Below are 72,089 nucleotides of genomic sequence, written 5' to 3'. Positions count from 1 at the left end.
CATCCGCTGTTACCACATCTGAGTAAGGGCAGGTCTAAACCTAAACCACTGCACTGGTAGCAGCTGAACCGCTGTAGCCCTTTAATGAAGATGTTCAAAGTCGACAGAAGAGAGCGCTCCTGTCTGTGCAGTTAATCCACGTCCCCGAGAGGTGGTAGCTCTGCTGAAGGGAGAAGCTCGTCTGTCGACCCAGCACTGCCTACACAGGAGGGTTAGGCTGATATAACTGCAGCGCTCAGGGGAGTGGATTTTTCACACCCCCTAAACGACATGGCTATACCGATATAGTGCTTTTGTGTAGACCAGACCTTAGAAATGGAATCCAAACAAAACAAAATGTTTTGACCCTGCTTTCTGTTCCTAGAAAACAATAAACTCGGAGCGTGTCCTCCTGAGGTAACTGCTGTGAAATAAGCTGGGTGTGAATTTAAAAGGCAATAGATATTTTGGGCTATTTCTCCCTAAGTTACCTCTAAAGGAAGGTGATTCTCCCTCAGAATCACACTTTTCAAGCACCACTGTGCAAGCAGGAGAGTGTAAAATACTCTACTGTAACAACCAACCAATCGATTTAGCGTGTCTCAGACTCATCATGCTCTTTTCCTCAATCTTTTGCCTGAATTATGAAACATTGGTGCAAACCGAAAGTAACCTCTGAGGGACAGAGAAAGAGACACACACACACACAGAGGGAAAGAATGTTTGCAGAGAGCTAGTGCTGGGGAAGGCCCAGAAAATATGTTCTGTCAATCACACGAACAGCCAATGTGTGGCATGGAGTAGCAACAGATTTCAGCTTCATACTGCTCTTTAGCTGCTAGTGTTTAGCTGCAAAAAATATTCAAGAACATAACAGGGGGGAAAATGGGCAACAAAGGAGCAACATATGCCTTCTCCTGCTGTCATTGAAGTCAGTGGCAAAACTCACATTGATTTAACTGGGAGCAGGCCTGTGCCCCAATAAAATTCAGATTATTGTATTTAATAGAGTGTTTTTAACATTTCAGTTTTAAAGCAGTTCAGAATTGTTTTTTTTCCCCTGGAGGCACTGTCATCGGCTTCTTACAGAAATATATGACTAATCAAATTAGCATAGTGAGTAAGAGAGGCCCTAAGTGAACTCTACTTCCGACACGTAGATAGTTGGAGGCCTGGTTTTCAAAACCAGAAAAAAATCTGGTGCAAGAAATTTGATAGGCACATTACCAGTGTCATAAGTGACTGGCTATTACTGGAAAATCCTACAAAATGCATGTCTGATCTTCAGGGGAGAGGGTGAAGCAGGCCTGTGCCCCAGAGATGGGATTTGCTTCCTCTTAAAGGCCATCTTCTCCTTCCCCCGGACCCTGCAGAGGCACCCACAACCAAAGGGAAACCTTCTGAGGCTAGACTAAGCCTCCTGCTGAATTGCTTTCCTCCTGGTCTGCCATGTCAACAGCCAGGCCACAGTGCCCGAGAGCCTGGAACCAGTTTTGGAACTAATCTCTACCCTTCTCCTTTATCTGGGGACAATTTCCTCCATTTCCTTGCAGCACGGAGTAGAATTATTTGGGATTGTTGGACCACAAAACAATGAACACAGAAACATGATCCAGTTCCACTCCATGCCCCTTCACAAGCCACTCTAAAATCCCTTATCATGAATCCTGCTCATGCAATAGTATTGATGGCAGAGGTGAATGCCTATCAGGGACATGATCGGGACATGGACAGTCATGCCTAATGGTCAGAGACCTTGGGACTGGCCAGGCCTGGCAGTTAGAGAGGAGCTGAGCTGGAATCAAGAATCAGGACCATGGGACACCCGGGGGCATAGCTGGGAGCCAGGGATCAGAAGTTAAATGCCAGAGCCAATGGTTGACCCGGAGAGGTGGTCAGGAAACACAGCAAGGGGTGTCTAGGATGGTGAAGGGCAGGGACTGATGCAGACACAAGAGCAGGCTGGGCAGGAACAGGCAGAGGAAGAGGCACAGGAAGAAGCTGTAGGCATGGTATGCATTAAGCAGCCAGTGAGCTCTGGCTGCTGCTGGATCAAGTAGTAGCTAGCTCCACCCCTCCACTAATCAGAAGTGCAAACAATCAGGCAGCTCTGCCAGGATCACCCTGACAGTACTTGCCCCTTAAGGTGCCTTTCAGGCCTGGTTTTTCTGGGTTCTTATGATGAAAAGTATGTACGAGCTGTGGAACATGGACATTCCCGCTTGGTTCTCAAGACCATTCTTCTGGGCTGTAACCCTCCCAGTCCAACAGGTAATAAAGTTGGCCATGGACTGGCTTAGAATCCAGAATTTCTCGACTACATGTTCTTCTTGACTCTTTCATCGGAGCAGGCAGTGCGGAAAGAGACTTTCTGTGTAAGGCTTCAGTAGGGGACACATGGAAAACGGGGTGGACATTTAGAGATTCGGGCAGCTGGCACCAGAATGATACTGGTTGACTTGTTCAGCAATCTTGATTAGACCCAGGTATGATAGTCTAATTTAATAGATGGGTGAGAGGATTTCAGATGTTTAGCAAAGAGCCAGACCTTGTTACTCACTTTTAGTGTTGGTGCAACTTGGCCGTCTCAGTTGGGATGGCGTCTATGTTTCCTTGGTGGCTTCCGCATACTCCATAAGTTCCTGGTGAAGGTGGATAATGAGGTCTGTTGCCACAGGAACTGGCAAGCCTGCAGGTGCAACTAGATTGCAATTAGGGTGAAAACTGCAACTGGCATAAAATGGACTGTGTCAGATGGAGGTGTGGATAGAGTTCTACAAGCAAATTTGGCATATGGCAGGAGAATGACCTTGTGATCTTGATGATAGTTAAGGACCCTCTCTCTGGGTTCCGTAAGTCCAGCCCCTCCTCCACAGGGTAGGATGGTGGACACAAGGTAAGTAGGGGATTGTTCTGTAGAGGGAAGTATTGGTGGCAAGATTTGCTTTCTGGGCTGCTATGGTAGCCATGAAGTCCTACAGGGTTTCACTCTTAAATAACATGACTTCAAAGGTTTCTGTGATGTGGCCAAAGCTGTGTATGGCCCTATCCAATCTTCTTTGACATGGCTAACGAGCGCCGATGGAAAATCTCATATAACATATTATACATCTTATAAAGGTGGATTGAATATTTTAGTGAACTACTTAATTGTTCAGTTTCTGATGAGTCGCTGGATAATGTCCTTTAAATTCCCACATTTACTGCACTTGCCAATCCACACCCATGATTCAAGGTGTTGAAAGCTGATCAAGTAATGAAAAATAATAAATCCCCTAACCTTGATGCCATTCCAGCTGAGGTTTTCAAACACAGAGAAAATCTTCCCATTGATAAGCTCTTAGAATTTTTCTTACATGCCTGGCTTCAAGAAATTATACCGCAATAACTGAAATATGCCAACATTGTGCTTATAAAAGGCTCAATGAGCAGCTGTGGTAACTATCATGGAATCTCTTTGCTCTCTATTGCTGGCAAGACTCATGCATGGATCCTCTTGAACCGACTCCGGACCCAAATCATCATCAGCATGCTATCTGTCACCAGTGGGTGAACTGGTCCCCAGAGCTAGGGACATCAAGGATGGAAAGGGCAGGGGCTGAAGTGGGTACAACAGCAGGCTGGGCAGGAACAGGACCAAATACAGCTGCAGGCATGGAACGTGTAGAACAGCCAGTGAGCTCTGGCTGCTGCTGGGTCAAGTAGTAGCTAGCTCCACCCCTCCACCAAGCAGGAGGTGCAATCAATCAATCAGGCAGCCCCTGCCAGGATCAGCTGTGTCCAGTGTGTTGCTAGGAGACTGACCCTTCTGCAGTTGGCTCCTTGCAGTGCCTTGCTGGACTTGGGAGCCACAGAAGACGTTCTAAAGGGTAGAGTGTGAAAGGTTTCTACTCAGGGCACCTCATTCTGAAGAGTTTTTGCCCTAATATGACAGATATAGCAATTTCCTGCAATATCCTTGAAAAGCCTTAATGAATTAAGTTGAAGTATCTTTGGAGTCATTGTATTACATGCAAAGGTTATGTATTATTGTGGGCCGGGATTGTACATAACCTCTCTAGTGAGGGAGATGCAATGAGAACCCTGGGAAATGTTAGAACTTCAGACGATTGTACTGAACAATGTGACAGACAAGAATGCACTTTTGGGAAAAAAAGTGTCAAGTGGTTTGCCTTGGGAATCTCTAGAGATGGATGCAAATTCTCCACCTCCCATTAAGCAAAAAATCTGTCTTTTGAAAGTTTCAGAGTAGCAGCCGTGTTAGTCTGTATCCGCAAAAAGAACAGGAGTACTTGTGGCACCTTAGAGGTTAACAAATTTATTAGAGCATAAGCTTTCAGGGGCTACAGCCCACTTCATCGGATGCATAGAATGGAACATATAGTAAGACGATATATATCTATATATTTATATAGATATAGATATATATATACACACACACACACATACTCCACCTTTTCATATTCTCTGTAAGAGGCTAATTAATTAAGATGAACGATTATCTGCAGGAGAAAAAAAAATTTGTAGTGTAGTCAAGATGGCACATTTAGACAGTTGACAGGAGGGTATGAGGATACTTAACATGGGGAAATAGATTCAATATGTGTAATGACCCAGCCACTCCCAGTCTCTATTCAAACCCAAGGTAATGGTATCTAGTTTGCATATTAATTCAAGCTCAGCAGTTTCTCGTTGGAGTCTGTTTTTGAAGCTTTTCTGTTGCAAAATTGCCACCTTTAAATCTGTTACTGAGTGGCCAGAGAGGTTGAAGTGTTCTCCTACCAGTTTTTGAATGTTATGATTTCTGATGTCAGATTTGTGTCCATTTATTCTTTTGCGTAGAGACTGTCCAGTTTGGCCAATGTACATGGCAGAGGGGCATTGCTGGCACATGATGGCATATATCACATTGGTGGATGTGCAGGTGAATGAGCCCCTGATGGTGTGGCTAATGTGATTAGGTCCTATGATGGTGTCACTTGAATAAATATGTGGACAGAGTTGGCACCGGGCTTTGTTGCAAGGATAGGTTCCTGGGTTGGTGGTTTTGTTGTGTGGTTGCTGGTGAGTATTTGCTTCAGGTTGGGGGGCTGTCTGTAAGCAAGGACTGGTCTGTCTCCCAAGATCTGTGAAAGTGAGGGATCATTTTTCAGGATAGGTTGTAGATCTTTGATGATGCGCTGGAGAGGTTTTAGTTGGGGGCTGAAGGTGCCACAAGTACTCCTGTTCTTTTTGTCTTTTAAAGCCACATCCTGAGGAAGGGACCTATTCCCAGAGTCTGAAGATCAAAGGCCCGAGCTGTATAAAGAATAGAATAGACTAACCTATTCATGGGCATGTTGAGCTAATGTACCTGACTTGGTCTGACTCCTGCTCCAGCCACCATTCTCATCCTGTGACACCATGCAAGAGAGATGATGGCTGAGGAGCCAGGTTCCCACAGTGGGTGCCCGTGCTGGACTGCAAGGGAGAAATACAGGTGCAGTTGCCATGAACTGTGACACCTCACACAAATCTCAAAATACTGAGAACTTTCTTCAGAAGTTTCAAATTCTGGATGCTTACTTTGGCCTTTCTCCTTCTCTCCCTTTCCCAAACAGGACGAGTTTGGGTCTCTACTTTATAGATGCCTATTTTCATAATAATATTAGACGCTCTCATCAAAAACGTCTGTTTTTCTTGATACCATTCCCTTTGACATGTCCATGATACCCAGAGTCCTCACCAAGTACTTGGTGTAGGGGCTACTCATTAAAGATACCAGGTGATTCTTATCGATATGCATGTGAATGATTGGCTGATTGAGGGCTGTGGCAGACATTGAGAACCTCGGTGGAACAGACATGCAGTTTGTTCCAGAGGGCAGGCCTCCTCATCAACTGAAACAAATACTGTGATTGCATCTTGAAGGATCTCTTTCATCAGGGCAGTTCTAATTTCTGTGCAAGCCATGGCCTTCTTCCTCAAAAAGAAGAATTTGAAACTATGACAAGCCATTCATAAGGCAATGATATTTTGCTTCATGCCTTTACCAATTATGTGACTCCATTTGCCCAGCTGAGGATGAGACCTTTTCGAGCCAACCAGTTACACACAGAATGTGGACACTATGTCCCTTCTTTTAAACTGTGCCTCCATACGTACTCCATTCTGAAAGAGGAGTGTGTCTCTCATTCCCTTTGGTGGTCACCATGTCAAATACCTCCAGCCTGGGCTGGGGACCTCACTGTCAAAACACAAGCAATGGGTTTTGTGCTCCTTATGCCCTTAGTCACTTTTCACATACATCACTCTCTCTTGCCGCCCTTCCTGTCTTAAAGCTCCTGTGTACTAGGGTGTCAGAAGCCCCACTAGAGCTATGTTTTGCGGGATGAAAGGTGTCTGCATAGCCCACAAAGGCTCCCCACATTTTCCTCCCCCCACAGTGTAAATTCACAAGTTCCATTGTTATCAGGGCTCCTGTGCTACAAGGAAATAGGATTTCAATTCAGCACGCCCTACAAAGGTGTTGAACTCCTGAGCACATTAAGATGAACCAGCTCCTCAAAAGGTCATCTGGAATACTCCACGGCATCCAATTCTGATGCTTAAGAGAAGATAATGACGTGAACTTGAATTTACATTAGGACCCATCCAGTCATGTGTGTTTCAAAATAGTATGATGCCTTGTGCAACGGGATTGCATTTCCCCTTTACAGAATCATACAATCATTTATACCCATATAATTCCAGTGGAGTCTGATGAAAATTTGGGCAACTGAATTGCAAATATACATATACGTGTGTGCCGGATTCTCTTCTCATTTACACCAGTGTAAGTCAGGATATACTCCACTGGAGTAAATAGAGTCATACTGCTCTGTGTAAAATCAGAATCAGGCCCTAAGAACCAAATATTTAGGGCTCAGCTGCACTGGGAAATTGACAGGCAGAACTGTGTTGGTACAATTATACTGCTGTAGCTATGCTGGTATAAGTCCACCTGTGGACACTCTATTCTAGAATGAAAGTGGCATTATTGCAGTAGTTAGACTGCAGAGTAAGTCAATTTTTCCACATAGGCAAGCACTTAAACATGGAAACCCCAACAAATGCTAATTCTACCACTTTTCTCTGGTTAGTAGTAACTAACTAATGGAGTGAGAACAATGGTTTGATTACCACTGAACCCAAAAGGGGAAAGTGGAAATATAGAGAATGGCTGGGTTTAATGAACTGGAACTGATGTATGTACTAAAACTGTCTGAATGCATGTGATTCAAGCAGTATCTAATTTAAGGCTTTTGTTATTAAGATTAGAATGGACCTAAGACTCTGAAATAACTTCAGAAATGGGAGACATTTTTAAATTTAATCACTCTAGCCCAGGAATAGCTTTTTTGTGGGGGTGGGGGCACTTTACAAACAAAAACAAAATTACTACTTTACCAAGGCCTGAAGTATAAATCTTTTCTAAATGTGGTGGACTTTCCATTCTGGACTACACCCTTGGTCTCCAGATAATGCCTTAAAACAATGTGTGCTTTCACTTTACTTTTTCGCTTGCATTTTATTTAATGTTATACAGATTATTTCCATAGTGAATTCCTAGAATTTTGGTAGAGTGATCACTTATTCTTTTGAAGAAAACAGTTCCAGAGGTAATGCATCAGAAGCTCTGTGTCTTTGTGCACTGCTTGAGACAGACAGAAAAGGAAAAAACTTAAATCCATGCAAGAAAAATTGGATAGGCTTATAATTTCAGAAAAAGCATTAAAATATAAGTCATAAAGTAAGAGGATTTGACACTTCACCATGAAGCAACCTTAAACAGAATCTGGTATCTGGAATATGGAATTTCCTCTATGTAATTTAAGATGTCAATTTATGCAGATTTTTAGCTACTTAACAGTTTTTTATACTAGTAGTTTGTCAACTTTCCACTAAGACCAGTATTAGCTAAATTGGGGAAACTTTGTGGATGAAATCACCATAGGAAAAATTTCATCAGTAATTTATCCTTTAAATAAATCCTAGCAGTTAGCCCTTGAGCCGAGGATTTTAATCTAAAATTAGTGATTATTAATTGAAAGAGGGCTGTGAGGAAATTAAAAGCACCAAAAAGGTGTTGCTTTTATAATAACTATAGTATCACTGTTTAAAATGCAAATCAGCTTTTTGTAATTGACCATGAAAAATGTCTATTTTACTATTACGGATTCAGTCACTTCCTAATCTTCAAACTGCTACATAGAGAGATATCCAGGCAGCAAACTGAGCCACAAATGTGAACTCTTCTTAGACATACAAAATTACTCCTCTCTCAAGGCGATTCCGTCTGTGAGAATTCTGGAAATTCACTTTTTGAACAGATTGGTGGCTTGGCAGACTTTTGTAACACATCTCTGCCAAAAGCTCTCTCCAGCAGATGGCAACAGCTGGGTTGTGACAGAGTTTGAAAAAGTACAGACTGAGTCCTTATGAAGGGTCCATTGTATTATCCCAATGATGTTTTCTTGTTAGTGAGTTTTTATTGCATAAATTTACTCAGGAATTTGGGAAGGAGGTGGGTTAAAGGATCTGATATGGTAAACTGGGTTACTGGGCTAGATCCTATACCCATTGCAGTCAACAGGAGTTTTACCACTGACTTCAGCAGAAACAGGATTTAACCCATAATATTACTGCATCATGTAAAAATATTGTATGAAGTGATAGATGGGTCATTTTATTGCTTGGGTTGAATTAAATTGTGATGTTGAATATTTCTAGTTAATATGAAAGTGGCCTGAGCAATGCATAGTCACTTTAAATATAAAGTAGAACAAAAATAAAGTGAATGTACTGGTTTTATTAATGCATCTGCTCATATCACACAGTCTGATTATGCTACACACCAAGTGATTATTAATACTATAAATCTGGAAGGAGTGGGACGTAATTGTATTAATCAGCTTACAGAAATATGGCATTAGGTATTTGAGCTATTAATTTTAGATATGTCAGCAAATCTTATTGATTTAAGTTTTAACATTAGCTATATGCTCACTGTGCTATAATATGATCAAATATTACTGTGTGAGGCTACTCTGGAATAAAGATATTGAATTGGGAGGCTTGCAGTGGTTCATTTTGACAGCACTTTTTCATAGTGGCTATCATCTTGTTCTGTAGAATCCAAGCTTCATTTAAAAAAAAAATTTCTAGACATTTCAGTAGTCAGGAAAACCTTCAGAGTGTGAACTGAATATAAACCAATGCAATGCTGTCTGTCTGCGTCTGCACGCAGCCTGAACTGGTGGTTCTGAGAGGTGTGAACTACCCTATTTGCCTCATTAGGGTGCTAACTTTGGGACCTAAAATTTAAATGTCAACACTGAACTATTTCACCACTGATCAAAGCACATAAGAAAGGAGAGGGACTATTAGATCAAGAAGATCTGTGTAACCAACTGTGGGTAGCATCTCATTTTGGTGTCACAATAGGCAGCGGCTGGTTTGTGGTCAGGTCTTGTTTCTTGGGTAGATGCAGTTCCAGTTAAGCAATATATTTTTTTAGATGTGCTTTAAAAAAAAAAACAAAAAAAAACACAAAAACCCAGAAAACAATCAACCCACAATCCCAGCAACTAGTAACCAGGATGAATTCACTGTATTGTTCTGTGTTGTGCTGGCAATAAAATATCAAGCAAACAACTGTCTCTATAAAAAAATAGAATCCCAAGCCATCAGGTGAGTACCGATTTCCACCATTCAGCATGGGAGCTATATTTTTACATCTCACAAATTAATATAGCTGTTACTGAAGCAGGAATCCATTTGCTACAACACCCAAGCTTTGGTAAGAAGTTTGTGACAATTCAAAATGCCACAGTTGGGTTCAGGGAGAAGATGTGAAGTAGATTCTGCTCTAATCTACCCCAATGTAAATCAGAAGTGACACTTTTGTCCATAGCAGAATTAATCTAGATTTACACCATGTAAATGTGATTTGTTTACTTCTGGGCAATCATCAGGAGGAAACACCCAATAGCACATCTGTAGCTGTGCAGAGTAACATAATCATCCTTCCCTTTATTAATTTTTCTACTAGTACTAACGCCTGCCAATTAGGGATTTGTTATTATCTAGATTGCAACTGGAATTTGTCCATTTATGACCCTCAGCTTTCCCAGTGGACATCTAATTTAGCAGTTTCTAGGCGCGCTCATATGGCAGTTCCCCATGTCAAAAGCTATTACTTAATTGGTTAAAACCTGTCACAAATACTGCAGTCCTCTCAAATCTTGTATTTGATTTAACATCCTCTTATTTTTCTAGTCCTTTATGAAAGGGGTTTCCCTTCTAATCTGCTTGCAGATCTTTACATCTAAGTCAATCTATGAAGGCAACAGGGAAAAGCCTTGGGCTAAGCTGATGCTGTGGGGGGGGGGGGGGAGGGGGGTGGACAGGAGAGGAAGAGGCCCAGGGAGGACAGCCTTAAGCAGCCTTGGTTGCCAGACCACAGGTAGCCCAAAGGGCCCTGGGTCAGAGCCAGGTGGAGTGGGAGGGCCCAGGCTCCCTTGCCTACAACCCCCTTGGCAGTCAGGAGTTGTGGCCGTGACCACTAGGCCACGCTCCCCAACCAGACCACGAGTGAGGACCTGTCACAACTAAGCAGCACAGCTCAAATTTCAACAATTAAGTACTGAAAATGTTGCCAAATAAATTCAAGGAAATCATGATCCACTAATGCACATTCTGAGACCAGAAAAAGGCTAAATTCATTAAATTATTCATTGAAAGTTATTCTCTCTGGTCTAATATCCAGCTAGAAAGATTGGAAAATGATCACATCTAATCTTTCTGTTCAGACAGAAATAATTGATCCATTCCGTATATATAATTACTTAAGATTTCGCTCATAACACTGAAAAGTCTCATGGAATCTGTAATGGTCAAAACTATTAAGAGTATCATAGTTTTACATCTCAAAAAAAAATTGCGCATGCACCACAATGACTCCTAATGCTGCTCTGTTACATACTGAATCAGATGTGAAATTGAGAGTTACTTGATAACCAACATTACTTTCTGCAACATCTGGGTTTTCCATGGTCAAGAATTTTTCAGACCCATAGCTACTTATATTAGGAGAACTGGGAAGATTAAGATCCAGTATCTTCACATTTTGCCTATTTATAATTCCCCCTTTTTATCCCACCCTCCCCCATAACACCAACAGAATACCATCATTACCCCCCAATTTATTATATAAGAAAGATGGAGAAATGAAAATCTAGCACTATAAATTACTGCTATCCTCTCCCAGCACATTATAAACTCCTTTGGGTAGGGCCTGTACCTTTAGCTATATATTACACAGCATCCAGCAGCTTGTTAGTGCTTAATTAATAAATGTAGATAAATTATAGTTTCAAATGAAGAAGTTTATTCTCTCACCTCCCCTAAAAGCTGTTGTATTATTATGGATATCAAATGGCTACTTTATTCCACTCCTCAGCTGGCTGTGTTAGAGTGGGGTCTGGGGAGTATCTAGGTAAAGAACATTCATTTGAGCCTTTTAAAGGATAAATGAAAAGTTCCCTGTCAAGACACTATTGTTATTACAACAATACGTTGTACAGCGCACTACATTTCCAGCCTCGGGTGGTTAATCAAATGTCCTGGTTGTTTAGCTAAGTCAAAGAATAGAAATTTTTACAATAATATTCCAGAAACATTGTAAATGGCAGCACAGACCTATTCCATTACTAAAGATAATATGAACTGTGTAGGCCAAATGTAAAAACTAATATTTTAGGATTAGAGTTGCTCCCTCTTCAAGGTTGTTCTCTCATGGAGGGCTTAAGTCTCCCAAACATACCAATGCGTTGCTTCACTGTTAGCCCAAATGGCAACAAGAAACTAACACTGAAATCCTGGAGGGAACCTTTATAATTAGCTTCCACTGTAGCCTCCTTTAGTCTTTAGTTACAATTACAGCAATAGACTATTTACATACTTTTGTGCTGCTAGACTAGGGATCGGCAACCTTTGGCACGCGGCTCGCTAGGGTAAGCTCCCTGGCGGGCTGGGCCGGTTTGTTTACCAGCCGTGTCCTCAGGTTTGGCCGATCACAGCTCCCACTGGCCGCGGTTCGGCGTTCCAGGCCAATGGGGGCTGTGGGAAGAAGTGCGGGACAAGGGATGTGATGGCCGCCGCTTCCCGCAGCCCCCATTGGCCTAGAGCGGTGAACCGCGGCCAGTGGGAGCTGCGATCGGCCAAACCTGCGGACGCGTCAGGTAAACAAACCAGCCCAGCCCACCAGGGGGCTTACCCTGGCGAGCCGTCTGCCAAAGATTACTGATCCCTGTGCTAGATACTCAGAAGGGTTAATCTGAGGTGGAATTTTTAACAATAGCACAATACATTATTATTCTCTCTAGTAATGAGTGAAACATACCCCATGACTCTCTCCTTCTTACCTACTGTTTTTCTTGTCCATATCCCCCAGTTAAGTTCTGATGCTACATGATAGTACACTGTCAAAGTTCAAACTGACTTCCCTTAACCCAGGAAAAGGGTATGGTCTAATATTTCACGTTTTGTGTATTTTCCTCAGTGTGAACAGCTGACATACTATTGTATGTCACTTGTAATATGAGTTATTTGTTAGGCAAATGGGCACAATTTTATGTTGGATTTAATTCTTCTGGGGAAAAAAAAGTTGGATTTCCTCCAAATCCTCCCCACTACTGCATTCTTCATGCAAGATGAAATATCACAGATCTTACCTTCTTTTATACTTGAGGATTTTTCAGACAAACTGCCTGTACTGAGTGTTAGGGGGCTTATTCCTTCACCCACTTACTTCCCTGGTCCTTCTTGCATGAATGGAGAGCAACAATACCTGAAGTCCAAAGGTGCAAACAATTCGATGTTTATTGGGATGAACTTCCAGCAAGCATGATTCCAGTTTCCTTCCAGAGTGTCCCCCTGCCCAGCTCTGACACCACAGAGCCTTACCTGTGTCCCTGTTCCCATTCCCCCTTTAGCAAAACATGATTCCAATTCCCCGCTCCCATTCCCTGTTCCCATTTCCCCCCTTACTTCCTGATTGACTGCAGACTATATAGTAAAACATGAGTTCTGCTTAGCTATACCTTAACCTATTTTACTGAAATTTAACTAACCAATCCTAACATATTGTAACATGATTATTTAACCAATCATATCCCATCACCTTAATTAGTTTACACCCAGAAAAAATCAATTATACAGCAGACAGAAACAATCACAGAACCAGACAGAGACCATGCAAATAAACAATAGCAAAGTGGGAACTATAATGACAAAACAATACAGAAGTGAGGATTTCACATCTATTGATAAGTAAGTTCTTGCCAGACAGGATGCTATCAAACTAAGTTTCCTTTTACATCTTCTAGGCACTTCCCTTTCTCTGGAGGCGATAGGCATTATCAGGACAGGACTGTATTCCTAACAGCCCAATAGCACCTTATTTCAATGTGACTAGTTTGGAATGTGAGGAGGTGACTGTTCGCGTCCCAGCATATGGCTGCCTCTGCTGCTTAGCCAAAGACCTTAGCCTAAGAACAGGGCCTTAGACTGTCACAGTGAGAAAAGGCCTTATACAGTCAGACAGTGATTTTGATTCTCTTTTTTATGCCTCTATAACTAGCTAAGTGATAAGAATACACCTAAATTCTTAGAGTCCAGGCCTTTACAAACAGGCCTGAATATCTATATCCTAACACTGAGTCTGTGACTTGTCATTACCAATTACTTTAAATAGTCTCATCCCTTTATTTTTACCAACTGGAAATGCCTGCCTCAGTTCACAAACTGCAGTAACTCCTAACTTAATGTTGTAGTTATGTTCCTGAAAAATGCAACTTTAAGCAAAATGATGTTAAGCAAATCCAATTTCCCCATAAAGATTAATGTAAAGGGGGGGGGGTTAGATTCTAGGGAAATGTTTTATATATATATATATAAAAAACAAACAATTTAATTCTGTACACAGCAATGATGATTGTGAAGCTTGGTTGAGGTGGTGAAGTTAGAGGGTGGAAGAATGTGGGATATTTCCCAGGGAATGCTTTACTGCTAAATAATGAACTGGCATTCGGCTGAGCCCTCAAGAGTTAAAACATTTTTAATATAGCCTCAAACTCTACAAGGCAGCAGAAATGGAGGGAGGGGAGACAGCATGGCAGACAGAGACAGAGAGAGACACTCTGTGTGTGGGGGAGAGAGAGAGAGAGAGAGATGCGCATTGCCTCTTTAAGTACACTGACACCACTCTTAAGTACACTGCCTTTCAAAGTAGATCAGCAAGTTCAGACAGCAGCTGCGGCCAGCAAGCTCCCTCCATCCTGAGCCCTGTTGTGTCCACACCCTGCTATATGGAGAAGGGGTAAACGGGGGGTGGGGGACACACTGACATTAGCCTTCCACTTCCCCCCTCCACAGCAAGCATGAGGCTCCTGGGAGCAGCTCCAAGACAGAGGGCAGGAGCAGCACATGGCAGTAGGGGGAGGGACAGCTGAACTGCTGGCAATTGATAGTCTGCTGGGCTGCTGCCGCACAGGGAACTTGGGAGAATGGGGAGCTGATGGGGGGCTACTGGTCCACCCTGGTTCCAAGCCCCCACCAGCTAGCTGCAATGGGCTGCTCTTCCTGCAAGCAGTGGACAAAGCAGGCGGCTGCCAAACAAACAATGTCATAAGGGAACATTGCACAACTTTAAATGAGCATGTTCCCTAACTGATCAGCAACGAAACAATGTTAACCGGGATGACTTTAAGTGAGGAGTTACTGTACACACTCCACAGAAGGATGGAAACAAAATAAATGTGAAATGAAAGATGCTTTCCACTCCTTTCCCTACTAGATATACCTTTAATGAGGCTCAGACATTTTGGTTGCAATAGCTAGTCCAGAAGGTGACTCCTACAGTATGAAAACTCAACACTGGAGAGTTCTGCAATTTTTGTAAGATCCACCCAAATTTATTCTCATTTGAAATGAAGTGCCAGCACCTGGGCATGTCTCCACTTATCCTAGATCATGTTGAATCTCCCTCCACAGGAACTCTACCTATATAAGTTCTCCAGCTGGAGCTCTTTCAAAACATGTAGGACAAAGCAGTGGCCAGGATCAGCAGCAACTCATGAGTTTCCCCCATTGGGCTGCACATCATTCTCTCTCCTCCACCAAGGAAGTGTCAGGGCACTGTAGGCCAGAGGAGATCCCACAGAATACTAGAAACACAGGACTGGAAGGGACATCCAGAGGTCCTCTAGTCCATCCCCACCACACACACACAAGGTGGGACCAAGTAAGCCAAGACCACCCCGATAGGTATTTGTCTAACCTGTTCTTTAAAACCTTCAGTGATGTGGATTCCACAACTGCCTTTGGACACCTATTGCAGAGATTAACTATCCATATAGTTAGAAAGTCTTTCCTAGTATCTAACTTGAATCTCCCTTGTAGATTGAACTGATTTCCTGTCCTACCTTCAGTGGACATGGAGAACAACTGATCACAGTCCTCTTCATAACAGCCCTTAACATATTTGAAGACCATGTCCCTCCTCAATCTTCTCCTCTCAGGCTTAAGCATGCCCAGTTTTTTTAACCTTTCCTCATAAGTCAGGGTTTTTTTTGCGCTCTCCTCTGGACTCTCCAGTTTGTCCACATATTCTGGAAAGCATAGCATCCAAACCTGTAGCACTTCACTGTAGACATTTACTCCAGCAATGAAAGGGGTTCTCCCTTCGCTGTAGGTAATCCACCTCCCCGAGAGGAGGCAACTAGGTCAACAGAATACTTCTTCTATCACCCTAGCACAGTCTCCAGTGGGGTTACGTCACCTTGTAGCTTTTCAGTGTAGACCAGCCCTAAGTGAAGTACTTTGCACCTGTGTTTGTTAAACATAATTTAGTTGATTTCAGACCAGTTCTCCAATTTATAAAGGTCCTTTTGAATTCTAATCCTGTTCTCTGAAGTGCTCGGAACCCCTCCCAGCTGGATATCTGCAAATTTTGTAAGCGTATTCTCCACCCCATTATCCAAGTCATTAACAAAAACATTGACTAGAACTGGACCCAGCTATAGGACCCCATTAGGTATGTCTTCCCAGTTTGACAGTGAACCACTGATAACTACTCTGAGTACAGTTTTTAGCTATTTGTGTACCTGTTATCTGTACAGTAAATTTAGTCTAGACCATATTTTCCTTGCTGCAAGGGGATAGCAAAGAGCTGGGGGGCAAGGAGGGAATGTGGAGGCATGAATCCTTTATACAGGCAGCTCTTGCTTTCAGCAGATCCTCAAGTCTACAGATCATGGAGGACTCACTAGATCAGCATCTCTCACAAGGGAGAAAAATTTTTCTCCAATGAAAGGCAGGAATATAGCAAGATGAAACCTGGAGTTTTTTTTACTCTACTTTGGGATTAAGCTGCATAGGAAACTTTAGGGACTTAATACAAGAAATGAGGGTAGTGCAGATACAACAAATAGTATAGTAATTTCAGAGAACCAGAGACTAGAAATGGAAAAACCTACTAGGTCATCTAATCTGCCAGGGCAGGAATGTCCATACAAGAAAAATGATTGCAATGGAAGATCACAAAATGGGACTTGCTTATCAAAAATGAAAAAGACACTTGGAATACTGTGTGGCATGCATGTCTGAAGTGAAAGGCATGAGAGCTGGTTATTATCCAACAACTCTGTTGCTTTATTTGCAGCCTAAAGTTTTGGGAAAAGAAAAGTGACTGTATGAAACACCAAGGAAAAGAGTTACATGATCTTCAGTTGTCGTATTATGAAACGATAAGAAAATACATCTGAGACAATCCATTACAAAGAAAATAAAAAAAAAATCTGAGTCTGGTCTTACCGCAAAACAAATGTGTTTCAAGTAAAGTTGTCACTCAGTCATTATCACTACTTATATAGCACTTTACCTTTTCAAGGCACTGTACACATTTAACTAATTAAGAATTAGCTGATGATATTCTGGTGCTACAGAATATGTATGACGTATGCATCATATTTGGCAACTTCAACAACAATTTTGAACTAGCAATACACTCAAATCTAGCCCCAGATATGGCACTAGCTATATGTGAACACCAAGGCCAGGTCTACACTAAAAAGCTAGGTTGACCCAGTTACATCACTTGGGGGTGTGAAAAATTCACACACATGACAACATAATTAACCCAACTTAACCTCTGGTGTAGATAGCACAACACAAGAACTCTTCCGTTGACCTAGCTACTGCCTCTTGGGGAGGTGGATTAACTACAGCGATGGGAGAACCCTCCCACTGCTATAGTGAGTGTCTACACTGAAGTGCTAAAGCTGCACAGTTTAAGTGTACATGTGACATTCCCCAGGGTGCAATCTGGACTGTTGGACAGCTGTGTCTCCTCAGTTCTCCAACCTGGGGTGCCTTTTACACTGTTTTGCTGTGAGTGTAACTGCTCCTGGCCTGCTCTCAACCGCCAGCATGTAAATTACCCCCACTTACATTGCAAGAGTGCTTCAGCCAGCCAGCCTGCCACCCTTGAATTACACTGCAGAGTAACATCAGCAAATTCCCAGTCCCAGACTTCCCCCCTAGAAATACAGATAGACATCATCTTCCTTTCCAAATGAAAAAAAACTCATACAGAGATCATCTTCCTTTCCGAATGCAAACAGATGGACATCATACCAAAAGGACTGAAGGTAATATTTGTTAGTCTCACAGATGCCACAAGTGCTCCTTTTCTTTTTGCGAATACAGACCAACACAGCTGCTACTCTGAAACCCCTAGAAATGTACATCGTGTACTGTCCAGTACCCTCCTGGACAATACAAGCTGTCTGTTATTTCATTAATAGACAATGAAATGCACAAACCTTGTTGTTATCTGTAATGAAGTTTCCCCAAACACTTAAATCCAAACATACCAGCTTAAATAAAACAAGTTTATTAACTACAAAAAGGTATTTTAAGTGATTACAAGTAACAAAGCATAAAAGTCAGAATTGGTTACAAAGAAATAAAAAGGTAAAATGGAAGCTAATACCTAGTTTAATAAGCTAAGTGAACTTAAAGCAAAAGGGTTTCTAACCACATGCTTGTAGCTGTCTGACTGGATTTTTCAGCCAGGACTTCTCCCCCAGTTCAGTGATGCTTCTTTTGTCTTTCAAATGTTGTTGCTGCCGTGAGTAGAGATGAGGGGGGAGAGAGGTGATTTGGGGTCTCCGTTCCTCGTTTTTATATCTTTTCCTCCTTTTTGAGAATCATCTCCAGCTGGGGTTCAGATGACAGCCAGTCTGTTTACATGAGAACCTCCAGCTGTTGCATTGCCAAGATGTAAATTTCTCACTCAAAAACACTTCTTCCTGCCAAAGGATGGCCGCTTAACCAGGTGATAGTTCATTTGATTATGCTGACACCTGGCTGAGGTGTTGGCTAGCCTTGTGTCTCTGGAGACCTGGTTGAAGCGGTTTCCCTAGACTTGGAACAGGTCTTATACAGTGGAATTTCATAACTTTACGTACGATATTGCCACACATTGTACCAGGACAATGATATTTATCATATGAGCTTTCAAACGATACCTCACAAGGCATACTTTGTATCAAGTTTACCATAGTCTTGTAGAAAGGGTGAACATAGGGAAAAAGACTCACTTCTAAAAAAAAACTCTCTTATACATACATTAATATGGCAAGATCTGTGTGGCAGGCTGTGAAGGTTTTGAATTGATTTTTCCTACTCTTTCTGTATAAAAATCCACTCCCTGAGAGTAGAGTCTCCAGGGCAAAATACTAACTCCATTGAAATCAATGGCAAAACTTCCATTGACTTCAATGGGGCCCAATATTTCACTCAGAATCCAAGTCTCCACTGCATTCCTCCAGTTTAATACTGGCATAACTACAATTTTAATAAAGTTATACCATCATGAAACTGCAGTTAAGAAGTTATGAATCATTAACAATGAGGAATATGGATACCTCTAGAAAAATATTTATTGTGCATAAATATTGGTAAAACATGTAGCTAGAAATACATGGTATCAAGAAAATCAGCAGATTATATTTACCAAATATGCTGCCATTACTTCACTTTGATTATCAGCTTTGATAATACAAATATGAGTCAGTTATATAACCTGTTATTTATTTCTGGTTTTGTTTGTTTCCCACTACAGTATTATAATTTAGCCTAAGAAGAAGTTTCTAGGTTAATTACTGAGTTGTAAAGAAGAAGTTAAGTTGGTGATTTACCCTTTGTTCCTTTTTTCTGTGCCAACATTATACATTATTCAGCGGTTTTCAGAAGCTGATTTTTCCGTTTTGGTGCAGTTACTGATTATGTACTGAAGGATTTAAAATTTAAATAATTGTCTGGGATTTCTCTATCCCTGTATGTCATCTGCAGTAAAATATCTTTTTCAGCTCACTGCATCTGATATTTCTATTGAACGTTCATCCCTGTGGATGCAAAACAACTGGAAGACTTTTCAACTAATGTTCTAGAGAATGGCACACATGTCGCACGAACATGTCAGTATAAGCGCAGAACATTCACTGTAGTGTATTGATAGTGACTGAATGGGTTGGTACCACATTTATTTTTATATCTACCACAATGGTATGTGAATGCCAGAAAATAATTAAGTACTACAGAAAAAACACAAAAACAAAACCACCACACACCCACAAACAAACCTGGAACTGAAATTAAAAGGACCACTATGTAGGCATTTATTTTTGCCAAAAATGTGTCTCTCTCTGGATATAACTGGTTTTTAACCTATGGTTGTATGGCTAAAATTTTCAGACTTGGGTATGTAAAGGTAGGCACCTAAATCCTTATGAATGTAGGGGCCTAATTATGTTTAAGTACCAAACCTGAGGTGCACATACTTCAAATTGATCATCCAGGTACCTTTATTTCAGCATGTTTGTGCCTACCACTTATCCTGTTCATGCTGTGTCAAATTCTTGAGGTCCAAACCTGGAGATTGCCAGTTTTTTCTATACCTCTCAGAACTCAAGCCACCCAAACCCCACATGGATCTCTGGATCAGTAAATTTTGTACAATGGTAGAAGATTGATAGATAAATGAATTTATAACAGAAGCCTGTTCAACACATAAGGGATGTTTATTTCTTCTTCGTGATCTTAATAGCTCATGAAATGAGCTTTATAGCTATTGAAAAGAGTTCTCACTGAAGCCAGCTTCAGGCAGGTTCACTCAACTTTTTAAAAAGTGCACCTAATTGTTTTTAATATCTCATTGGGGAACATGACCCACTACATTATTCATAACTTGGGCAACAAATGTCAGTTCTTAGCATACATTAAAAATGGGATTTGCTTTTTTTCCCCCCAAATTATGCTGAGACAAGTGTGATTGAATCAGTAAAACCTTCTCTCAGTGCATGTTGTATTATACGAACTGCTGCAAAACTAAGCATAAGTGAGTGCTGTAAATTTATATGCATGTGTGTAAATGTATATATTTAACAAGTGAATAGAGAGCACTGAATTTGCTATGCTAGAGGCTCGGAGATGTTTAACTTAGCTAATGTGTCTCAAAGTTAAAGGGGAATTCAATTTGAATGTGCTACCAATAATTCAAGACAATGAAGATTGATATAAATGAAGAGGTTTCTTCAGTTCTGTGAGACAGAAGAAAGATGTAGGTATTTTGAAGGCATCTATAATCTTGATCTGAAGGAATTAAGGTTCTAGAACGATATACAAAATTCTCTGCCTGCTTATCGTATTGCAAAGTTCCAGTGACAATGAATAATATTCCAAAGTCTCACTCCTGTAGCTGACACTGTAGGATCATAGTTAATTAAAATTCATTGAAGATTTTTTTTAATACACTATTATGGAATCATTTGCATAGCATCCTGTGTTCCTACTTTCATTTGTGTGGGGTAATTTCCCTGGGATCACCTACTGTATTATGTTCATTTTCTTATATTTTGACATTAATTGTACCAATTAATGTAATTGCTAGTCTATTATAGATTAAGGAGACACCTGACAAATACTTCAAAGTGACTAAGATCTATATCTAATAATGCTGCAATAAATTTATGTGCATCCTTGATTACACTGCATTTGGAATTCCTGTGTGGATGCAACAGAGATATGCTCATGGACTTTGGGGCACCTATGTCCGTAGATGCACATTACATTACAAGAATACACTATGGCAATACTTGTATCTCAATTTTCTGATTCCATAACTGCATAAAACTGCAAACAAAAGATGAGGCTCTAGTGAGAAGTATGGCAATATGCCTCTAGACATAACGTACTGACAGTTTTTGGTACAAATGGCACAAGTCTACTATGCATGTAACCTGCAAGCGTACTATGCATGCACAGAATTGCCATACTGTTTTTGCTAAAAAAAAGAATTACTGTTGGTACATAGAATCATAGAAATGTAGGACTGGAAGGGACCTCAACAGGTCATCTAGTCCAGTCCCCTGCATTGAAGAAAGATTAAATATTATCCAGACCATCCCTGACAATTGTTTAGCTAAGCTGTACTTAAAAACCTCTAATGACAGAAATTCCACAACCACTCTAGGTAATTTGTTTCAGAGCTTAACTACCCTTATAGTTAGGAAGTTTTTACTAATGTCTAATCTAAATCTCCCTTGCTGCAATTTAAGACCATTACTTCCTGTCTTGTTCTCTGTGGATAAAAACAATTTATCACGGATATACCAGGGTACAGTCCAGAGCAGTGGGGCTGTCACCCCTGCCCCGCAACTTGAAGTGCTTTACAATGCTTTGCTGAAGTACTTTCTGTCTGGGCCACTCAAACAGTGTGCAGGCCACACCCTGATGAGTGTCTCTGTGCAACTGCAGCCTGTCAGTCACACTTGGGTTACACTCTGGATCTCCTTAGCCTGGTTTTGTTGCAGGGTGACACCAATACACCCCCAGACTCAGATTTCACCCCAGAAATGTACTGCCCTAGAGAGGGCTAGACAGAACAGGACATACAAATATTTGTAAGTCCATTATACTTAAATGAGAATAATATGCCAGTTTATTATCTCAAATAGTTATTCCAACACTTCAATTTAAACACTCTGGATTAGATAAAACAAACTAACTATAAAGATAGATTTTAAGTGAATACAAGTAACAGGGCATAGAAGTCAAATGGTTACAAGAAAAAAAAAAAAAGGACACGTTTACAAATACCTGACTATATTAGATTCAAGCAAAAAGTTTATCACCACATGCTCCAGCAGATTACTGGCCAAACTCTCAGGTCAGGACCCTAGGGCACCCCACCTATACTCTAATGAGGCTCAAGGTGTGACCTGGTTAATTTAGGCACCCCCACCCTTTCCTTACTGAGGGTTTGGGTGTAAAGCACCTACCCTTACCTATGGGGCTCAGGGAAAACCTGGTCAATTTAAGTACCACCTTACCCATGGGGCTCAGAGCCCTAAAGGGCTGCAGAACCTTTTCCCAGTGAAAGAGCTTTACACAGCTGTGCTCTAAACGTCTATTTATTAGCACCATACACAGAATACATATGCCAAGCAAATCTCTTATGCTCACCACCCCCAATATACAGACAACCTTCACCTGATGGCCAGTCAGGATCACTCATCTGGGGGTGCTGGTGATGCCTCTGTACATCAGGATCATGCAGAGGGGTCAGAGTTCTAGCAGCTTGATTTTGAACTGCAGTATGGAGATGGTTCCTAAAGAGCATGGATTTTTAGTTACATTATATAGGTAAAACTAGCTACCTCCTATCACCTTATTCTATACTGCCAAGTAACAAAATTTAACCAATCATGCATTTGCACCTAGGTTTCCTCCTCCCTGCTAAAAATCTTTACATTTTTATCTTTCATGCTCAAATTGTAACTTATTTATGACCACCTTTGTTTGTGCAGATGGTCAGCATAAATTTGCTGGTCAGAGCTTATTTTATCTATTTTATCATTTGTTGGGGGTCTTTCTGTATTCTCCCTAAACTTCCCAGTGCCTGGGTGTCTCTACTTTACAACCCTTGGTGTTATAATCCTTGTTAGGTGCATTCCTGAGATGGGGTGTCTTAGCAGTGGAGCATTTTTCTTAATTTTAGTGGTGAAGTCCCTGAGTTTCATGCAAGGCTAATCCAGGCTAGTTTAGTGTGGGGATGGGTTAAATCCCTTTGCTACACAAGACTGATTAAGGCTAGTTTAGTATGGTGGTGTGTGTGTGTTAGAGTGAGAGTGAATTAGGTCCCAGGCTACAAAATAGTGTTTAGGGTGTGAATACAGGGGTGTATTCAGTCACCATCACCCTCCTTTTTATAACAAGATTTCAAGTACATGAAAGGTTATTGCATCTTTCCACACACCCCTTCTCTTCTCCAGGCTAAGCTTCCCCCCCACTTACCCTCAATATTTTCCAGACCTTTAATCATTTTTGTTGCTCTCCTCTGGACTTTCTTCTGCTTGACTCTACCCTTACAAGGCCTCAACTGAAGTATTATATCCAGTTCTGGGCACCACAATTCAGTAAAGATGTGGACAAATTGGAGAATTACTTTGTGTCTTACATACAACACTCCTCATAATGCATCCCAGAATGATGTTTGCTTTTTTTGCAACAGTGTAACGCTGTTGACTCATATTTAGCTTATGGTCCACTATGACGCCCCAAATCCCCTCCCACAGTACTCTTTCCTAGGCAGTCATTTCCCATTTTGTATGTGTGCAGTTGATTATTCCTTCTTAAGTGGAGTACTTTGCATTTGTCCTCACTGAATTTCATCCTATTGACTTCAGATCACTTCTCCAGTTTGTCCAGATATTTAAATTTTAATCCTATCATCCAAAGTACTTGCAACCTCTCCCAACTTGGTATGGTACGCAAACTTTAAGTGTATTCTGCCATTATCTAAATCATTGATGAAGATACTGAATAGAACCGGACGCAAGACCAATCCCTGCAGGACTCCACTTAATATGCCTTTCCAGCTTGACTCTGAAGCACTGATAACTACTCTGGGAATGGTTTTCCAACCAGTTATGCACCCACTTTATAGTAGCTCCATGTAGGCTGAATTTCCCTACTTTGTTTATGAGAAGGTCATGTCAGACAGTATTAAAAGCCTTACTCAAGTCAAGATATACCACATCTGCCACTCCCTCCCGCTGCAATCCACAAGTCTTATTACCCTGTCAGAGAAAGCTATTAGGTTCGTTTGACATGATTTGTTCTGGACAAATCCATGCTAACTGCTATCACCTTATCTTCTATGTGTTCACAAATTGATTGCTTAATTATTTGCTCCATTTTCTTTCCAGATACTTAAGTTAAGCTGACTGGTTTTTAGTTTCCCAGGTTGTCCTTGTGAATTTATAAAAAGGGAAACACTACATTTGCCCCTTTTCCAGTCCTCTGGAATCTCTCCCAGCTTCCATGACTTTTTGAAGATAATCGCTAATGGCTTAGGCCACGTCTACACTACCCGCCGAATCGGTGGGTAGTGATCGATCTATCGGGGATCGATTTATCGCATCTAATATAGACGTGATAAATCGATCCCCGATCACTCTGCTGTTGACTCCAGAACTCCACCACAGTGAGAGGCGGAAGCGGAGTCGACGGGGGAGCAGTGGCCGTCGATCCCATGCCGCGAGGACGCGAAGCAAGTGATTCTAAGTCGATCTAAGATATGCAACTTCAGCTACAAGAATAGCGTAGCTGAAGTCGACGTATCTTAGATCGATCCCCCCCAGTGTAGACCAGGCCTTAGATATCTCCTCAGTCAGCTTCTTGAGTATTCTAGGATGCATTCAAATCACGAGGGCCTGATGAAATACATTTAACTGGTTTAAGTAATTTTTAACTTGTTCTTTCCCCTATTTTAGCCTTAGATCCTACCTCATATTCACTATGTTAGATATCCAATCACTACTAACCTTTTTGATGAAAGGTGAAAAAAATTGTCTTTAGCTTTTTAAAAAGATATGCTACTGCAATTAAATCTGTGGGAAGTAAGTTTAGAGTGTCTCATTAGAAGAGGTATCTTGTTCCTATGTTAAACAGATCCACCAAATGAAACAAAATGTGATTTCTGATTACCAGTCAGTATTTTACAACACATCTGCATAAATAAGCATCTGGAATATGTGGTGAAAGCAGAGGTGAAAGTAAACCAGTACGCCCCGGTATGGTGTACCGGCAAGAGCCGGTGCACCGTACCAGGGTGGATCGGCTTCTCCAGGCACAATTTAAAGGGCCTGCAGCTCCCAGCAGCGGCTGGAGCCCCTGGCCCTTTAAATTGCTGCCAGAGCCCCGCTGCCGGAGCCCTGGGGTAGCGGCGATGGGGCTGGGACGGAGATTTAAAGGGCCCGGGGCGGTAGTGGCGGCCAAGCCCTGGGCCCTTTAAATCATCCCCGGAGCCCCGCCGCTGCTTCCCCAGGGCTCCGGCAGGCTCTGGGGACAATTTAAAGGGCCTGGTGTGGTAGTGGCAGCCGGAGCCCTGGGGAAGTGGTGGCGGGGCTCCGGGGATGATTTAAAGGGCCCAGGGCTTGGCCGCCACTACCGCCCCGGGCCCTTTAAACCGCTGCCAGAGCCCCCAGCTGCTGCTGTTACCCTGGGGAGGGGGAAGGAGGCACTTGCCAGTACAGGGTGGGCTGGGGCTGGCTCTGACCCCCCCCAGCCCTGCCCCTTCTGCCCGAGGCCCCGCCCCTTCTGGGGGCCAGAGCCGGCCCCAGCCCAGCCCCAGTAAGTCCCTAGACTTACTTTCACCCCTGGGTGAAAGTTCTGTGAAAAGCACAAAAATTGAGGAACAAGGGAAAAATATTGTTTCACTTCTTTGACCCAAGTAGCTAGTCAAAGTTTGGAGCACTGGGAACATTCTAATTAGGAGGAGAAAATTGGTGAGAGTCATGTATTTCTTTGATGCAGTTTGGTTTATTTACAAAGAATGTACAGAGTCTTGTGTCTCTGAATGCTGAAGAAATCAAATAGTAGGAAACAGCTTCTCTAGCTCACCACACCACAAACATTCTCTCCAGCCTGCACCCTGACCCAAAACATCTCATCATGTTTCTTCCAGCGTCAGACACTCTGCTTTCAGCTGTTCCTTTTCAGCTGTCTGCCTGTCTCCTGTGTTTATATATATATATATATATATATATATATATATATATATATACACACACACACACACAGCTACTTTCAGTTCCCCTCTAAATGAGGTCAGTTGTTGAACCAGCACAGCCTTCTTCGTCAATTGGGGCATCTAGTGAGGTGGTCTAAAATGGCTCCCAATTATTTCATATGGGCATAGTGGAGCAGTCCCAGACAATGGTGAAGCCCCTAGTCCTTGTCCCGAAGCCCGGCGGTACAATGAGGTTTTGCATTGACTTCTGCAAGGTCAATGCAATTTCCAAGTTCAATGCATACCCCATGCATAGGGTAGTAAGCTACTGGAGTTTCTCACAGTGGTCAGGTACCTTGTAACGCTATCTGCAATGACTCAAGAGCATGACTACCAATCTCAGGGTAGACTGTTAGGAACCAAAGTGCAAACCCCAAATTGGTTGCAAGTTTTATACTTAGATTTGTATAGACTCCTTAGGCACTATAAAAGCCTAACCACAGTCTCCTAGGGTGCTCCGATCTATCTTGCCACCCAGGTGAGCATACGTTGGTGATGGATGGTCCCTTACACCATGGATCACAGCAATATTCAGATTACTCCCAGTCCCCGAGAACCAGTCACTCACCAGTCAGTTGCACCTTAGATTTCACACCAAGACAACACTTGTAGCCTATCCTATAATCACAGTATATGAAAGTTTAGTAAAAAGGAGAAATTTACAAGGTTAAAGCAGACAAACATATTCAAGGGGTCTGCTACTCACCACTCAGTGGCACCCGCTCATGGTGCATCACAGAATTAACTCATCACTGTCTGCTCCCCACCCAGCATTTGTTCAGTCTCTGGCCCCTCTCATTTGCACTATGGCCCTTCTCTTGCTCATCACCAGCTTCCAATCCAGGGCCCCTCAAACCAGCACTTCAGATCTTTCCTTCTCAGACCTTACTGCTCCTTCCCTGGACACCTTCCCACCCTTTCTCAGGCTGCTACTCTCCCCCCTTTTATCAGATAACGTGACTTCAGGCTTCCTCACTACAGCTCCATGTTCTAGCCTCAGCTTCTAGACTTTATAGAAGCCCTGCCTGTTCCTGCCCAGGTGAGCTTCCTTCTCAATCAGTCTCATTCCCCCTTAGTTGCCCAGCAGGTGCAGCCCAAGGCTAACTGGCCTCTCAAGCCACTTTAACCCCATCCATGCTGGTCTGTGGTGAATGCCCCATCATACATGTGTACACAAATGAGTTACAATCTTAAATTTCAAAAGATGATAGAAGCTTCTACAAAAAATAAGCTCAATATGTCCTTTAGGGCTAACCCAGGCTAAGCAGCTGGGGATCTCTTGCTTATTCCTAGAAACCCTTACCCCCCCCCCCCACTCCAAGCAACGTAAAGATACCAAGTTCCTTTTGTTTAAGGTTTTTATCCCCCTCTTGCTATGTGCTCTGAGCTGCAAACTCAGCTGGTGGCAGGAATCCATTTGGACAACTACTCTTCATGGGGGAGAAGAGCAGAACAACAAAGTATTTTGTCCCCTTAACACCCCACAATAGTCTGTCCGGTGTCAATGGATCTTTGCCACCATCACAGCCCCTTTACAGACCTGTGGAGAGATGAGAAACCATGGAAAGTGCAGTGGTCAGACAATTGTGATATGGCCTTTATAATGTTGAAAGAGGCTTTGTGTCATGATTAGGTGCTCTTCAACCCCAGACTTTTGGAAGGAATTTATACTTCAGACAGATGCATCAGATGCGGGACTTGGGATGGTGCTCTCCAAGGCCTCTAATGGAGGTACTTAAGTTGAAAGTTATTTCCTCTTGAAAGGGCCTTCTCTGTAATAAAAAAGGAAACCCTGGCCACAAAGTGGGCCACAGATGCCTTATGATATTACCTATTAGGGAACCCTTTTTTGCTGGTTATGGATCATGCACCCCTCTGATGGCTAGATATGATGGAGGACACAAATGTGAGGAGCATGTATTAATACCTAGCTCTATAATTGTATCAGTTCCAAGTGCTTCATCAGGCAGGCAAGGCTCAAACTGATGCTGATTTCTTTTCTTGGAGTGCAGACACTACAACCGATGAGAAAAGCATGCCCACCACAGCAGGCATAACCCTTATGTGATTTTTGAGGGGGAGGGCATGTGATGGGGTGTATAGACTCCACACTGATAAGGAAGGAGCCAGAGAGGCTCTGTGTATGGGGCTAGCCCCAGCTCTCCAGCCCTGTCAATTATGTATGGTAGGGAGGAGGCCTTTACAAAAGAAGGAAACTGCAGTCAGCTAGGGAGCAGGGGAGCCATTTCCAATTTTCATGGGGGGGGGGCAACTTTAACCATGACTTCTGGGGCTACTTAGGCATCTGAAGACGCTAGGTGTTTTTTGTTTGTTTCTTTTTTTCAGATAATTTAGAAATTAGATGATAGGAGCACTGTTTCTAATTCCTACATAAAAAAAGAGAATTAAATTAATATTAGACCCACTCAGTTCTAATATTATCATGTTCTCACATCTTGTGTCAAGTCACTTAAGGGACACTTGTTAAGTTTAAAAATTTAATATATATTCTTATTTTGTTACTAACTCCTGAATACAACTATTGAAACAATTGTAGAAAAATCTAGATTACTTTCTATCACTTTTTTGCAGTTCACCAAGCTTGGAATAGATCACTTAACTTTGGGAATATCCTACTAGGCCAAGGCCCTGTGAGTTTATACTGCACCTAGCTGGGGCTCTTGGGGTATTATCTCACTACAGATAGACTAGAAACTGGCCTTAAACAGGAGTGAAACTGATACTTTCAAGTCACTTCACAGTATGACCAATTCCAAATGTTCAAAAATCATGAATCAGGCTCACCAAAAAGCATGAGATTGGCTTTAAAATCATGAGATTATGTAACAATAATAGATTGGGGATTCTTTTTATTTGCCTTCTGCTTTTTGAGCCTTTAGGGTGCACTGGGGTCACATTTTGAAACTTCCTCCAGAAGCCACAAGGGCTAGAAACTTCATTTTTCTTTAAGAATGAAGGCTGAAATCATCACATATCCACCTGACTCCAGGAGCTGGGGATTTAAGGAAAACAATAATTATCATGAGACTCATGACAAAATCATGAGAATTGACAAAACTGCTTTTACTTCTATTGAAAGGCTAGTTATTTTCCAGAAAGCTCTTAGACACAACACTACAGTGACTGAGTTGCAGTTCTCGCAGAAGGATATTTACATGTGCTTAATAATGATACAATTCATACTTAAATATCCATGCTATCTTATCCAGGGCTACACATTTTATACACACGGGCTCAGGGACTACATTTTCTGGCATATTCTGAACATTGCTGAGGACACAGATGATGCCCAGCGAATAATACAAATCATGATAATAATTGTTGACTTTATGGACTCTGGATGCAATTTTTGTTCTTTGTTCTGGAATTGGCCTAGATACAGCTGAAACCCTAAGAATTTGAGGCATAAACACATCTGATACTTACATGACACGTTATGATTCCTTCCTTTTCTCGAACTCAGAACAAAAAATGACAAAACAAAATGGTTTTCTGTTTAAATGTAGAATTGCCCAGCAGCCATTGCTCTACAAGCCAGCATGGGGCAGAACCTGTCACCCCTTCGGAGTTAAGTGATTTCCTCTCATCTGACTCTCATTCTCCATCCTTCCTGACCTCTGTGCTGCTTTTCATGCTGTCAACCATGATATCCATCCCAACCTCCTGGGATTATTTGCAGGAATCTCAGAGAACTGGTTTTGCTCCCATCTATAAGAGTTCTCTTTTTTTGCAGCATGCAGCAGAGAGATAGGCTGGTCTGATGGATAGGGAGTTAGCCCTGAAAGACCTTGGCTCTACTTCCCCCATGGACTTCAGGTCAGTGCCTTAAGGACAGAGTTTCAAAATCTTTTAGGCACCCAAAGGTGCAGCTAGGCATCTAGTGGGGTTACAAAGTACCTAACCTTCTAGGCACTTGAAAATCCCACTAGGTGCCTAAATACCTTTGAAAATCTGGCTTTTAGTCTGTGTGTACCTCAGTGCCCCATCTGTACAATGGGGATAACAGCACTGCTCTACCTCACCGAGGGACTGTGAGGAGAAATAGGTTAGACCTTGTGAGGCGCTCAGATACTATAGTGATGGGGCCACGTAAGTACAGTAACTCCTCACTTAACGTTGTTTCAAAGTTACATTGTTGCTCAATTAGGGAACATGTTAATTTAAAGTTGTGCAATGTTCCCTTATAACGTCGTTTGGCTGCCTGCTCTGTACACTGCATGTAAGATTTTGTGGAAGAACAGCAACTTTACAAGGGAGCATTGCACAAGTTCCTCTTCTCTACCTCCTCCCCGTCCCTCCCAGTACTTCCCCCACTGCCAAACAGCTGTTTGGCAGTGTTTAGGACTTTCTGGGAGGGAGGAGGAGGAGCGAGGAAGCACCACATCTCCACTCCTCCCACTCTCTCCCAGAAAGTCCTAAGCCTGCCAAACAACTGTTTGGCAGCGCTTAGGACTTTCTGGGGGTGGGGAAGGAGCGGGGATGCGGTGTGCTCTGGAGAGGAGGTGGAGTGGGGATGGGAAGAGGTGGGTCAGGAGCATCCCCCAGCAAAGTCGGCGCCTGTTCTTCTCCAGGTAAGCTGCCACTGCTGCTGCGAAGGTGCTTCCTAGTTTCCTTGCCTGCAGCAGGCTGTGCCTGTGTGGGGTACACTAGGGGCACTTCCCAACCACAGTACAGTACTGTACAGTATATAATGCCTTTTGTCTGCCCCCCAAAAATTTCCTTGGAACCTAACCTCCCACATTTACATTAAATCTTATGGGAAAATTGGATTCGTTTAAAGTCATTTCACTTAAAGTTTCATTTTTCAGGAACATAACTACAACGTTAAATGAGGAGTTACTGTACCACAGGTAGAGTGGGAACTTCACTATACCATCGCTATCCCTTCCCTGGGATTTGGGCCATTCTTTTCACCTATGCCCCCAAATCTCCCCCTTTTCTGAATGTAACCTTGGCTCAGAGGGCTTAGCTGCATTTTTTTCTGAGTCCCCTGTGTTATCTCTAAAACAACCCCTCCTCCCTCCCTCCAACCCACTTCCCCAGGGATTCCTTTTACAGGCTAAACTTCCAGATCTTTAATTTAATCACCAGGCCTTTCTTATCTTAATCACCCTGCCTCTGTTTGTAAACAAAATACTGACTCCCTGCCCCAGGAGCACATCTCCTCTGCAGAACTTACATTTCACACTAATTCTGTGCTGTAGTTAAGAGTCCCACCTGGGAACTCCCACACCTCCTGTATGAAACTCAGGGGGAGGCTCCTACCCCCTCTGCCCACCATCAAATGGCACCCCTGCTAGGGAGAGAAATCACTTTGAGCAAGAAATGGCTGGAGCGACTCCTGAAGCTGCAGGGAGAATTCCCATCCCTCAGGGAGTGCAGCAAACTTCCAGGGTGAACCCCATTCAGCTACCCAGCCAGAAGGACTCCTAGAAAACCACTATGCAGGTATCCTTAGAGTAGAAGCTACTGCTGGCCTTTTCCCTTTGAGTTGACTCGAGGAAGACAACTGGGTGCACTGGAAGATTTATTTTCTTTTTGATCCCTCATCAGAAGAGACATAAAAAGGCCTGCAAAGGGTGGGATCTCCCTTGCAAGGACTAAGGGACTGGGCCCTGAACATAAGCCACCCAGTGTAGATAACTGGGCATTTCTTGGGTCTTCCAATATCTGGGAGAAAAACCTAAGGGGACTGTTTTACAAGATGGCTAAGACATTCTTATTCTTTAGCACACTTCCAAGTTTCCTGAAGTCATCTATTATCTGTGTGATATCCTATGACACAGTGTCATTTGTGCTGATATGAGCCATCACCAATGGATCCTTGTCCATTGACCTCAGAAGACTACAGTCTTAGAGTGATGTCTTGTGTCTTGGCTCCAGGAAGGCAGCACACTCTCCTGTTTGTCTGCCTATCTCTTGCAAAATGTTCTTTTGATATTTCTGAGTACTGAGTCTCCAACAAGAACCGTCTGTCTTCCTTGGATGGTTCAAGAACTCTTCAGGTAAAATTAATTTTCTTACAGGATGGGCTGAGCTGCCATCCACACATGTTCTGTACATCTCTCCATTTCCTTGGACCTGCTGGATCTTGAGTGGTATCTTCCATAGTTTCCATATTGAGGATGTGGCATCTATTTGAAATGTCTAGCTGTATGGAATTCCGTGAGGGACCAGGCCAGCTAGGAATAGCTGTTGGCCTGCTCCCTGACTAACTGTGCTGCCAGGCAACCAATGAGCCCATCTGCACTGCCTTAGAACTCAAGTGGCCACAGCCCCTGATTGGCTGCTGGTTTAGTGCCCTGCCAATATGCCTGGCTCCACAGCAGATCAATAGCTGCTCACCACATATCACACCTGTTGCTGTGCTTGCCCTTGTCCCAGTCCCTGCTCCAGCCTTTGATCCCCTCTGGTGCCAGACTTCTGGCTTCAACCCCCAGCTCTGCCTCTGGCTTACAAATTGTTGAACCTCTGGTTCTGGCATTTGGCTTCTGCTCCTGACCCTCAGCCAATTTCCTGGACTTTGCCCATCCTGGACCCAGCTCTAACTGGTAGGCTGAACTCTCGCTTTCACCATGAGGCTTGACTGTCCATGTTCTAGTCAGCAACAAATTCCTCCTCCTTCTCTTCTGTCTGGTGGCCACAGCTTGCCTATCCTCGTTTGTCTCAAACCATGTAGAATGCTGCTGTGAGCTCTTGTCTCTGGTGGTTGTGAACTGCCAGGCCTCTTCTCTGACTTCCTCTCTCACTGATTCTTTTGTGGGCAGCTCCATTCTTCCTTGAACCTGGGGTACTGGTGTTTCTTGAACCTGGCTGTCTAGGAACTCCTCAGCTTCTCTGATTCTTAATAGCATCTCAACTTGCCTCTCCAAACTAAAAATCTTTTCCTCCAGCACAGCCACCAACTTGCATTTCACACACAGGAAATCCCTTCTGGCTTCAGGTAGGAGAGAGTACATGGCACATGGGTTGCAGGTCACTGGTCCATCAGTGACCATCTTGATATCACAAGTACTACTGAACCTGGAATGAAAGCCTCAGACACATCCTCTCTCAACTCCCTCCAAAACTCTCCTGTTACTTGTCTCTGTTAGTGGTTCTTGAGTTCGCCTAGCAAGTGGGTTTTTGTTTGTTTTTTTTTTAGTAACAAGTCTTCCCTGCTTCCGTCAGCTTTGCCCCTCACCACCAGGGAGTGAGTAACCACTCAGAGTTCAAACAGCTGGGCTGATCAAAGCTCCAAGAACATAACACCTGCCATCCTGGGTGAGACCAATGGTCCCTTTAGCCCAGTATCCTGTCTGCTGACAGTGGCCAATGTCAGGCCCTTCAGAGGGAATGAACAGAACAGGCAATCATTGAGTGATCCATGCCCTATTGTTAACTCCCAGCTTCTGGCAGTCAGAGGCTAGGGACGTTCAGAGCATGGTCTTGCATCCCTGACCATCCTGGCTAGTAGCCAAGGATGGCCCTATCCTCCATGAACTTAGCGAGTTATTTTTTTGAACCTTGTTAAGTTTTGGCCTTTACAACATCCCCTGGCAATGAGTTCCACAGCTTGACTGTGTGTTGTGTGAAGAAGTATTTCCTTTTGTTTGTTTTTAAACCTGCTGCCTGCTAATTTTATTGGGTGACCCCTGGTTCTTGTGTTATGTGAAGGGGTAAATAACACTCCACACCAGTCATGATTTTATAGACATCTATCATATCCCCCCTCAGTCATCTCTGTTCCAGGGACTAGACCCTTGCAGCCTTTAGCAAGGCACTGATCAAAGCCTCAAGGGCTTTCTCAGGGGCCCACAGCTGGTACACAGAGAACAACAAACAAACAGTCAAACAAACAACCCACAGATAGACCAAATGCACCACTCACCAAGCCCTGCTACCTCCACGCATGAGGCTGCAGCTGGAGCTACTCCCTCTGAAATTCTAGTTAGCTTCCTCTGTTTGTGACTGATCTTCTGAAGTATTTTTATGAACCTCAGTGGAAGTCATCTCTTACCTCAGTGGTAAGTCAGTGATCCTCCAAGGGAGATAGGGAAGTCATCCCTTCAGTTTGGGGCAGAATTTTAACAAGGGCGTCCCACGCATCCTTACTGCTCTTAGCAGTCTCTGTTCATAGTAGGTACTAGTATCTGCCTCTTCCTGTTGTTCTCCTTGAAATCTGTGGCCTGGTCCACCTATAGCGATGTCACTCAGGGCGCAGTGAACACCCCGAGCAACATAGCTGTGCTGACCTAACCCCCAGTGTAGATGCAGCTCAGTTGATGGAAGAATGCTTCTGTCAACATAGCTACCATCACTCGGGGAGGTGGCATTTCTACACTGATGGAAAAACCCCTTTTGTCAATGAAGGCTGCATCTACACTACAGGGTTATGCCAGCATAGCTACAGCACTGGGTTCTGACAGTATAGTCCCTGTAGTGGAGACATGGTCTGTGTGTTTCTCTGCTTCCAGAAAAGAACTGTTTTATACAGCCAAGCTCAGCATTATGTGCAGCCAGCTGGAGACACTGCCTCTGCACATAACAGGCAGGTAGGCAGGGCTTGTTTTGGCTCACCTCTCCCCACCCCCAGGCAGCATTATGTTTTATTCATACAGAGAGTACCTAGTGTCATGAATAGGTGTTTGGAAATTAATTACCAAATGCTAAATCCTGGGCCTGTAGCCATCTGTGACAGAGGGCCTTGGGAAAATAATCAGGAAAAAAAGATTAAAGGATTCAAGAGAAGGAATCAACTTACGAGCAGAAGGAAGCCTGAACCAAGACTGCAGAATCAAACATGACCCTTGAAGGAATTGGTGCCAGATCTCAACTCTGCAGCTCATACATTTCTCTATCTAAGTACATTACAGAAAGGAAACTGAAAGTGAGGAGAAGTAACAGACAAGGGACAGACCAAAAGAAAAAACTATCAGAACAAGGAAGAGAAAGGAGCAAAGAGAAAAAACAGGCTGGTAAATCTAGCTAAAATGATAGTCTACTTCTGCCCCTTGTTGGGTAGAAAAGATTCAATTCATTAAGTGTACATAGTTGCCATTTTGGACTGGTAAAAGGACAACCAGTCCTACATCTTAGCATCCCTTCTCCTTCAACTTTTGGCGCTTTTATTGAGTTTAGCACCAAAACAAGAGAAAGGTAGTGTCTCATGGTGGTAGAAGCTGCCTAGCAACAGAGAATGCATATATGGGAGTGTCACCCTCTGAGGGGCGCTCTGTGTCTCTGGATGCTGTGAAAGCAGGTCATCCCATTGAGGCATAGAAGCCTTCCCACAGAGTACCAGCCTTGCTGTTAGCTAGAGCCCTGAGGGATTAGGACTTGAGATGAACCAGTAACATCTACCAAGGTTCCCTTAACTTACCTCCACTCACCTGTTCCATCATCACATGAGATAGCGTTCGCATTCAGCACGCAGGACGATGAAATCAGGAACAGTAGACAGAAGAAACTATACTGAATATCTACTTACTTGTCACCGAAGTTCCTAAGGTCCAGTTCCTGTTGTGTTGTTGTTCCTGGCACTTGCCCCTGGTTCCCGTCTGTGTTCCTGTTCTCCTGTCCAGCGTCTGCAAGATATGGTATAGTCCTTCTTGTTAAGTTCTGTGTACCCTATTGTGCATAGGGTTTGGGGCTCTGGGGTTCACCCCCATTTACATTTGTGTTAATAACCAAGCTGTTATTGTGTTATCTTAGTTTGCAGGGAGTCCTAGCCTGTTATTGTTACTCTTAATAAATACCACCTGACTATTTGCAACCTCAATCTGCCTTTGCCTTAACTACACAGTTGCAGATGATAGATGCGGAGGGGGTAGAACACTACAGATGGCTCATCTTCTGTAAAGAAAACCTAGTTCCAACTGTCTCAGGCTAACACCTTCTCCATAATGAGGGTGTGTGAAGGGGCTGAATAGCTGCCTGATGCATACATTTATTAGATATAAAACTATGGACTGCTGAATTAGTCAATGGGACTACTGTATTTTTCTTTTTGAGAAAGTTTGCCTCTCTAAAATAGTAATTAAAATAAAAATCAATCAGGTTGGGATACCAATGTTACAGATGTTAAAACATCGTCTGTTAAAAGTAACTATTCTCTAGTTATCGCTATACTTAAAAATAAATTAATCACTTGGTTTCAAATGTGAATCCTTGGAGAATAGTCTCTAGCATAGACATTTCAGAGTTCTCAGATTACCTGCTGGAATAGAAAGGAATGATTCAGGTCCGTTGTGGATAATTTGTTATGAGCTATTCTGGAATCAAATTAAGACACTATGGGTCACAGTTCAATCTCAGTTACACCTGTGTAAATCCATGGTAAGTGGAGACACTGATGGAGTTAAATGGGTGTAAAAGATCAAAGCTAAGGTTCCTGCTTCTGTTCAACATTCATTCTAGGACTTGGTTGTAATCAAGTACAGAGAAGATCCTTCTTTCAGCAAACAAGATGCCTGCACTCATTTCCCTTGGCTTTGTTTCATAGAAAGAGTCTATCTTCTTCAGGGAGGAAGAAAGAATGTTGTCTTAAGGTTACTAAAAATTTATATTTTCCCTTATGTAACTTTAAGTTGGATGAATCAGGTTCAGGCAGCTAAAAAATAAATTACTGAAAAGGGGATTTTTTTTTATATCTTTCCAAAGTGATGGTTCAGATCTAGGAGGAAAGATAAAACTTTTATAGATTATGACAAAGGCCAACAGGCTGGTTGATTTGCAGTATGGATGAGATGATTGGAGAAGGTTCTCTTTGCCCTGGATTCTGCACAGTAAACTGTACAAATTCCACAGGAAACTGCTATTAAAACACAATAGGGGATGATATACAGATTATTTCTGCCTTATCTATTTTGAAATCAACAGGAGTACAGGGTGCCCAGCACCTGGGAGAACTGATCTCTTAACGATCAATAAAATACATCCTTCCTTCCTCATTCCCTAATCAAGGTTGATCCTATACTGCTCTAAGAGAGGCTGATGGAAATGTTGTTACTGATTTGTGTTATAACGAAGAAAGAAAAGGATTGTTGAAGTTCTATAGTTTGAGTTCACCTTTTAAATATAAAATATTCTCGTTGCCCCTCTATGTGCCTGATCTGGCACTCCTTACTCAGGCAAATCCTCTTTTAAATCAGTGAATTTTTGCTTAAGGAGTAGGTTTGTTACAATGCTTTCTCTCACAGACTTATTTTTGCAAAGACAAAGAGCTATCATATAAATTAATTTGGAAACACAGTTTTAAAATACTTACTTCTGAAATTTAGTTTAACTATTTTATTTTTAGGCTTCATCTCACTAGAAAGCTGGAATTAATTTAATGGCTATATTTAAAAAAAAAAAAAAAGCTAAAGCTACATTACAACAATAGCGTAGCATTTCCAAATGTTGCCAACTATTCTATTTTGTACATCAGTTAGTTACTTGGGGGGAAAAGCATCAGTAGTACTTCAACACAAGGTAAAAATGAAATACAGTATTGAAAGATTCCCTAGAATTTCACACTGTATTTAAATACATTACCAAAGCTGATTTATTCCAAGCTCCCACACCAAAGGTTTACTAGGATCCCAGTACTCTACCAACAATTTCAGATAGTACACAACTCCCAAAAACTTTACAAAAGTTGTTTCTGCCATCTAGTGTAAAATTGATGAATTACACTGGCTATGCTGCATTCCAATCAACTTCAACAGTGTGTGTTTAACGACTTATTATTTAGCTGCTTTATTTTACCCCCTTTTATATATTTTCTAATGCACCTATTTTAAAAAGTCTTTATTTCCATTTCTATCAGACTCTTCAGCAGGTCCCTCTTCTATATTTTACAACAGTAATGATTCAGATTGCCCTTTGTTTAGTATACAACCATTCTTATAAAAAAGGTTTGTTTCAAACATTGATAGATACGATCAGAGAAGAGGAGGCCAGGCAAACCAAAGCAAGATACACAATTCCTAGGAGATGTGGTGGAAACCAATTGGGACATCTTACAGAAATAGACTCAGATCCTGCAATGAGCTCTGCATGGATGTATCCATACCCACACAGTGACCCATTACAGGATCAGGGCCCTGTATTGCCAGGGATATAGGTCTTTATATCCTTAACTCCTGCAATTCATAATTGCACGAGGGCAGAGAAACCTATAAGAAACTATGGTAGGCCCTGATTCTGCAAGTGATACCTCATGTGCCAACTAGGGTTACCAATTTTGGTGAGACATATTCCTGGAGATTTCATCACATGACATAATCTTTAATTAAAAATTAATCTTTAATTCCTGGAGACTCTGGGACAACCATGGAGGGTTGGTATCAAGGTCCCTTCCCCACTCTGAACTCTAGGGTACAGATGTGGGGACCTGCATGAAAGACCCCCCTAAGCTTATTCTTACCAGCTTAGATTAAACCTTCCCCAAGGCACAGATTTTCTTGCCTTGGGAACCAGCTTAGGTTAAAAACCTGTTATGCTGCCACCACTGACCGATTTAAACAAAGAACAGGGAAAGAGACCACTTGGAGACGTCTTCCCAGAAAATATCCCCCCCTCCAGATTTGAAAGTAACTTGTCTCCTCATTGGTCATTTTGGGTCAGGTGTCAGCGAGGTTACCTTAGCTTCTTAACCCTTTACAGGTGAAAGGATTTTGCCTCTGGCCAGGAGGGATTTTATAGCATTGTATACAGAAAGGTGGTTACCCTTCCCTTTATATTTATGACAGTTGGCAACTCTATTGACAACCCACACTGAAACCAATGACTGTCCATCTGCCCAAAGCCAGCTGGAGTGGGTCTGTGTAGAAATAAACTACAGGGCACCATGTCAGTGCTCTATACTATGTTTATAGTTCTATATTTTTGCTTCTGGCGTTTGATAAGTTTGACGAGGAAAAAGAATCAAATAAAAATGTTAACATGAAAAGAATCAAATTTCCTAACAATTGCCCTGAACTCGAATCTTTGCTCTTTGTCTTTTGAAAACTTTAACGAGGCCAGGTCCTTGTCTTGCTCGTCACTCATTTCTATTCACTGCATTGCACTGTAATGAATGATACCTGGTGGGGCGTACACTCCCCCGCACCCCACCCCGCTGCTCCCGGGGCAAAATCTGAGTCCGTTTCTGAATATGGGGCTAATTTCTTTAAATGAGTGAAAACTCCGCATTTGAGCGGACCCAGCCGCAAACTCTATCATCCGCCAGTGGGAGAGGCTGCGACCCCGGCGCTTAGCTCCCAGGTCAAGGGGAAGGGGCCAGGCTCGAAGTACGCCCAGGGCACAAGCCAGGCACGAGCAGAGCTGCACCGCGAGGGGCTCCAGTAGCGAGGGGCCCTCCGCAGCGCAGCGCAGCCCCCGCCGCCGAGCACTACATTTCCCACAGAGCTGCGCGCGCCGCCAGCCCTCCGCGCCCCGCCTTGGCGAAGGGGCTTCTGGGAATTGTAGTCCCAAGCCGAGCAAGGGGAAGATGGCGGTGCCCAAGGCCGCGGTGGCGCTGAGGCACGTGAAGAGCGTCGTGGTCCGGTTCTGCCCTTTCCAGACCAACGTGGAAACCACACGGTGAGGAGAGCTCGGGAGGGCGGCCAGACACCCCCTATACCCGTCTCACGGGGAGCAGCCCCTCCCCCACATTCCCCCCTGGACGGGGAGCGGCCAATCGGCCGGCCCGCCCTACCCACTCCCCTATGGGTTCCTGCGCCCCGTTCAGCCTACCAAGCGAGGCCTTTCCCGTCTACCCTCCCCCTCGCCCCCTCGGCGTTGGCTCCGCCTGTGCGGCGGAGCAGCGAGTGGTTCGCCCTGCCCAGCCCATTGGCCCCCGGGGCTGGAATGGCTTCCGTGGCGTGTTGTGTGCGGAGAGACCCCTCTTTCCCCCTGGCCCTCCAGCCAAGGGATGGGCTCCCCCACCCCGGCCATATGCACCCGACGCAGCTTTGAAGTTTGGATCTGGTTCTACTTACAGGGCTGTTTGTCTCCAAACACGACTGCGTTACAGGGCATTGGGTGGGGTGGGTTCGCTGTTTGTGGGTTCTAGAGCAAGTGGTTGGTTCTAGATTGGTTACCAAGTACAAAGACAACTTTACCTGGGCCGGGAGAGTCAGTATGGGTCCATTCCGTCTTCCCATTATTGTCAGTAATAAGCAGCATTGTCAGCCTTTAAATGTTTAAAAAACCACAAGTCAGGTACCTAAAAATTGAGATTAAAAACAAAAGATTTAAAAAAATTGCCCTCCTTTTTTGAGCTTATCAGGTGCACTCAGGTCACATTTTTATGCTTTTCTCTGCAACCACTAGGCTTACAGGCATTTTTTTAATTGAATGCTGACATTTTTATATAATCAGTTGTCTCCACTAACCAGGGCTTTAATAGGCATCAAGTTTAAAACTAATATAAGGAAGTACTTGTTCACTCAATGCACAATCAACCTGTGGACCTCCTTGTCTTGGGATGTTGTAAAGCCCAAACGTATAACTGGGTTCAAAAAAGAATTAGCTAAGTTCATGGAGGATAGGTCTATCCATGGTTATTAGCCAAGATGGTTAGCAGTACAGCCCCATGCTCTGGGTGCCCTAAGCCTCTGATTGCCAGATACTGGGACTGGAGGATGGGATAGATCACTTGATAATTGCCCTGTTCTATTCATTTCCTTTGAAGCATCTGGTGTTGACCACTGTTGGATAACAAGATATTGGGTTAGGTGGATCATTGGCCTAACTCAGTATGACCATTCTTTATATTTAAGTTAAAACATCAAATATTGTGAGAGTTGGCCAAGTTAAGACGCCAGCAAGACCTGTGCAACCCCATTGTTTTCAGACTACTGGTTTAGTGACACCTGTACAGATGTGTTCACTCAATTTGCACAAATATAATTGACATGAATTTAGCAAACAATTGTTGATGTTTTAAAAGGAGGAGTAGAATCTAGTTTCCCCCTCTTTACTACTTTGATGAAAGTAAAATGCAGCAGTGAAAATTATTGTCACTACAATAAGATGATATGACTTACTATCTGTAAGCAGATATATGTCTGAACACACTGAGGAGGCAATTCTTTAATAGGAAGGTGCCATTTTTTATTCACTTTTCAGAGAAGAAAGGTATCGTAATGAAGTTCTACAGGAAAGATATACTATAACACGATCAGAAGATGGGTTGAAATACAACTAATCTGTCTTCTGTGTCTTTGGGTATGTCTACACTATGAGCTGGAAACTGTAAATTGGAACTTGTGGGGACATATCTGCTGGAGCTGTGACTGAGCTAGCGTGCTAAAAATAGAGTGTAGCAGCATAGAGGGAGGAGCTAGCCACCGTAAGTAGTCCGAGACACTAATCATGTGGTGGGGTGGGTAGCCCTTCCTGCTGCCACAGCTACACTCTATTTTTAGCACAATAGCTCAGTCAGAGCTAGCATGGGTTAAGTCTCCTCAAGCTAGAAATTGCACCTCCAGCTCAAAGTATAGAGGTACTGACTAAGGCCTGCAAGCACACATGTGCTTAACTTTACTATGCTAAGCACAGAGGCCCCAACCCTAAAGTCATTGAGGATCCATGTGAGTGCAAGGGTCAGCACATGTGGAGTCAGCTGTAAGATTAGTTATTAGTAGGGCCCTACCAAATTCTCCGTCCGTTTTGGTCAATTTCATGACGATAGGAATTGAAAATTGGTAGATTTCACGTTTTTAGATTTTTAAATCTGAAATTTCATGGTGTGTTAACCGTGGGGGTCCTGACCCAAAAAGGGAATGTGTGGGGGAGTTGCAAACCTATTGTAGGGAGGGTCATGGGGTTGCCACCCTCACTTGTGTGCTGCCTACAGAGCTGGACAGAATGGGGAGCATGGGGTGCGGAGCTATCTGCAGCTGGGAGAGAGATCCAAGAGCACCCCTGCAAGGAAAGACCACGTCCTGTCCTGCCCCAGCCCTGCCCAGACTATCAGCTAGGTGCCCCCTTTGCTGGGATGCTCCCAGCAGCACAGGAAAGATCGGATCCAGCTCCACAAGCCTTCTCCAGCTGCAAGAACCCTCTGGGGCTACTGCCCAGTCCCAGAGCGTCCTGCAGAAAGGGGAGGCTCCTGGAGGTGGCTCTAGACCCGCTCCCCCCCTCCCCCAGCCTGCCCCCTTTGTGGGGAAGGACTTATTTCATGGCCCATGACACATTTTTCACTGCTGTGAAATTGGTAAGGCCCTAGTTATTAGTGTTACAATACTTAGAAATAGTGAGGAAAAATACAATGGCTGATGTTCTTTGGTAATCAATTGCCTGAGAAGTCCAAATAATTGTGCTTTTTCCATGACATAAATACTTTACTAAAGGAACATAAAACACAAACTTGGAACAGATGTGAGGAGTTATTTTACACGTACCCGCAGGCGTGCATGTGCATACACACACAGTAATAGAGGTTAAGGCTAAAAGGGACAACCAGATAATCTAGTCTGACCTGTGTATTACAGGTCACCACTACCACCACCCAGTACCTGCACGTTATAACCAACAACTGAAATTAGACCAAAGCATTGCAGCTCTCATGAGACTAGATACTATGAGCCACAGACCGAGAATAGGAGAGACCAAGGTGCACCAGTGCCCAAGACCCTCACAATGGCAGGGAAATGATTAAGTGATTAGAGATACCCACACACTACAGAGGAAGATGAAGCACAACCAAGGTCACTGCCAATCTGACCTGAGAGAAAAGAAAATTCCTTCCTTACCCCATATATGGTGATCAGGTAGACCCTGAGCATATGAGCAAGAACCAGCCAGCCAAGCACCTTGAGAGAGAGAGAGAATGCTTGGTGCCACCTAAGAGCTCTGGCCCACCCCAGCCAAGCTCATATCTCCAGCTGTGGCCATCACTGATGCTTCAGAGTAAGGCAATAAAAGTAACCCACAGCAGAATACATTGGTGTGTGTGCAGGGAATCCCTTCCTGACTCTTGCAGGTGACTGATATGGCTTCAAAGTGACCCTATTCATTGAACTTTGACCAAAAATTAAATGAAAAACAAATTACACAAACTTCAGCAAATCATTAGAAATGTTACCATGGAGTTGGGGAAAAAATCCAATGGAAACAGATATTTAAACAAAATAAACATTTCTCTGAACTCCAAACACTGAAACATTGACAACCTGAAAGTAAAATTGGTTATAAAGAAAAATAAAACTGATCTGACTGATAGCTGGGATAACGCAATCAATCAAAAAGAAATGCAGAAAGGAAACAAAATAGTGAAAAGCAAATTGGATTTTAAAATTTCTTTGTAATAATCTGTTAAAATAATCATACAATCGAGTCTGCACTTATGGAACTTCTTGTAGAACTGGGGCAGTAAATATAAATCCTAATTGGTTTGTATTTTGGTTAGCAACATCAAACTGTGTAAATTAATTGCAGAAATATGTTCAGTATATTCTTACTTAATTTATATTTCTTAAATCTTTTCAGAATATTTCTTGAACATGTAAACAGTAAAAAAGCTCGTGCCTCCAATATCAACTGTGTAGTGACAACAGATGTAAGGCACGATGGATCTGAACCAGTTGTAGACATCATGTTTGGTAAGGAGTTTATCATTCATCTTAAAGGGAACGTAGCCTTTCTAGACTAACACGGGAAGATATTTGTGGTTGTTTCCTGTAATTTGTGTTTGTGTTGGGGTCGTACCTTGACATCCCAGTTATGCATCAGAATCGCACTGTGCTAGGTGTTGTACAAACATGTTTTTGAGCAAGAGTACGATGGACTCAGTCAGGTTAATATATTGGGAAGGAAATTTAAAAAAAAAAATTTTTATCTACTGGATTTAGAACTGGGAAGAAAGGGAATGCTTAAAAAAAAAGAAAAAAGAGATTGACTTCATTACAAACATTCAGCTCCAATACTTAATTGAGAGGTCTGCAAGTGGACCCTTGCACCTGTGCAGAGCCCTGTTGCAGGCAATGTGGCTCCATGCTGCCACAGAGACATGCTGCCACAGTAACTTCGTCATATGAGCTGTCCCACCTCAGTGGGACTACTCACATGTATAAATGTTTGCAGAAATGGGTCTACGAGCTGTGCAGCCAGCTCTGTGGGCTCCTCTAACTTGTACTGGAGGTTTCTGTCAACCCCCAGAGCAGCCCAGATTCGAGGCACTTCACAAATCGCTTTAATCCACCTTTGTTCTCCTCTTTCCTTAGCTTTACCTTCTGTTCTGCTGTCTTCTAAGAGGTCCAGCAGAGAACCCAGCCCATTAAGTTTTTCCTTCACTAATGATTATCTATTTGTTTTCCTTTAAACTTTCATATTTTAATCAGGTCAGCTGCCATTTCTAGCGAACATTGCAAAGTTTTAGGTTTGATATGTCAAATATATATATTTTTCATTCAGTGTCTCTATAGAGTATTTCCTTCCTCATTTATTTGCCATCCTTGTCTCTTGCCAGGGTACACTAGATGATGAAGCTCAATGCTGTGCACAGCCTCTGCCAAAAGAGATTATTTTACTAATGCCAGAAACTACTGCTTTCAATTTTTCACTTTCCCAAGGTGCTGAGTATGTTGCCAAGGGAGCATTTCCAGCCCTTGGAGTCTGGGAATACAGGACCTGAACTTGGAAACTGCTCAAGACAGTGTATTATGCTGCTGCTAGAAGGCTTGCTATAGTTTTTTTTGAGAGATACTGTCAACTTGAAAAATCTAGTCACTTCAAAATTTAATTATGATTAGTTTTAGGCACTGCATTTTGTTCCGAGTTCTCCCTTATTACCTCACCCACCTTGTCTCTTTATATGCAATATTTCAGATGTGGAATCCACTCCCTTAGGGCTGGTCTACACTACACAGTTAGGTCGACGTAAGGCAGCTTACATTGACCTAATTATGTCAGTGTCTACACTACAGCTTTCCTCCTGCCGATGTAAGGCCTTGTCTACGCTACCGCAGTAAGTCGACCTAAGTTATGCCACCCTAGTTACATGAATAACATAACTTGAATCGACGTAGCTTAGGTTGACTTACCGTGGTGTCTACCCCATGCTGCGTTGACAGGAGACACTCACCTGTCGACTTACCTTACTTTTCTTGTTCCGGTGGAGTACTGGAGTTGGCCCGGAGAGTGGTCTGCAATTGATTTAGTAGGTCTTCAACAGACCCGCTAAATCAACCCCTGCTGCATTGATCACGTCAGCGTCAATCTCTGGTAAGTGTAGACTTGGCCTAAGTGGCCTACTACACCATTATAACTCCACCTGCACGAGAGGCGTAAAGCTTATGTCAGTGTAGATAGGGCGATGCAGTGTTTGTGTAGACACTGCATTACTTACATCAGCTGTTGGCAGGAACCGTGAAATTAACAAGAAAGCCAGGCAGCTGGACTCTGCCCCTGCCTGGGAGCTGGGGTGAGAATGGACCCCACTCCGGGTTGGGAGCCATGGTGAGAAGCCTGGATGACGGGACTCCGCTTCCAGCTGGGAGCTGGGGCAAGAAGCCCTGGGCAGCCTCTTCTCTCCCCGCCTCCCCCGGGAGTCTCAGCTCTGCACACTACCCCTTTTAGGTTAGTGGAAGTGCTCCTGGTGAGGACACACACCACTGACTCAAGGAGGGTAGTGTAGACATGCACCTCTACAGTTATTACTGCAGTGGCTGTAAGTTGACCTAATATAGGTCAACTTACCTTTCTAGTGTAGACGTAGCCTTACAGTCCAAGTTTGCCTACCTTCAGAGAATAGCGTGAACTACTTTAGTAACACATGTGTTCTGAAACTAGATCATATCTGGGGAGTTTTTCCTTATGTTTGGATGAGGCAGTTCAGGGATGGAGGCTGTTTTTGTTGTGGGCAGTTAACTTTAATGTTTTGCTTGCTCTTAATGTATGGTATGCGCACAGATTCAGTGGTAATGGGTATATGAAATCACTGAATATTTTTAAGTAAACTGAATGAACTGAGTGTTTACACTTATTTTAGTTTGAATGTATGCTAAATTGTTTCTTATAACTTTATTTATCACCTCTAAAGCGTACGATCTTTCCTTTACAGCTGATGGAGACAGATTAATAATGAAAGGAGCCAACTTGACAGCAGCAGAAATGTTATCAGCTTTCAACTCCAGATGCATAGCAAAAGACCTTAAGGCAGAAGAGAAAACTAAGAAAAAGAGTGCTTGAAGATCAAAGAAACAATTATGTTTAAAATTGTTTAGGCATGTGAAAAGCAATGAGCAGCTTTTGTCATCAGAACTACATAGGAAACTTCACTGATAACTGACATGAAATCTTAAAAAGAGATATGGACAAAATGCTGGCCAGTTCAACATACAGCTGAATGATTCGTATAAATATATATTTTTCCTGAGGAAAATATAATGGAGAAGCTAAAATCATTAACTCTGGCAGGGTCGGCAAGTCTTGGATGCACAAATAAATTCCTCTAGCCATATACACAAACCGTCAATCTCTTGACCATGCACACACTGGATCAATGCCATGCCTATTTGTATATTGATATGAATAATGAAGATGAGCCTAATAAATTTGTTACAAATGGAAAAATTAAGTTTAGACAGTGTTTTCAACATACATGCTATGCATTGGTATCCAAAACTTCATTAGATTGTTAAACTTGTCTGTCACTAAGTAACTGTTTTTTATTTTGTGGCTTTGATTTCATTGCTGAGCTAACTAAACAGTTATTAATCCTCAGAGATTCTTGAATCAAAATCAATGTGTAAGACCCATCTTATAAGGGACTATCCACAGAGAAAAAGTGCTACTTGTGAATCAGGGTGACAGAATATAGCCCAAAGTGAAAGATGAATTTGGTGTTTTCAGTATTTTGGAGAGAGAGGTCATTTGCTGTGATACAGTTTTTTGTTAGTCTTTTTTAAGAACAGAGTAGGCCTTATTCTGTGTGTGTGTGTTCTGTTTTTTTTTTTTTTTCCCCCTCATATCATAAAATCTGCAGAAGGAAGGACAGTTTTACAAGTACAGGTTTGTAGTTTGGTCCCATAGAAAGGAGAATGGTAAGGTCCATTAGGCTCCCTCTTATTTAAGAAAGATGGGAAGAGAAGGTAGTTAAAGCCCTTTTTTTGTTCTGTGTTTGTACAGTGCCTAGCCCAATGAGGTCCTGGTCCGTGACTGGGGCTCCTAGGTGCAACCACAATATGTGTAGTAGTAAAGGATTTTTAAAAATGTACATTTATTAAATCACTTATCAATCCTTTAGGCATTGTAGAGTTATTAAAAACCATGGCAAAAGGACAGATATCCTTAATATGATAAAAGGACTCGACTGCCCAAGTCATTTTAAAATATAGCCTTTATACTGATAAAGGAACAAACTCAGTACGTAACATAGTAATCCCATAGTAGTCGGTTCCTTTCCATGAACAATAAAATCTCATCCCACTTTGTGCAAACAAGCGCATTAAAATAGATGAACATACCCAGAAGGTTAACAAATCTAAGCTGTGTCAGGCTGAAGGGGAAATGAGTTTGAGGCAAGGTTCTCTCAGAAAATGCGCTACTGGCAGCTCCGCTTCCTTCAAAGCAGCAGATTGCCAGCTCCAGTGGCTCCACTGAACTCCTCAGTGTGAAAGGACGCAGGTCTTTCAGGTAGTTGGGTCCCCAAGCCATTTAGTGCTTTATGGCTCAAACCCATCAACTTAAATTCCAACTGGAAATCACAAACCAGTGCAATTGTCATGCTTTCCTTGTGAAACACATTTAATTATGAAATACAGACATGGCTGCAGCATTCCTTCCCATGATGTGTATGTAACCCACGTGCTTGTAACGCAATTGTTTTTTGTTTTGTTTTTTAGTCAACAGTGGGGAGAGAAGCAGTGGGGAGGAGACATGGAGTTTTGTAGAATCCTCTTAAGTTGGCACTTGGAAAGGCCAAGAGGCATGTAGAGCAGTGGTTTTCAAACCGTTTTTCTGGTGACCCAGTTGAAGAAATTTGTTCTCCTCGACCCAGCGGAGCTGGGGATGAGGGGTTGGGATTGGGACAGGGGGTTGGGGTGCAGGAGGGAGTCAGGGCTCTGGGCTGGGGCCAGGGATGAGAGGTTTGGGGTGCAGGAAGAGTAAAGAGGGGAGCTATGGGGCTGCCATTCACCTCTGGCTCTAAGGAGTCCAGGTGACACACATACACTTTTGATGCTATGCTGCAGAGACTGAGAAGTCATGGCTGTGAAAAGAATGAAAGGAAGTTGGTTACTCAGAAGTCCAAACAACACAGTTCCCTTAAAGTGATCCAGCCTCAGACCTCCATCCATGTACCCACATCAAATTTTTGTAAATCTTATTTCTTCATATAAAATAAAAGGTTCTACCAATCCCAAAGGATTGGACACAGTACCTCCCAGGTTAATGAATGTTTTAGATCTTACCCAAATACATGCTACAGCCAATTCTTATTAACTAAAATCTAAAGGTTTATTTATAAAAAGAAAGGTGAGAGTTAAAATTGGTTAAAGGAATCAATTACATACAGTAATGGCAAAGTTCTTGATTCAGGTTTGTAGCAGTGATGGAATAAACTGCTGGGTTAAGTCAAGTCTCTGCAGTTCATCCACAGCTTGGATGGGTCATTCAGTTCATTGTTCAGAGCTTCAGTTTGTAGCAAAGTTCCTCCAGAGGTAAGAAGCAGGATTGAAGACAAAATGGAGAAGAGGCCGCTGCCTTTTATAGTCTCTTGTTTTGTGGCCTGTGCTTCCTTTGTTTCAAACACAAGCTACCCAGCACATGGCTTAGGAGCCTTAGAGATCTCTCCATTGGGACATGCCTTGCTGAGTCATAAGGTGTATCTGCCTTCTCTCAATGGGTCAATTGTATTGCTGATGGTCTTTAATGGGCCATCAAACAGGCTAGGCAGTGCTGATGCCAAATTGTCTGGGTGTGTCACCCAGAAGCATAGCACAAGTTTGAAATACAGACATACATACATATCTATAACTCACAATGCAAAGGTGATACAAACATAAATAAGATTATCCTATCTGGTAATTTATGACATTTTTGCAGATATCTTACATAGCATATCTGGCTGATTACTTCGTGGGTCTTACTCCAGGAGCAAACATTTCAAATCCAGGTACACGTGCTGAAACTTTTGCAACAGTAACAAAGTGAGGAAGTCTCTGTGGGAAAACACCAACAGTTACGAAGTAAAATTTGCCCAAGTATTCCAAACGCTGGTTGCAGATATATGCTTATATATAAATACAGGTTTCAGAGTAGCAGCCGTGTTAGTCTGTATTTGCAAAAAAAAAAGAAGTACTTGTGGCACCTTAGAGACTAACCAATTTATTTGAGCATAAGCTTTCGTGAGCTACAGCTCACTTCATCTGATGCATAAAAGTGGAAAAAATTTTATGCATCAGATGAAGTGAGCTGTAGCTCACGAAAGCTTATGCTCAAATAAATTGGTTGGTCTCTAAGGTGCCACAAGTACTCCTTTTCTTTTTATATATAAATAGTTATTTAAAAGAAATTGTATGACACTGTCTTGGTGGTTGAACTGTGCAATATGTTTTTTTAAAGTCCTAAGCATGTGAATAAAGTTAACCATAGGCATAAGTACTTGCAGGATTGGAGCCTTGGATTGCAAGACATTCTGGGCAGGGATGTGTCTCTTACTCTCTATTTGCATAATGCTCAGCCCAGTGCGGCTATGATCCTTGTTGAGGCCTCTAAGTATTACTGTAATACAAGTAATAATCAGCCTATGCATATGTGCAATATGTTGGCTAACATGAACTCAGCATGTTCATAGCAAATTTAAAAGGAAATGCTTAAACTGTGATCTGAGATTACTACTGTAACACATTGAAAATACATTAATAAAACCTGACTAGACACAGCAGGATGTGGGAGAAAACACAAAAGGTAGAAGTGGGCAAATCTAGATCAATATTTTAAAGGACTAAAACCTGACCTTCCTTCCACTCCTTATACAAATAATGGGAAACCTTGGAGTAGTTAAGGATTTATCTACACATTAAAATTATTCTGGATTAAGGCAGAGTGTGAATTGAATGTGAAATTGCTATTTCTGAATAACTCAGGCCATGTCTACCCTACAACGTTAAGTCAACTTAAGTTACGTTGATGTACAGCCACCACTGTAATTAAACCACTGTTGCATGTCCACACTATGATTCTTGCGTCAGCAGAGCCATCCACAGTAGCAGTTTCTGCACCAATGGAGCAGTGTACTGTGGGTAGCTATCCCACTGTACAACTGGCGGCAGGGTGTTTTGGGAAGGGTTTGCAATGCCTGATGGGGACAGGTTCAGCATCACATGATGTGGTTTTCTCAATCCCATCATTCCATGGGCATCCTACTCTGTTTCCTGTCTCTTTTCAACTGACCTGTGCGACAGCCATCTCTGTCAGAAAGCATGGACCTTGCACTGCTCTTCAGTATTGACCTGTGCATTATGAACACAAGGCTATAAGAGGAGCTCAACAGGGGTGAGGGTTATTCGGCTGAAGGAGGCCTTCAAGGAGCATTTTAACACTGTGCCAAAGTAATTTGTGTTGCTGTATTGTGTTGAGCTTGGCATTGTTTGCACCATGCTATGAACCTTGTAATGATTGCTGTGTGTGCCTGCCTGTAACAATGCACACATGCCTATTGCTATGGTTAGCTGCAGCCACCATGTGATGGAGAAGAATAAAGATAAATTCAGTTTCCATAAGTAGATTTTTATTCCACACGCATTCAAATATACCTATGTAATCATAGAATATCAGGGTTGGAAGGGATCTCAGGAGGTCAGCTCGTCCAACCCCTTGCTCAAAGGAGGACCAATCCCCTACTAAATCATCCCAGCCAGGGCTTTGTCAAGCCGGGCCTTAAAAACCTCTAAGGAAGGACATTCCACCAACTCCCTAGGTAACCCATTCCCATGCTTTACCACCCTAGTAGTGAAAAAGTTTTTCCTACTATACAACCTAAACCTCCCCCACTGCAACTTGAGACCATTACTCCTTGTTCTGTCATCTGCTACCACTGAGAACAGTCTAGATCCATCCTCTTTGGAACCCCCTTTCAGGTAGCTGAAAGCAGCTATCAGATCCCCCCTCATTCTTCTCTTCCACAGAGATAAATAAATACATTTTATTTACCTGGTAAATAATCCCAGTTCCCTCAGCCTCTCCTCATAAATCATGTGCTCTAGCCCCCTAATAATTTTTTTTGCTCTCCGCTGGACTCTTTCCAATTTTTCCACATCCTTCTTGTAGTGTGGGGCCCAAAACTGGACACAGTACTCCAGATGAGGCCTCACCAATGCCGAATAGAGGGGAATGATCACGTTCCTCGATCTGCTGGCAATGCCCCTACTTATACAGCCCAAAATGCTTGGGAACAAGGGCACATGGTGACTCATATCCAGCTTCTCATCCACTGTAACCCCTAGGTCCTTTTCTCCAGAACTGCTGCCTAGCCATTCGGTCCCTAGTCTGTAGCAGTGCATGGAATTCTTCCGTCCTAAGTGCAGGACTTAGTCTAAGTGCACTTTTCCTTGTTGAACCTCATCAGATTTATTTTGGCCCAATCCTCTAATTTGTCTAGGTCCCTCTGTATCCTGTCCCTACCCTCCAGCATATCTATCTCTCCCCCGCTGTTTAGTGTCATCTGCAGGGGTGGCAGATTTGTAGAAATTTTAGTGGTGCCCAGAACCTGCCTCCCCCCGAACTCCACCCCCCACCTGCCTAAGGCTCTGGGAGAGAGTTTGGGTGGGGGGAGGAAGTCTGGGGTGCGGGCCCTGGGCTGGGGCAGGGGATTGGGGTGCGGGAGGGGTGCAGGATGCAGGCTCTGGAAGGGAGTTTGGGTGCAAAAGGGGTGAGAGGTTGGGCTCTGGAGGCAGTTTGGGTGGGAGAGGGGGTCTGGGGTGCAGGCCCTGAGATGGAGTTTGGGTGCTGGGTGCAGACTCTGGGCTGGGGCAGGGGGTGAGGGTGCAGGAGGGAGTTTGGGTGCAGGCTCTGGGCTGGGGGTGGGGGTGTAGGAGTGGGTGAGAGGTGCAGGCTCTAGGAGGGAGTTTGGGGGTGGGAGGGGATGTGGAGGGAGAGGGTGCAGGCTCTGGGAGGGAGTTGGGGATGAGAGGGGGTGCGGAGGGAGGCGGTGCAGGGGTGAGGGCTGTGGGGCGGGACTGGGGCTGGGAGTGTGGGAGGGGGCTCAGGGCTAGGGCAGAGGATTGGGGTGCGGGGGGATGAGGGCTTTGGCTGGGGCTAAGGATGAGAGGTTTGGGGCGTGGGAGAGGCTCAGGGCTAGGGCAGGGGGTTGGGGTGTGGGGGGGTGAGGGCTCCGGTTGGGGGTGCGGGCTCTGGGGTGGGGCAGGGCTGGGGATGAGTTTGGGGTGCAGGTGGGCTCCCAGCCCTCTCCACCCAGCACCACACTCACCCCGAACCACTGTCACTGCACGTGCTCCTAGGGCCCCTCTCAGGTCCAGGAATCTTCCTCGCCTCCCCTGTGGTGGGTGCCGGGGGGGCTGCCATCACATGTGCACCTCCTCCCCTGCTGCTGCCTCTCACTGTAGCCTCACTGGGGGTGAGGGATGAGGCTGCCCCTTGCCCAGCGTGGGGCAGGAGTGGTGACTGCGGGCGGGGGCCCCCTGTGCTGGTAGAGAGTCCTGCCAGAAAAGGGAAGGGTCCGAGGTGGAAGGGCCGGGTAAGGGCAGCCTGCCCTGCCACTAGTGGATGGGGGGCACTAGGACCCTGTGGCGGCAGTTGATGCTGGGAGCCAGCAGAGCGGAGTGGAGCTGCAGGGGAGAGGCAGGGATGCTCTGGGGCCCTGGGGAGGTGCACGGGGGCAGCAAGTGGGAGCCGGGGGACATGTGGGGTAGGTGCGTGGGGGTGGCAGGTGGGGCCAGGGGAGAGACCCAGCCCCAAACATTGGTGGAGCCAGGCCCCAGGGCCCTGAATATTGCTGAAGCCTAGGCACCACTGGCCCATACAACTCGCCACCCCGCATCTGCAAACTTGCTGAGGGCGCAATCCATGCCATCCTCCAGATCATAAATAAAGATACTGAACAAAACCGGCCCGAGGACTGACCCTTGGGGCACTCCGCTTAATACCGGCTGCCAACTAGACATGGAGCCATTGATCACTACCCGTTGAGCCTGACGATCTAGCCAGCTTTCTATCCACCTTATTATCCATTCATCCAGCCCACAGTTCTTTAACTTGATGGCAAGAATACTGTGGGAGACCATGCCAAAACTTTGCTAAAGTCAAGGAATAACACATCCACTGCTTTCCCCACATCCACAGAGCCAGTTATCTCATCATAGAAGGCAGTTAGGTTACTCAGGCATGACTTGCCCTTGGTGAATCCATGCTGACTGTTCCTGATCACCTTCCTCTCCTCAAAGTGCTTCAAAATTGATTCCTTGAGGACCTGCTCCATGATTTTTCCAGGGACTGAGGTGAGGCTGACTGGCCTGTAGTTCCCCAGATCCTCCTCCTTCCTTTTTTTTAAAGATGGGCACTACATTAGCCTTTTTCCAGTCATCCGGGCTCGCCATGAGTTTTCAAAGATAATGGCCAATGGCTCTGCAATCACATCAGCCAACTCCTTTAGCACCCTTGGATGCAGGGCAACCGGCCCCATGGACTTGTGCTCGTCCAGCTTTTCTAAATAGTCCCCAGCCACTTCTTTCTCCACAGAAGCTGGTCTCCTCTTCCCCATGCTGTGCTGCCCAGTGCAGCAGTCTGGGAGCTGACCTCGTTCGTGAAGACAGAGGCAAAAAAAGCATTGAGTACATTAGCTTTTTCCACATCCTCTGTTACTAGGTTGCCTCCCCCATTCAGTAAGGGGCCCACACTTTCCCTGACCTTCTTCTTGTTGCTAACATACCTGTAGAAACCCTTCTTGTTACTCTTAACATCCCTAGCTAGTTGCAACTCCAACTGTGATTTGGCCTTCCTGATTTCACTCCTGCATGCCTGAGCAATATTTTTCTACTCCTCCCTGGTCATATGTCCAAGCTTCCACTTCTCATAAGCTTCTTTTTTGTGTTTAAGATCAGCAAGGATTTCACTGTCAAGCCAAGCTGATCACCTGCCATATTTACTATTCTTTCTACATATCGGGATGGTTTGTTCCTGCAACCTCAATAAGGGTTCTTTAAAATACAGCCAGCTCTTCTGGACTCCTTTCCCCCTCATGTTATTCTCCCAGGGGATCCTGCCCATCAGTTCCCTGAGGGAGTCAAAGTCTACTTTTCTGAACTCCAGGCTCCGTATTCTGCTGCTCTCCTTTCTTCCTTTTATCGGGATCCTGAACTCGACCATCTCATGGTCACTGCCTCCCAGGTTCCCATCCACTTTTGCTTCCCCTACTAATTCTTTCCTGTTTGATAGCAGCAGGTCAAGAAGAGCTCTGCCCCTAGTTGGTTCCTCCAGCACTTGCACCAGGAAATTGTCCCCAACACTTTCCAAAAACTTCCTGGATTGTTTGTGCACTGCTGTATTGCTCTCCCAGCAGATATCGCTGGTGTGCATTACCGCAAGAGACAATGCTGAGGTGAACTTCATACATGCAGGGGAAAGTATGTTTAAAGGGGAGGGAACAGGGAATTCACAAGCACATACACCAATGAGTTTCTCACAGCTGGGTGTATGTGTGGCTGTCGTGTTTAATATCCCATGGAATAGAATGTCTTGGGTACTGCTGCAGCCCCAGAAGATACATGGAATATGTGTGTGTGTGTGTGTGTGAGGGGGTGGGAGTGTAGGGAGGTCCTGGAATGCTTTTTCTTTTCTAATTAAGCTTTGTAAGATTGGAGAAGGTTTCAGCCAGAATTAAAACAAATCTCAAACATATGGGTTTGTTTCAGATAGAGATTATTTACATTGTTATCTAATGAGTTGTTGTAGAGTGCTGTAACTCACATGCAGCTCGCTGACATAACATGTAGTATGAGGTGTATGAGATTCCCGAAAGCTCATGCTCAAATAAATTGGTTAGTCTCTAAGGTGCCACAAGTCCTCCTTTTCTTTTTGCGAATACAGACTAACACGGCTGCTACTCTGAAACCTGAGATTCCCTTGTGATTCTCTCCCCCTGCTTCCCTACAATGATTTCTCTTTATATCAGGCCTTCTGCACTGATGCAAAGAGGAAAGGATTTTATACCCTTTGTTTATGATTTCTCTGAAGCTACTAGCTCTTATGAAATCTGTTGTAAATACATTTCAGTACTACCACTCCAATTCAAAATTGAGGCAATAGATTCAAAATTGCACATCAGAGCAAAAGTAACTACAGGTGCAGTGGAAAGACAGAGATTCTTGAAATTGGAGGCACTGGTCCAGTTTTTTTCTGAAACCTGACTGCTTTTGAGACAACCTCCTTCCTTCCTTCATTTGACAGAGGGGAGAGTCCAGAGGATACCACTGTGCATCTGTGATCACTGTGGAGGTACAACCCAAGTCACATTGTCCAGATAACAAAAGTTCATTCCAATACTGAATATGTACAATGTAATGGAAATACACTACCTGTCCACGTGACACTGACTCACTTTTAATAACACTGTACAAAGCCATGTAACACTGCAATTTATTTTAACGTAACACGAATACTAACGTAAAGATGTTTTGAAAACTGGGTATTGTTTTAACACAAAAACCTTCCTCAAGAGAAGTAAATCTCTTTTCTTTAATGAATAATCTATAGTAGGCACACAAAAATTGTATCGATTTCTCACCCTCCATCAGTATTTTAACCCTGTGCAGTTTACATCTATATGAAAAAGTGAATGCCAGTGGTATCTGCTTTTACTTGTACAGGGAAAGTGTTAATTCTGTTTCTTTTCATTCTTCCTTAAAACCATACCCTCTTTTCCTACAGCCTAAGGCTAAGCACCTTGACCTCCACCCTGACTGCTCCCCCAACCAGCCTCCCACCCTTCACCATTACCCTGACCTCCTCAGCCCCCTCCCTGTAGAAGTAGCATGTCTGTGGCTCTACACCAGAGTGACTATTTGCCTCCCTTGCCTTCTGGTTTGCCTGCCGCAGCTCTTTGATTTTTACATGGCACTGCTGCATGTCCCAATCATAGCCCTTCTCCTCCATTCCCCAACCAAGTTCCTGCAGCAAGAGCAGAGCTGTGACTGTACAGTGTCCTCTCCCCACAGACCCATGAGATCAACCACCTCCCATGTACTCCAGGCAGGAGCGCATTTGCTGCATGGAGCCAGCATGCTCAGCTGGGCAGTTGCTATGTGAGCAAACAGGAAGAGCAAGTTCAAAACTTCCTGGGGCTTTAACAGGGAGGGGCGTTCACCTGGGTACCTGGCTGCAGGGCAGCAGAGTTCAAAACGGTGACCAGAGTGGTAACGGTGGGCATTGTGGGATACCTCCTGAAGTCCACTTAGGGCCAGGGGGCAATGTAAGCAATGGAGTGTCTACACTGACACTGTGTTGCTCTAATTACATTGCCCTAAGCTCTATGCCTCTCATCGAGGTGGTTTTATTCAGTCAGCATAACACGTGAGTTAAAGCGGCAGGAGGGGCATAGCAGTGTATACACCTCCATGGTTAGGTCGACGTAAGTACCTTGTGTCAACTTAACTTTGTAGTGTAGATATGTCCTCAGAGGAAAGACATTTATTCCAGAGTAAGGGTAACTTTTTCTGGTTTACCTCCACTTCCAAAGCAGATTCCACAATAAGGGTGTCCACACATGGAGTTACTCAGGAATAGCTATTCTGGAATAGTTGTTCCTGAATAACTCCATTATGACTCTGTATGGAATTGTGAGACACTTTATATTATCATTATTAATAGCAGTATTATAAAATTGCAATGAATCATGCTAGATATGCCATGTAGAGTATCTGTGAAAATGTTATGCTTTGCCAAGTATGATAATCTTGTTTATATGTTTGTATCACCTTTGTATTGTGAGTTATAGATATGTATGGTATATCTGTATTTCTGAACTTGTGCTGTGTTTCTGGGTGACACCCCCAGACAGATTGCTATCAGCACTGCCTAGCCTGTTCGATGGCCCACCAAGGGTCATCATCTGTACAATGAACCCATTGAAAGGAACCAGGGAATACACCTGATGTGTCAGTAAGATATGTAGGGCCATGCCTATGGACAGAACTGTAAAGCTTTTCCATGCCATGTGCTGTGCAGCTTGTGTTTGGGACAAAGGAAGGACAAGCTGCATAGCAAAGGATATAAAAGGCAGCTGCATCATCTCCATTTTGTCATCATTCCTGCTTCTTACCTCTGGAGTAACTTTTCTACAAATGAAGCTCTGAACAAATGACTGAATCACCCATCCAAACTTTGAATTTGTTCCAGAGGGACTTTCAAGCCAGCAAACTCATCAATATTGCGAAGAACCTGATATATGGACTTTGAAGTCTCTGTGTGTACCTGAGTGTTTTACCATTTAACATCTCTCTTCTTCTTCTTTCTTTTTTCTTTATAATAAACCTTTAGTTTTAGATACTAAAGGATTGACTGGCAGCGTGGTATTTTGGGTAAGATCCAAATTAATATTGACCAGGTAATGTGGCTGACCCTTTGGGGTCAGAAGAACATTTTGTATAGTGAGCAGAGTTTTTAAATAACTTCTCACTTTATGCTGATTGGGAGCCAGAGAACTGGAATGAAATAAAGGAGGCTGTATGGTTTCTTTTTTCAGCTTCTTGAGAGCCAGTGTGAGGGATCCAAAGCACAGTTTGTGACGGGTTGGTGAGTTTAACAAAGGGTATGTCTACACTAAGAAATTAGGTCGATTTTATAGAAGTCGATTTTTAGAAATCAATTTTATACAGTCGATTGTGTATGTCCCCACTAAGCGCATTAAATTGTTGGAGTGCATCCTCACTACTGTGGCTAGCATCAAGGAGGATTTTGATGAGGACATGGACACAGACGTTCCTGAAAGCATGGGCTGTGACAATTGGGACATCATGGCGGCAGTGGGGCTGATTGATACAGTAGAATGCCGATTCTGGGCCAGGCAAGCAAGCACAGACTGGTGAGACCGCATAGTGTTGCAGGTATGGGATGATTCACAGTGGCTGCGAAACTTTTGCATGCGTAAGACCACTTTCCTGGAACTCTGTGAGTTGCTTTCCCCCACCCTGAAGCACAGGAATATCGAGATGAGAGCTGCCCTGACAGTTGATAAGTGAGTGGTGATAGCCCTATGGAAGCTTGCAATGCCTGACTGCTACCAGTCAGTCAGGAATCAATTTGGAGTGGGCAAGCCAACTGTGGGGGTTGCTGTGATCCAAGTAGCCAATGCAATCATTGACGTTCTGTTATCAAGGGTAGTGACTCTGGGAAAGTGACTGGATGGCTTTGCTGCAATGGGGTTCCCTAACTTTGGTGGGGTGATAGATGGAACGCATATCCCCCTCCTGGCACCGGACCACCTTGCCAACCGGTACATAAACCGAAAGGGGTACTTCTCAATGGTGCTGCAAGCACTGGTGGATCACAAGGGACGTTTCACCAACATCAATGTGGGATGGCTGGGAAAGGTGCATGATGCTCACATATTTAGGAACTCAGGGCTGTTCAAGCAGCTGCAAGAAGGGACTTACTTCTCAGACCAGAAAATTACTGTTGGGGATGTTGAAATGCCAATAGTTATCCTTGGGGACCCAGCCTACCCCTTGCTCCCATGGCTCATGAAGCCATACACAGGCAGCCTGGACAGTAGTAAGGAGCAGTTCAACTATAGGCTGAGCAAGTACAGAATGGTGGTAGAATGTGCCTTTGGACATTTAAAAGCTCGCTGGCGCTGTTTGCTGAATAGATCAGACCTCAGTGCAACCAACATTCTCATTGTTATTGCTGCTTGCTGTGTGATCCATAATATCTGTGAGAGTAAGGGGGAGACGTTTATGGCAGGGTGGGAAGTTGAGGCGAATTGCCTGGCGTCTGATTTTGAGCAGCCAGACACCAGGGCAATTAGAAGACCACAGCTAGGCATGCTGCGCATCAGAGAGGCTTTGAAAACCAGTTTCATGACTGGCCAGGCTACAGCGTGACAGTTGTGTGTTTTTCTCCTTGATGCAAACCCGCCCCCTTTGTTGATTTTAATTCCCTGTATGCCAAACACGCTCCCCTCTTCGATATAAAGTAACTATTGTTTTGAAACCATGCATTCTTTCTTTGTTAATTTTTAAAAAAATGAGATAACGGACAAGGTAGCCCGGGTGGGGTGGGGGCAGGAAGGAAGGACAAGGCCACATTGTTTATTGTAGTCACACTAACAATCAAACTGTTTGAATGACAGCCTTCTGTTGCTTGGGCCATCCTCTGGAGTGGAGTGGCTGGGTGCCCGGAGCCTCCCCCCCCCTTGTTCTTGGGCATCTGGGTAAGGAGGATATGGAACTTGGGGAGAAGGGCATGCAGTTATACAGTGGATGCAGGGGGGGGGGTCTGTGCTCTTGTTCGCTTTCCTGCAGTTCCAACAGATGCTTCATCATGTCCGTTTGCTCCCCCAACAGACACTTCATCATGTCCGTTTGCTCCCCCATTCGCCTCAGCATCGCGTCCTGCCTCCGCTCTTCGCGCTCACTTAATTCTTTCCTGGCCTCTGCCACTGAATGCCTCCATGCATTAAACTCTGCCCTATCAGTGCAGGAGGACTGCATGAGCTCGGAAAACATGTCATTGTGAGTGCGTTCTTTTCGCCTTCTAATTTGTGATAACCTCAGGGACGGAGATGGATAGGGGGAGCATAGAAAGGTTTGCACCTGGGGAGATAAAAAGGGAGAGTAAAATTTAAGATGATACATTTCTGAGAACAAAAGGGAGACTCTTTCACCATGAATCAAGCAATTCACAGCAGACAGCACATGTGCTTTAGGTACAAGGTCGCATTTTGCCTTTTATCTTGAGTGCCTGCCGGTATGGTGACACATCACACATGGCTGGGCAACAGAATTCAGTTTCCAGGCAGCCATGGTAAGCCTTTTGGTATGCGTGGTTGGCTCCTTACGCCTTCATAACATGTGGGAATGTTTCCAGACTGCAACGCCCTCCTTTCCCAGAGCAAGCAATGGCTTGGGTTTCACATTTAAAAGAAGGGGCTGCGGTTTTTGGGTGGATGTGCAGCACACACCTCCCCCCACCCCTCCGCATGGCTATTCTCTGGGATGATTCCTTCTCCCCTCCCCGTGCCCTGTGGCTATTCTCTGGGATGATCCCTTTTAGCCAAGCGCAAACAGCCCAGCATGAACGGGGTCCTTACTGTTCCCTTTCAAAAATTCCCCTATTTCAACCAAGTGATGATGAATGATATCACTTTACTGAGGCTAACACAGAAAGATAAAGACCAAATGTTGCTTGAATGCGACCAAAACCCAGGACCATTCACTGCCATGCTTTGTGCTGCAATGATTCAGGAATACTTGCTACTGGCTTGGCATGGTAAAGTGTCCTACTGTGGAGGACAAAATAAGGCAGCCCTCCCCAGAAGCCTTCTGCAAAGGCTTTCAGAGTACCTCCAGGAGAGCTTCATGAAGATGTCCCTGGAGGATTCCCGCTCCATCCCCAGACATGTGAACAGACTTTTCCAGTAGCTGTACTGGCCGCGAATGCATCCCAATTCTTCAGGGCAAATCAAACATTAAACACTATTGCTTTTAAACCCTGTACCATAGTTACAAATGTGCACTCACTAGAGGTGCCTTCTCCGGCTTCAGGGTCAGGGATCCCGCCTTGGGAGGATATTGGCTCCAGGGTGACGAAAAGGTCCTGGCTGCCGGGGAGAATAGATTCACCGCTTGCCTGCTGTGCATTCTCCTCCTCCTCTTCCTCATCCACAAAATCCTCCTCCCTGTTGCGTGACACTCCCCCCTTGCAGGTGTCCATGGACAGTGGTGGGATAGTGGTAGGGTCCCCACCCCAGAATGCCATGCAGCTGATCATAGAAGCAGCATGTATGGAGCTCTGACCTGGAGTGACCATTTGCCTCCTTTGTCTTTTGGTAGGCTTGCCTGATCTCCTTAACTTTCACGTGGCACTGCTGTGTGTCCCTTTTGTAGCCTCTCTCCAACAAGCCCTGTGAGATTTTGGCATATATATTACCATTTCTTCTTTTCGATTGGAGTTCGGCCTGCACAGATGCTTCTCCCCATACAGCTATCAGATCCAGTGTCTCCCTTTCAGTCCATGCTGGAGCTCGTTTGTGATTCTGGGGGGAATGCCTAGTCACCTGTGCTGCTGAGTTCGCCACACTGACCAAACAGGAAATTAAATTCAAAAGTTCCCGGGGCTTTTCCTGTGTACCTGGCTAGTGCATCGGAGTGCTGTCAAGAGCAGTCACAATGGAGCACTCTGGGATAGCTCCCGGAGGCCAATACCATCGATTTGCATCGCACTACCTCAAATTCGACCCAGCAAGGTTGATTTTAGCGCTACTTCCCTCGTAGGGGAGGAGTACAGAAGTCGATTTTAAGAGCCCTTTAGGTCAACAGAACGGGGTTGGTTGTGTGGACGCAGTCATTTTTAAATCGACCTAACGCAGTTAAATTCGACCTAACCCCGTAGTGTAAACCAGGGCTTAGTGTTAACCACCAGTTTTGGGAGTATCTGTTCTCCTTTTTGCAGTCTGCCCTGACCTTTGCATTGTCATTGAGGGCTGCCCCAGGCAAAACAGCTCACATCCATATGTAGACAATACCTTAGAATATAAAATAATTTATTCAAGTTTGTGACAAACTATGGATGCTTATAAACCTCCTTTTCATTTAGTAAAAGTGTCTGTACTAGATGCTAAGATTTTGATATTTATAATTAACATTTCTTTTTGAAGGTTGTTATAAGTGTAAAAATGTAAAAGGAGTAATTAGACTGGTTACACATTTTCCATATCTGATCTGACAGTTAAAAGGGCCTTTTGATTAGTATAAATGAATGGCCCATTAGCAGGAGAGGAGAGGAGACAGTTTAAAAGATAATAATTTCACTTTTAACAGCAGTAGCTTCTTCTGCCAGTGTAGAAAGAATATTTTCTTTCTTTGAACTAATTCATTCCTAATTGAGAAATTGTCTGGGACCTGAAAAAGCAGGAAAGCTTGTTTTTCTTTTCCAGATTATGAACAAACAGGAAAATAAAGGTGAAGATGACTGAGTTAGCTGCAGAAACCAATATTTTAAGTTTCTCATGTTGACCTGGCTGACACAGTCGATTTAACTTTTGGTTTTCTAAAAAAAAATTTCATTTAACTATTTTAGTTAAAAACAATTTTAACAAAAACAAACCTGATTTTAAAAAAGTTCAATGTTTAACTAAATTCAAAAATTCATATGCTTGTTTTGTCAAAATATTATATGTTTGCTGTTGAAGAAAAAAAATCCAGAATACATAACGTTGTTGTTTTAGTTAAATAAAACAATTTAAATGTCTGTATGGTGATGTTCCCTCCTAATACAGCATGGCAAGAAAATCCTCCAAATATTAATGATTAACCTGTTGAATTGGAGATAGTTCACCTCCCAATGACTTCAGAAATATCTGCTTCAACTACCTTTGGTAAATGAAATAACCAAACAATCATTCATTTTCTGATATAGCTGTAAAACGAATCTGAAAAGTTTTCAAAATAAATCACTTAAAAAATGTATAGTGTGTACCTTCTAAAAATGAAACCTACATCTATCTCTGAGCTGTGAAGAATATGTATTAAGGTTATAACAACCAACAAGAATGCACTTTTATGTAGAAATCCATGATTAAATCGAGTCTTCCTGACTAATAATTTAAAACATGATTTAAATCAATCTGGTTTAAGTCAAATCCACCCTGGTGCTAAGCAGCTGCCCGGGGGGCTGCTGTGAAGCCAGCAGGTTTGGGGCGGGAAGAGTCTGGAAATCACTCCATCCCTTCCCGCCTCCAGAGCTTAGCTGAGGGGCGGAGAGGCTTCTCTGTGCCAGCGCGGTGTGGCTGTGTGGCTCCTCCTGCTAAGTGCCCCGGACTGGAGGGTCTTGGGCTTTCCTGAGGTGCCACCCCAGCCAGAGGCAGTGGGGGAAGGAAGGAGCCTGCCGGCCAGGCTGCTGGTGAGCTGAGTACCCACACCAGGGGCTGGTTCTCTGCACAATTTTGGGAGTGGGACGTGTCTCGCTGGAGGGGATATGGAGGAGCAGTGGGGCAAAGCAGGGAGAGGACAGTAAGAGGGGGAGCATGTAAAGGGCCGATGGGTGGGCAGCAGAGGCAACACCCAACCGGCCGTCGCCTGGTGCCTGCCTGTACCTGTCAGCTGCCTCAGTGTGCAGCCAGCGCCCGCTGGAAACAGGACGGGGGCAAGGCCCTGGTGCCCGAGAGCCGGCATGCAGCGGGGGCTGTGCTGATGGACCAGCAGGGGGAGTGGCCGGCCCCGCATGCTGCAGCTTCACCACGCCACCAGCCTTGCACACCCACCCCCATCATCAGCCACTGGACCTCCCCACTCAATGCTGGTAGGCTGGCAGCTGGCAAGCAGGGATCCGGCCAGCAGCAGGACCCACTGGCACTGATGGGGGGGGGGGGAGCAAAAAATAAGGGATAATTTGTCCATTTTTAAGAAAAAGTTGGGACACCTGCAGGAGGGCTTAAATACAGGACTGTCCCTTTAAAAACAAAAAGAAAAGGAGTACTTGTGGCACCTTAGAGACTAACCAATTTATTTGAGCATAAGCTTTCGTGAGCTACAGCTCACTTCATCGGATGCACGAAAGCTTATGCTCAAATAAATTGGTTAGTCTCTAAGGTGCCACAAGAACTCCTTTTCTTTTTGCAAATACAGACTAACACGGCTGTTACTCTGAAACCTTTAAAAACAGGACATCTGGTCACCCTACGTTTGATGAACCTATGCTCTGATCCTTTATTTAAAACCCCTTATTTTACACCCAAATAAATCAATCCATTATTTGTTTCAAGGTTGAGTTAATATGAAGATGACCATAAGATGGGGCTAAAGTATATGGTCACCTAGGAAGTAGGACATGTTATCTTAACAATGGGGTATGCATTAAATTAGGAGCACATCAATGTCTGTGGGAAATGACAGTCTGACTTTTTCAGAGTGCTGAAAAAACTGACAATTGTGGGCTCAGTAAAAACTGAAAAATGTGGCACTTCTAATAGGGGATAATGATACTTAACACTTAAGGTTCGGTCCTGCAAGATGCTGAGCTCTGCCTTTGAGATGCTGCAGACTCTGAATTCCCATTGACATTAATATTGGGTGAGGTCACCCAGCATCAGGCCCACTGAGTTTTTCATCTTTCCAGTACTTTAGAGTCTGATTCTGTTTCTAACAAGGAAACTGACTAGAGATTATCTCAGCAAGGTCTCACCATTTACCAGTACTGTATAACATTCCCCCTCCCAAATAAATAGGGAATAATTTTGAAGGCATAACTTTTATTTTTTACAAAAGATCTTGGAATAATTAATGGACCTGCCTTTTGACCAAGCCTTGACCATATCATAAAATGTGACACAGAGTGCTTTTTAAATTAATCTGTTGGCTAATTACAGTTTTCTACTACACCTCTGGGCTAAGGGCTGCTATCAGTCAATCAGATCTGCACTGGTGGCCATGCAGAGTCTCAGAGACATCACAGTGACTCTGCATGGGTACAGGAATTTGCCTGCGTGTAGCTACTGAGGAGAGAGGCCTTTCTTACTGAAAAAAAGTTTAATCAAATGATCATATTAAAATGCATTAAATTTTTTTGAAAAGGTGTCTGTTGAGATTGCCAAACTGACTGCTTAGGGGATTTATTCACACAATTTTCATTAGTTTCAATGGGTGTTGCAAGGTTAAATCCCCTATTTGGCTTTGAAAATCTCAACCATTGATTTTGGCAGTTTTGCCAAGCGATACTCCCACCTACATTTGTGCAGCCATATTGCATTCAGAGCCATTGTATGCGGGCAGAATCTGGCCCCTATCATAAGAGAGAGGCAGCTGGGGGAGGAGAGTGCATACCTTTTGATGACTAGTGCTAAGGTGGAATTTAAATTGCATTGATTACAATCCCTAAGTTTACACCTTACAATTTAAAGTTTGAAATTTCTGACTAGATTCTTGACAGGACAAAAAAGCCAAAACAGGACAAATAAAGCCAAATTTTCTCTAGCAGTGGACCAAAGATGCAAACCTTGAGGTGTGATTTTTGATCACTCAAATGAGCCCCAAGTTAACACTTAAGAAGTCATTTGTTTAGGTTGCATACAAATACATGTTATAACTGTATATACAGCAAATATAGGTCCCGGGGATCATTTTGTAAATTCTTCTGCCACATGCATCTTTGGGAAACCTGCCATCAAAAGGGCAAAACTCTGCCTAGATATAGTGCACACATCCAAGGGCAGAATGGGACACCAAGCTTTGATTCCCAGATATTGTTGGTGAGATAGAAAGCATGTAGTGTGGTTTGCAGATACCAGGGAGACTTTGCTGGGCATGGGGTTAGAGCAACTTTGTTTTGACTTAAATATTAGCAGATTGCATATAGATAGGACCCTATCAATTCACGTTCCATTTTGGTCAATTTCACGGTCATAGGATTTTAAATATAATAAATGTCATGATTTCAGACACTTAAATCTGAAATTTAATGGCGTTTTAACTGTAGGGGTCCTGACCCAAAAGACGGTTGTGGGAGAGGTTGCAGCATTGCTTACTTCTGCACTGCTGCTGGTGGTGGCGCTGCCTTCAGAGCTGGACAGCTGGAGAGCAGCAGCTGCTTGCCAGGATCCCAGCTCTGAAGGCAAAGCCACTGCCAGCAGCGGTGCAGAAAGATGGCCTGGTATGGTATTGCCACCCTTACTTCTGTGCTGCTGCTGGTGGGGTGCTGCCTTCAGAGCTGGGCACCTGCTCTGAAGGCAGTGCAGAAGAAAGGGTGGCAATACTATGACCCCCCTTCAATAACCTTGTGACCCCTTTTTGTGTTGGGACCCCTAGTTTGAGAAAAATGCTGGTCCCCCCCGTGAAATCTGTAGAGTATAGGGTAAAAGTACACAAAGAGATTTCACAGCGGAGACCAGATTTCATGGTCCGTGATGCATTTTTCATAGCCATGAATTTGGTAGGGCCCTACTTATACATAAAACCCACTGCAGTCAGAATCACACCCAAATCTTTCAGCTTCTTCCCACAGCTCAGACACTACTGAAATATCTGTAAACTAAAGGATAGTGAGAGTATTGACATGCAAATGTCAAGGGTCACACATAGCTTCACAGTTCCCAATGTAGTATCGTAATAACTTTTGAACTGAGTAAGGCTTACCCCACATCAGCTGTGTAACATCAGCATGTTTCATCTTGTTAGCTCAGTGACTACACAGCTGGCAAGAGAGTACCACCCAGACACAATACGAAATAGAAACAGTCAGCCTTGCAAAATTCTTCTTACTCACGGAGCAGGAGAAGTGAGTAACTTTTTTCGATGGCCTAGTAGAATGTTATTAGCTTTTTCACTGCTAAAGGGCAGGTGAGTAGATTTTGTTTGTGCTGTTAATATTTTTGGACAATTTTTCAAGGCTTCAACAGGTGCTGACCCACCGCACATCTATAAGGAGTCTGGTATAAAGAGAGTTTGGCCATTTCTCTAGACATCAGGGGAAAAGAAGTTCTTCTCTCTTGCCCAATAAAGCCCACGCATAACACTATCAGATTGCCACTTTATACAGGTTCCTCCCACATTAAGTAGATGGACATTTTAATGAGGCAACATCTGGGACAGAATTATGCCTCGCATAACAAGCCAGCAATATGTTGCGGATGGAGAGGAGGTGCCCTGCCCAAGCAGCATCTATTGTAATTTTGAAAGACGTTAATTCTTCCCTTGGCTGGCATGCAGGAAGTGAGACTATGGTCACATTAGAACAAACCTCATCTGCCAGTAATGCTAGCTGGCCCCGATTCCCAGCTCTTATTGCAGTCAAAGTCCATGATCTCTCTGAATCATACACAGGTGTCTTGTGTAGAGGGAAGAGCTCTTTGCATCCTTTCCCCACCTTCTGCCCTTGCAGTGATAAACAACAAAATTACTCCCCACCCGTACACAAGTCAAGCAGAACCTGCCTATTTGGGGTCAACATGTTTCTGTACTATCCCTCTGTGGCTGTGCCCAAGCTGTCAAAATGTTGTCTCTAATTTTGGCTATGTATTTTCTTTGCACTGAATTTGATTCTATTCTGTTCCTCTTGGACAATACTGATCGACAAGTGACACATCCAGAATTTCAGGTCCGTTACACTCTCAAAGTGCTCATCCTACCCAGACTGGAACTGTAACACTTGGCACATGGATTGGCCTCATTGTGCTCCACTGTAAATGTACAGATTTTCCTTCCCCTTGCTTTGTGGCTGAAGTGGAGAGGAAGCTGGCCAGTAGAGAGGGGTTCTTTCTAAGGTAGTCCGAACTTGATGCCAACCTGAACTCAGACTTGAATAGGGATTTATAGAGAGAAATCTGAAGAGAAATTTGACTGGGAGCCAATGAGAGCTCTGCATTTCTGAAAATGCAGCCATTTTTATTTTGGTGCCTAAATTCATTCACCCACATTTGATATGTTTGGCCAATATCAACATTATGTAAAGTAATCAAACATAAATAATATGTTGTAGCGCAATGCACGTGTGTGCAGAAAGATACATCTACATTGGTCACATTACAAAGTATCTTCTCTTGTCTGAGCTACCACCAGTTCCAGCAGTATTTCCCATGTCAAGGAAAAATTTTTTAAGTTTGACTATTGGAGATATAGATACAATTTAACAATGCCTATCCCAAACATTTAAAAATCATTAGACAGCATTTCCCCTGAAAAATCACAGGACTATCTTAAAATGCATTTGATTTACTTTAAAAATTGGGATAATTTGTATTTGTCCTTAGTGCCTTAGGGTACAGTTGGGTTAGACTTTCAAGCTTTCTTTGCAAACTAGTGGGGCTAGACACTTTTTAAAAATGAAAGCTAAGATTCTCCCATATTCCCATGACTCCTGGAGCTGGAACTTTAAGAAAAACACCAAATATCATAAGACTTATGCTAAAATTACAAGAATTGTCATCACTATAGATACACAGGTAACTAGATCTCTAGCTGTATACCTACATTTCAGGTAAAGGAGTATTGTCTCACCACTAGATGGAAATAGAGTGTTTTCCATTCCCCTGTTGTATTGCCAAGGGGGTGAAGCAGAAGTCTATGAGCACGTAAACCCTTTGCAGACAGGACTTCAGAAGTCCTGGATCAGGAATTAATATTTTGCAATGGTATAGTAAAGGCAGGATTTCTGCTTCTAGGGAGGCGTATCCTGTCGTCTTGTGCTCAGTCACAAGAAAGAAGACTCACTGCTTCCCAATACATTAAAGATTGTGACTAACAGATGGTCTGTTTGATCTATAATCAGATGGTTTTTAATTTATCCTTTTTGAAATCAAGACTACCAGACTGACAGCACAGTAGCTGCTGTGACATGAAATAGATAGCAAACATCAGGCTAATTTAAAACCCACTCAGATCCACTTGTGCAAGCAAGAAAAATCAAAGCGGAAGGAAACTGAAGTGTTTATGTTTAAAGTTAGCTATTTAATGACAAGAAAATAATGTGACTTGCTTCCTTATGAGTAGACATTATTCACATATTTTTAAAAATAGGGTTACTGAAGATTAAGGACATATAGAGCAGCAATTGACAACCCAGTGCCACCAGGAAGGGAATATTGTACTGCTTGTTTGGTTTATCATAGAATATCAGGACTGCAAGGGACCTCAGGAGGTAATCTAGTCCAACCCCCTGCTCAAAGCAGGACCAATCCCCAATTTTTGCCCCAAATCCCTAAATGGTCCCCTCAAGGATTGAACTCACAACCCTGGGTTTAGCAGGCCAATGCTCAAATCACGGAGCTATCCCTCCCCCCAAAATGGGATTGAACAACTGGATTTGTACAGGTTCTTTTTTTTAAAAAAAAAACAAACCTGGTTGATTACGAGAACTGGTCAAAAAATGGGATGATTTTTGGGTGAAAAATATGTCCCTTTTTTCAATGAATAATTTAGAATTTCAAAATTTTCCAGCTAGCTTCATGGATTAGCTTTGCAGCAAATTCTAATGCCTAAAGAGAGAACAAGACCAGTTGCTCCACACCAGAACACTTCAGAACCCTGAGGTAACCTGGTGCAAAAACCCAGAACCAGCACAGGGATCTTGCTGTATTCATTCAATTTTTGATCCTCAACTTTAAATTCCATGGCATTAATAGAAAACAAGCATAGCTGCTTCTACTGCACCCAAACACTCCGACCCTGGTGCATCTTGAGATTTGCTGGAGCATGGATTTTTCCGGTCAAGTAGGAGTGACACCATGTGTTGTCTGTTTTGATAGCATGGGGCCAAAAAGGTGGTATGATCCAGCCACTCCAGAACTTGCATATGTATCTTTGGGGTGCTTTTGAGTAGGGATGCATTTGGGATCTGTAGTTTTTAGTGGAACTGGAACAGCTGCACTCCTTTACTTAGCTGGTAGAATTTTGGGAACAAAAAACTAGCTTGATTCAGTAGTGTCGAGGTGCCAGATACATGTTTTTGTGGTGCTTCTGTGCCACTTTGCGGTAGCTAATAGCTGCTACGTTTTGTCTATTTAGTAGAATTTGGGAGCATTGTCATTAAAAATTGGCAAGGCCCAGGTATCAGAAGTGCATTTTTCCAGTGTTATTAGGCTGGGATGAATGGGGAGTTCAATTTTTCCAGTGTAGTAGAAATGGCTATCCTTGTTTTCTATTTAGATGTAGATTGTAAGCTCTTTTGGGCAGGGACTGTCTACTATTTTGTATCTGTACAGTGCCTAGCACAACCCATTCTTGGCTGATCTTCAGGCACGACCATAAAAAAATGATTAATAACAAATCGTACAGTTTGGTGGTCGGAACCAGAAATTGCAAAGCTCCATGGATCCAGGTGCAAGATCCAGGTTTTGCATCAGTTTGTGCTGGATTTTCTGGTGCAGTAAGAGCAGCTACACTTGTTCTTTTTTCAGGCCTTGGAATGTGAGCCAAAATTGGGTGGCTCTAGTAGGATCCATGCGCTAGATTCTGCATTTTTGTGGCATTCGTTTGCCAGAATGCATGACGGTCCAGGTGCAGCTAGACGTGTTTAGTTAGTCACTACAATCTGGAGTCTTAGGGCCAAGATCTGGCTGGATCCAGCAGGATGCAGGTGCTGGATCAGGGGTTTTTGCGGTACTGGTGCTGCAGTTGGCCCCAGGGCCTGGACGCCTGTGTGTGTGCACGGCACTTGTTCACTATAGTGGTCGTGGGACACTTTGGGGGCTTGGTAACCCAAACTGGCAGGATGCAGATGGCTGTAGCGTTACCTTTTCCCCGGTGTGACCCTTTTCAGGCTGCAGGTGTTCGGGGGGGCGGAGGGGGGGGGAGCTGCGCTGGAAACCTCGGAGCAGGTGCACTCCTCCTTCGGGCTCCAGTAGCCGGAGTACTGTCCTTTGGCAAAGCGGCAGCAATGCCAGCTCGCCTCCCCGCGCTCGCCGGCCGGCCGGCAGCAAGTCTCTGCTTGCAGGCGCTGACGGGGCAGGCGCTCTCCTGGCGGCGGCGGCATAAACCTCACCCCCCTCTGGTGTCCCGGGGGCTGATGAGCAAAGGGGGCGAGGGCCGGGAGGCGGAATCCCTGACGTTGCCGGTCCCCATTGGTTCTCCCCGGCAGCGCATGTTCCGCGGCGTCTGGATAAAGGCCCCTCCGTCCCCCCTCTGCAGCCTACAGCGTCCTCCAGCCTCCACCGCCTGCGGGACACCTCCTGGCGAGCCGGCACGATGAGCATCGAGGATTTTGTAGGCAAGTGGACCCTCGTCTTCACCGAAGGCTTTGATGAGTACATGAAGGAATTAGGTAAGGAAGCCTTGGCGGGGCAGAGAGACCGTGTGGGATTAATATCGTCGATCCCCGCCTGAGGGAGGGGAAGGTGGAGGTGGCCGGCGGGCTAGGTGCTGGGGCTCTCTACTTCTGCTCCTGGATAGAAAATAAAGGAATGTCCCGTCCCTTCTCTCCGCCCGCCAGCCAGTCTGGGCAGCGAGGACTTTTCATTCAGGATCTCCCTGGCTGTTCGGTTTGGGGGAAGAAATGAGGTTTGGTGGTCTCTGATTTTGATGACTGTCTCCCTAAATCCCATTGTTGCTGCCCGCTGGAAGAAGAAAACGCGCTCTCTCTTGTGTACCTGTGTGTAATTTATTAGTATTATCTGTATGATCCTGGAGGGGTGTGTGTGGGGGGGAGGGTAAGGACCTAAGATTTAAGGTGCCCCTTCTTTGGGCCCCCGGCGCTCGCTCCACTCTGCTAGTTCGTCTGGGCTCTAAAGCTTTGTGCCTGGCGTCTTCAGATGCTCTGTCCAAGGTCTGTGGGGGCGTCTCAGTGCCTGATGCTAGGAGCCGCCTGGGACTAGATTGCTAACTAAAGTGAAAGGAGACAATTCCCAGGGCGTCAATATAAAAGCAGCCCTGCGACCTGGAGCAATGGCTTGAATAGCAAGAGCCTCTCTCCCCTGCTGGCTAAGCTGATGCTGGGCAGAGCACACCCTCCTGGGGAGGGGACCTCTTGGACTGGTTTTGGCCCTGCCCTGGGGTTAGGGAAAGAGGAGAAGAACAGAAAACAAAATCTATCCAACAAAGAAAATGAACATGTGTGCATGTTAGTCTTTATTATACTGTACCTGAGATGGGTAGCACCAATACATCTAGGCATTCATTGCCTAAACAAAGCATCTGCTGTGAGGCATTTGTAACCTCGTGGTTTGCTGAATGTCTAAGCCCCTGGACCATAATTTGCTCTCAGTTCCACTGAAATAACTCACTGGAATTCCTCCAGATTTACATCAGTGGAAGTG

The 72,089-nt window shown here is 43.8% G+C and overlaps 2 protein-coding genes across 2 annotated transcripts in view; both read left to right on the top strand.

Moving 5' to 3' along the window:
• Positions 1-39,641: 39,641 nt before the first annotated feature.
• On the top strand, positions 39,642-46,751 carry MRPL53 (mitochondrial ribosomal protein L53). Its single transcript, XM_074943033.1, has 3 exons — positions 39,642-39,769; positions 43,664-43,776; positions 46,236-46,751. Exons 1-3 carry the CDS (start codon positions 39,678-39,680, stop codon positions 46,361-46,363), a joined length of 333 nt encoding a protein of 110 aa, XP_074799134.1. The 5' UTR covers positions 39,642-39,677; the 3' UTR covers positions 46,364-46,751.
• Positions 46,752-70,935: 24,184 nt separating this feature from the next.
• Positions 70,936-72,089, top strand: part of LOC141981351 (fatty acid-binding protein 5-like) — a 7,449-nt gene continuing 6,295 nt past the window's right edge. The window contains exon 1 of the mRNA XM_074943032.1: positions 70,936-71,098. Coding sequence (XP_074799133.1) covers positions 71,023-71,098 — 76 coding nt within the window. The 5' untranslated portion in view covers positions 70,936-71,022. The remainder of the gene's footprint in view (positions 71,099-72,089) is intronic.

Source organism: Natator depressus, chromosome 2 (genome assembly GCF_965152275.1).
Source record: "Natator depressus isolate rNatDep1 chromosome 2, rNatDep2.hap1, whole genome shotgun sequence".
Taxonomy (NCBI): domain Eukaryota; kingdom Metazoa; phylum Chordata; order Testudines; family Cheloniidae; genus Natator; species Natator depressus.
This window is presented reverse-complemented; position numbering and strand designations above follow the sequence as displayed.

What these genes read in the sequence shown, in the direction of transcription:
- MRPL53 (XM_074943033.1), top strand. Translation starts at nt 39,678, where the DNA reads ATGGCGGTGCCCAAGGCCGCGGTGGCGCTGAGGCACGTGAAGAGCGTC. An exon ending in ACCAACGTGGAAACCACACG is followed by an intron (nt 39,770 to 43,663) that starts GTGAGGAGAGCT and finishes AAATCTTTTCAG; the next exon opens with AATATTTCTTGAACATGTAA. An exon ending in AGTTGTAGACATCATGTTTG is followed by an intron (nt 43,777 to 46,235) that starts GTAAGGAGTTTA and finishes TTTCCTTTACAG; the next exon opens with CTGATGGAGACAGATTAATA.